The sequence below is a fragment of the Colossoma macropomum genome, unplaced genomic scaffold (assembly GCF_904425465.1).
Source record: "Colossoma macropomum unplaced genomic scaffold, Colossoma_macropomum, whole genome shotgun sequence".
Lineage (NCBI taxonomy): Eukaryota > Metazoa > Chordata > Actinopteri > Characiformes > Serrasalmidae > Colossoma > Colossoma macropomum.
Window position 1 is genome coordinate 165,201 of NW_023494785.1, and position 68,647 is coordinate 233,847.

General features: G+C 41.1%; 3 protein-coding genes across 3 annotated transcripts; 2 read left to right on the forward strand and 1 right to left on the reverse strand.

The window, feature by feature from the left end:
- Nucleotides 1-8,602: 8,602 nt before the first annotated feature.
- On the reverse strand, nt 8,603-33,466 carry tbc1d24 (TBC1 domain family, member 24). Its single transcript, XM_036580589.1, is given in 9 exon segments — nt 8,603-9,318; nt 10,112-10,373; nt 17,250-17,345; nt 17,804-17,867; nt 18,556-18,714; nt 22,220-22,374; nt 22,832-23,557; nt 23,559-23,797; nt 33,402-33,466. Coding segments are annotated over 8 exon segments (1,722 nt in total). The 5' UTR covers nt 23,664-23,797; nt 33,402-33,466; the 3' UTR covers nt 8,603-9,163.
- A 7,972-nt stretch (nt 33,467-41,438) lies between these two features.
- On the forward strand, nt 41,439-44,444 carry LOC118813203 (myeloid-associated differentiation marker-like protein 2). The gene is made up of 2 exons (XM_036578413.1): nt 41,439-41,545; nt 43,577-44,444. The coding sequence occupies exon 2, from the start codon at nt 43,578-43,580 to the stop codon at nt 44,442-44,444; it is 867 nt and encodes a 288-aa protein (XP_036434306.1). The 5' UTR covers nt 41,439-41,545; nt 43,577.
- Nucleotides 44,445-60,354: 15,910 nt separating this feature from the next.
- On the forward strand, nt 60,355-61,787 carry LOC118813211 (myeloid-associated differentiation marker-like protein 2). The gene has a single exon (XM_036578423.1). It carries the CDS (start codon nt 60,515-60,517, stop codon nt 61,388-61,390), a length of 876 nt encoding a protein of 291 aa, XP_036434316.1. The 5' UTR covers nt 60,355-60,514; the 3' UTR covers nt 61,391-61,787.
- Nucleotides 61,788-68,647: the final 6,860 nt, after the last annotated feature.

The following is a 68,647-nucleotide window of genomic DNA, read 5'->3' on the forward strand; positions in this document are numbered from 1 at the left end:
ACACGAACACACCACCACCACGTCAGTGTTACTGCAGCGCTGAGAATGATCCACCACCCAAATAGTACCTGCTCTGTGAGGGTCCATGGGGGTCCTGACCACTGAAGAACAGGGTAAAAGGGGGCTAACAAAGTATCAGAGAAACAGATGGACTACAGTCTGTAACTGTAGAACTACAAAGTGCACCTATATAGTAAGTGGAGCTGATAAAATGGACAATGAGCGTAGAAACAAGGAGGTGGTCAGAATGTTATGCCTGATCGTTGTGTGTACGTGAACGTTCACTGTAGGTCAGAGACAAAAGTGTAAACTTCAGTAAAGCAATAAACATGTGATCTCTGAGTGAATTACAGCTTAGAACCAGAATCAGAGTCACTCTGTTTAGCCCAGTGTGTTACACGTACAGTAAGAGTAATTAAAAGATTTGATAACACTGTATATTTAAGACAGAAAATGATACACATTTTTAAAAAAGATGGTTCTTCAAGGGTTCTTTAGTAAAGAGAATGGTTTTATATTGAACCATGAACACTCAAAGAACTATTTGCATGATTAAAGGGTTCTTTGCACCGTGAAAGACTTCTTCAGATTGATGGAGAATGTGCTGTAGATGGTTCTATGTAGAACCTTTTTCAAAAGGGTTCTATATAGCACCATCTATTGTTACGAAATAAAGCTTGTGACAATAGAAGAACCTTTTTGGTGCTATATAAAATATTTGTGCTATATAGATTTTTCAAAACTGCCATTCGGTAAGGACAGCATAACCCTTTTGGTGCTGTAGAACCATTTTAAAAGGTTCTTTATACAACCCTGTCTCAATCAGAATCAGAATCACTTCATTAACATACAGAGTACACAGGAATTTAACTCGCAACACACTTGAAAATGATGGTTCTTCAAGGGTTCTTTAGTAAAGAAAATTGTTCTATACAGAACCATGAACACTCAATGAACTCTTTGCATGACTAAAGGGTTCTTTGCATGGTGAAAGCGTTCTTCAGATTGCAAATTGCAGTAAAGGGTTCTATGTAGAACATTTTTGACAACAGTTCTATATAGTACCAAAAAGGGTTCTGCTCTTGTTACAATGTGAAGCCTCTAACAATAGAAGAACGCTTTTTGGTGCTACATAGAACCATTTAAAAAAAATCTATTAGAACCATATACAACACATTATCTGAAAAACCCTTTCATGATGCAAATGGTTCTTTGAGTGTTCATGGTTCTATATAGAACCATTTTCTTTACTAAAGAACCCTTAAAGAACCATCTTTTTTAGGAGCGTGTATGTATAAAAATGCACATCATGTCTTTTTTAATAAGTCTTTTATTAAAACGGTCACGTTGAAAACCTTGTTTGTCATTGATCCTTATATACAGATGGACAGTCAGCGTATTCTTCAGCTCGGTTCCACTATCAGGTTCTCCTCAGTCCGTCTGCACGCGGAGCCTCTTTGTGCTGTGTGTAAACTCAATCAGCCGCCGCGGCCTGAATTATATATAAACCAGACAAATGAGTCACTGCAGCATGAATGAAACTCAGTCTGAGTCCTGCAGCGCAGAACTGTTCTCCACGCAGCACCGTGGTTCTGTTTCCCTCCTGCTGATCACTGGGGGGGCCGCGGGGGGCGCAGTGGATCACTCACATTCACACACATACCATTCAGTTACGTGGCATATAAACACACTTGTATTTCAATACTTGTGAGGACCGACCATTAAAGAGCCCGTATAATGGAAAACTGCATCGTCCTCATTCTGAAATATTAGTATGTAAACACTGTTAAAGTTCCAGTACATAGAGTAGAAAAGCAAAAGGAGTCCGTTTTTGTGATGTCACAACTCATTCACATATACTCCCCTACTCAGCCTGCAGCAGTTTAGCTCCGCCCCATTCACACTTAAGTTATAGGGAGTGTTTCAGCCCAGGCTGCTTTTTAAATGAGGCAACCAATCAGAACAGAGCTCATTTACGTAAATCAGTCTTAAAGGCACAGTAATAAAAACAGACTGGTTAACTGTAAGGAGTAAAGAGAGATCAGAAAACAGTCATGTAAACATGAATTATGACTGTTTCTGACCACATAAACAACACAAATGTTATTTGATGTAGTAAAATTGTTTCATTTTTGGACATAATTTGAAAATTCAAGCTGCCCTTTACATCGCTGTGACAAATGGACCAATGGAAAAAGGCCCAAAATTACTTGAAAATTTTATTTTTTACATTAATTTCCTCTACGAGTGAGGAACGTTTTTCTTCTCCTGTAAACTGACTGTTTTGGAGACTCGAGGTTTTCGTCCGGCAGTGATGTTATAATAGTGATGCACTGATACGATACAGCGGAACATTATCAGCACCGATACTGACGTTATGTAATAAAGCAGGTATCGGCCAGGCATGACTAATCAACCATCAACACTGTTTCTTAGACACAGAGGGTCTGAAGAGTGTCGTTCCAAACGCACCACATCAGAATTTCACTCAGTAGGTTTATTAATGGACCTGAAATGTGACAGCATGTCACAATAAAAGCCCCTCTTAACAAAACTTGAGGGCATGCCAGAATGACAGCCCCTGATAATAAAACGTGATGGCGCGGCAGAATAAAAGCCCTGATAACAAAATATGACAGCACGTCAGAATAAAAGCCCCTCTTACAAAATGTGACAGCATGTCAGAATGAAAGCCCTGTGCAGGAGAGCTTTTGTTAATTCTGCTGTGCTTCTCACCACCTTCTCCAGCAAATATATTTAATCAAATATAATTCAGACTGTTACATTTTTCATCAATTTAATGGAAGCTAAAAATCATGAATCACCAAACTTAATTACAAACAGAATATGTCAGATAAACTGATAAATTTTAAATTGAAGAAGATGAAAAAAATTGGATTTGTCCTCATTATCAGCCGATATGCTGAGTTCAGGAGAGAAACAGATCACATCAGTGCATCCCTACCGTGTACAATACAAGCCCTTTAACATAAATCTCTTAAACCTAAACCCAATCATGCCTGCCACCCTAAGACTTTTATTTTGAAAAGTGGAAGGTAGTGGGTTCTACTGCGTATGTAGACACACAGCGAGGCAGCATTTGTATGTACATTTCTTTATTGACACTTACCATATAGATTCATATGCTTGGTTAATGATACAACACGTATACAATGATAATACTGCCCAGTCTGAGGAGCACAAACACCTGCCTCAGTGGAAGAGGGGGAAGAGAGAGTGCAGGATATGACAGCCAGAGAGATATGAGGCAGAGAGAGAGAGAGATAAACAAAGGAAGATTAAAATACTGCATTATTATTATTATTTTGACACTAACATTGCTCCCAGATCAAAACCCACAACATTTATAGTCATAAAGACTTTTGGATGAACGTATTAATTTTCAATCATATATCTTTACTAACCCACCAACACATCACACACACAGACCTGCATCAATCACTGATCTGTCCAGACTCCGCCCACAAATGCGCTATTTTATAGCTACTGTTGCTAGGCTGCATATGATTTACAGAAACTGTACAACTCACACATATATTGTGTGAGTGTATACATATATATACTACATTAGAGAGTTAATCATTTATATCATTCCAGTTTATGATTTATGATTGTGTAGCAGTACCTAATTTAATACCGACACCTAAAGAGAAAGTGTAGCTCACAACTCTCAATTTATATCACGATATTGTGATCTGTAGGTATTGTGATATAAAATTGTGATATGAATAACCGACTCTAAATGTAGGTATTGTGATATAAACTCAGTCTGTTCTACAGTTTCTCATTAGGCTGAATGAATAACCGACTCTAAATGTAGGTATTGTGATATAAACTCAGTCTGTTCTACAGTTTCTCATTAGGCTGAATGAATAACCGACTCTAAATGTAGGTATTGTGATATAAACTGAGTCTGTTCTACAGTTTCTCATTAGGCTGAATGAATAACCGGCTCTAAATGTAGGTATTGTGATATAAACTGACTCTGTTCTACAGTTTCTCATTAGGCTGAATGAATAACTGACTCTAAATGTAGGTATTGTGATATAAACCGAGTCTGTTCTACAGTTTCTCATTAGGTTGAATGAATAACCGACTCTAAATGTAGGTATTGTGATATAAACTGAGTCTGTTCTACAGTTTCTCATTAGGCTGAATGAATAACCGGCTCTAAATGTAGGTATTGTGATATAAACTGACTCTGTTCTACAGTTTCTCATTAGGTTGAATGAATAACTGACTCTAAATGTAGGTATTGTGATATAAACTGAGTCTGATCTACAGTTTCTGAGTATCTCACAACATTAGCTACGAAAGAACACGTTTGGGGGCGGAGCCTGGCTAGATCAATAGCATAAATGCATCTCAAATATGTGAGGATATAAACAAACTCCTTCACACACAAACACACCCAGAACACGGACACAACACCAAGCACACACACTTTGAAACAACAAACCTCTACAAAACATTTATCCAACATTAATCTAACATCCACAAAACATTCATCCAGTACAGGGCTGGCAGATATGGACGAAATAACACGAACAGAATGATAATTTATCAAATTACCATTATTATGGCATAACAAATGATACAGACCGACATGTTAGTCAGTCAGATGCACATATTTTGATCAACTTCGTCTGCAAAATGGAAAAAAATAAAAAAGGCTGGGAAAACTGCTGGTTTTAGAGTCCACTTCAACAGTACATCTTCATTTAAAGGAACAATCCAGACGTTTTCATCCTAATCTCGGTCTTCTGTGTGTGTAACATACGATCATTTACCACAAACAGGCATTTCAGCATTGAAAATAACTGAAAACCTGTTGACTCGAAACTCAGCGACAACAGAAGCCAATGGACAGACGCTTCAAAGACTGATGTTCATGGTTATCAATCAAATGTTACAGATGAAGCAAGAGATGAGGTTGAGAAACACTGGATTCCCGTACGTTAGGAAAAGCTGCACTTTCGCAACACATTTTGAGCAGAAAAGCATTCCAGTGCTTCAGTGCAAGTGCTTTTACTGCGATATGCATGTCCTTCATGGTAAGAGTTCAGTTTTGCTATAAGCAGTGCAACCTCAGAATTACATTCAGCACCGATTCACATTAACCTGACCCCTTCGTCCAACGTCTGAAAGCAGAGCCTGATATGTGACGTCCACATTTTTCACATTTTATACATAATTAACTGGTTAAGATGTAAACAGAGTCATTCAGAGTGGTTTGGTGTGAAACGCTCTGTTCTAGATAAACTTACCGAGTCAGAACTGCTCACAGTGGTGGTGATAGGAACCAGACGTCCACCTCTAAAAGCTCCTCACAGAAAGTTCCTACATGAAATGGTTATGAATTCACTGCCTGATGACTGAGACACTGTTTTATGATGGTTTAGAGAACTTAAACTCCATTCATGGTGGAGGGATACATGCAGGGCGCTGTGAGGCAAAATAGTTCCCAAAGAAAACTGATTATTTCAGATTTTCCACTGTTTTCCATCATCAACATTCATATAAACTCAGAAGACTCATGTAGGTTCACTGGTGGTTCTGGATAGTAAATAAAGTGTCTATATTTGTGTTGTAGTCATGGCAACCCCTGGTTCCTATCACCACCACTGTAAAGACATCTGAACCATTTCACACCAAACCACTCTGAATCTCTCTGTTTACATCTCTCACAATGAGTTATGGGGAATTTTGAAAAATTAGACAATTTTTCAATCTGATCTCTATCTGTTGCGTCAGTAGTGTATGGCTGGTTACCACAACAAAGAGTAGAAATATTACTTTATGACACGAGTATAATAGAAGTCAATGGGCAGGTGCTGAACTCCGACAGTAAATGTTGCAAAAGCGTATTTTCGTACAACATTTCAGTGGAAGGTGTTTGTAAATTAAGCTGTAAATCTGTAACTGTAATTCTCTTAGAGACGTGACTACTTTTCCAGTTTTCATTGCTATCAGTACCAAAACCCCAAGGCTGGCTTTGCACTTGAAACTTTCACGCAACTAGTTGCATGCAACATAATGTCCATGCAACCTGACAGTTGCTTGAAGCAATTCAAAAACAAAGTTGTGCGCAACGTATCTGGATTACTCCACTAGTCAGAGACAACAGCGTCTCGTATGTTTGATGTCCTGTATGGTTCCTGCAGTAAAGTCATCTGCAAGACATGATTTAAATATCTGCAGTATTTTTATCATCTCTGTCTCTGTTTTTTTATCTTTCTTTCCTACATATCTGAGTTTTTTATCTGTTGTATGTATGTCTCACTTTTGATGAATGTCTGATTAGTCCTTACAGTTATGCTCATAGGCGTCTCTCATTTTGTCCTAGAAGCACAAGGTCACTGAGGAGCATCTCCGTTTCCTCTGGATCCTAAATGAATCAGCTCTGTGTAAATTAAGGGGTGTGAAGAGGGGAAAACTAATCTAGCTGGGTAAACCACAGTAACAGCAGCTGAAGAAGAGTAAACAGTGGCACAAGCAGCTGTTTAAACAGCTGTCAGCATTAACTGGCTAGTTAACACAGCTGGGCTACAGAAACGTTAGCTTTGAGAAACTCAGACAAAACTGACAAAATGAAAAGCCACCAAATCAAAACAACCATCTTCTGTTTTATTCTCGTCCACTGATCCGGTAAAATCAATCATCTGATAAGTATAATGTTTTATGTCATCACGTGACGCACTCTCCGCACTTTGATTGGCCGTTTCATTAACTTGTTTCAAAGTGTTGAGACTCTCGCAACAGTTGAGGCCACACGCAACTCATTTCAGGTGAGTTTCAAGCTAAAGTTGCATGACAGTTTCCTGGTTTAAACCCAGCCTCTGAGTTTAAAATGAGTTGTAGGACACTATGCAACTAATTTCATGCAAGTTTCGAGCTTAAGTTGCACAACAGTTTCACTGTTTAAAGTTGGCCTAAGTAAAGCAAAAGCAACCGGAACTGCTTTTGTTACTGATTTGTAAAGGACAAAACTGAAGACCAGCTCTCGGAAGACCTCTTCACAGTCTGTCTCACCCTACACTCTTAAAAAGAGGTTTCTTCAAGGGTTCTTTAGCAAAGAAAATGGTTCTGTACAGAACCATGAAAACTCAAAGAACCCTTTGCATGATTAAAGGGTTCTCTGCATCGTGAAAAGGCTTCTTCAGCTTGATGGACAATGTGTTATACATGGTTCTATATAGAACCTTTCTGAAAAGTGCTCTATATAGCACGAAAAAGGGTTCTGCTATTGTTACAATTCAAAGAACCATTGGTCCTATAAAGAACCCTTTTTTTGCCAAGAGTAACAGCTGTACTGACAGAGCAGAACAGCTGGAGTTGAGTTCACCTTATATAAGCAAACATTGACTCATGTTTCAGCCCACTGACCTCTATTATGAGAGAACTTAGAACCAATGTTTCTGCTGTTCTTATTTTTCTTGTCTGTGGTAATTAATCACACTCTACAGACACAGTCAGGGCTGATCGATTCGGGGAAAATACCTAATTGCAATTTCTCTGATCAATATTTTGACTGTGATTATTTTCTATAAATTGAGGTTCAGGCCTGTTTTTGCCCAGACGACCAGAATACTGACCTTGTCCGGCTTGAGGCTCGACTCCTGAATGTAGTGCGGCAGACGGCCAGCAAGCTATGGTTGTGATGTCACAACAGTTGGAGGTTTGGTTGCCTCTGATTGGTCTAATTTATCTACAGGCAGGTCAGTTGGGTTAGACACTGTTCTTGATAACGTAGGCTTTAATTTTTAAAAAACTGCAGCTCAAATTTGAGAATTTCTCTCTTAAATTGCGATTTCGATAAAAAGATGATGAATCTTTCAGCCCCAGATACAGCAGACAGAGGTTAGGCTGGGAAGGTGATGAGCGCTCCTTTAAAAACGATGTGACTGATAAGCTGATGACCGATTATGATTGATAAACTCACTGCATGCTGATGGAAACTGGCCGAAGTTCTATGAAGACAGAGAACACGGCTTCATGCTCTCAGTCACTGACAGCAGAGACAGACACTGATCTAAACTGACTGTGCACTGATCAATAATACTGATCGCGTTATTAAATATCACGTTTTCGAGGAGCTGCTGAGGGTTTGGTGTCTCCATAACCGCACATCTCCCTAAACACAGCGCTGCATGAGGGGAACGTCACAAAAACAAAGTAAAAAAACTGCTGAACTCATCATAACAGATTACCGATAATACGATATTACAAATGTACAGAAATCAATATTAAAGCCACAGTTTGGCAAAAAACACAATTCACACTTCTCTCCTAAACCCAAATGAAGCTGATGTAGCTGACATGTACTGGAAGCTTATATTCTACCAACTACACTCTCATAAAAAGAGGGTTCTTCAAGGGTTCTTTAGCACAGACAGTGGTTCTGTATAGAACCATGAACACTCAAAGAACTGTTTACATAATTAAAGGGTGCACTGCACCACGAAAGGGTTCTATATAGCACCAAAAACTTTTGTAACAAGCTTGATATCGTAACAACAGAAGAACCTTTTTGATGCTATATAGAACCCTTTTCAAAAAGTCTCAATTAGAACCACCTACAGCATGTTCTCCACCAATCTGAGGAACCCTTTCATGAAGCAAAAAGTTCTTTGAGCGTTCATGGTTCTGTATAAAACCATTTTCTTTGCCAAAAAACCCTGAAGTACCATCTATAAGAGTGTACAGAAGAATGCTTTTTGGTTCTATATAGAACTATTTTCGAAAAGGTTCTATATAGAACCAAATCCAACACATTCTCTATCAGTCTGAAGAACCATTTCACCATGCAAAGAACCATTTAAGCGTGTAAATGGTCTTTTCAGTGTTCATGGTTCTATACAGAACCACTGTCTTTACTAAAGAACCCTTGAAGAACCATGTTCTTTAAGAGTGCAGCGTCCAATTGGTACATAAGCCTCCAATACTTGTTAGCTACGTCAGCCTCGTAGCTCCAGTGCTACAGAAGCCCTCGATTGGGCTGAACGGAGAAACTGTGAATTCCGTTGTTCCCCAAACTATCGCTTTAAAGCAGAACTTCAGTTTAGAAGCGTTCTCCCAGAGGGGTCAGTCTGACTCTGGTCACCCCGATAACCCCGGTGGTCTCCGGTGTGGCGACTGGCCGTTAGGTTTTCATGGCGTCCTGGAAGCCCCAGGCCTCGAGCAGGGCGATCTGGAAGCTCTCGGCGCAGAGCGGCGGGTTGTCGAAGGTGGCGCAGCGGCCCGTCCGGCCGTGATTCAGCTCGGAGTCGATATACAGAGCGTTTCCGTCGCCCCCACCTGGACAGGAGGACACACAGCAGCACCAGCACAAACACACAGCAGGTCAGAACAGCAGGGCTGCAGCGACTCGCACTACTGCGACCTTACAGCAGGGCTGGACCATACGGGCTAAAACCTCACCAGGATACATGTTTCAGCATCGCTCAATGGTGATTAACTAACACTGCTACCTGAAAATCAGGAACACTAGCAAACTATGCTAACTCAAAATAGGTAACACTAACTCTGCTACCTCAAAGTAGCTAATGCTAGCAAATTCTGCTTAATAAAATAGGTAACACTAGCTAATTCTATGCCCTGCGATGGACTGGCGACCTGTCCAGGGTGTATCCTGCCTTCCGCCCAATGACAGCTGGGATAGGCTCCAGCACCCCACAGATGATGTGTGTGTGTAGCTAACTCTACTGCCTGAAAAAAGCTAATGCTAGCTAACTCTGCTACCTGAAAACAGCTAAACCTAGCTAACTCTGCTATTCTGCTAGCCTTGGTGCTGCTGCAAGTGAACGGCTAGACTTCTTTTCCCTCCACGTCTAAAGAGAAAGACACACAGCACCAACTAGTATCCCGAGTCTTTGCTGTTTATACTGGATTGAGAAGCAGAGCAACATAATTTGATCAAAAATGCCTCAAATGCTCGTTATTGATACTTATTGATCGTATTTTGATAATGGTTCTATCACGCGGGGCTGCTTTACAGGCCTCTTTATTATTTAAAGCAGATCTGATCAGTGCTGTGATGATGTTTTGTACGTGTGAAGGGTTTAAAGTCAGCGCCGGCTCCGTCACTCACCGATGATGATGGAGTCCACATTCCCAGCCATGAACATGGAGGTGTTCCGGGCATTCAGGTGGAAGTGCCGGGCGGCGAGGAAGGGCGAGAGCTGGGCGGTGTCAGTGGCAGATGTGGGCGGGGACTCTACGGGGAGGCTGTGTGAGTTAGCGTTAGCATCATTAGCCTCTTGGTCGGGCTGATCGGACCCAGCCTGGGCCGAGTTGGCCAGCTCGGGGTGTTTTATGACGACCCACTCGTAGCGCTCCATCTCCGGCTTCATCTGGAACACAGAGAGGCACACTGTCAGCTACCTCACTGTCCGTTACCTCACTGTTATCTCACTGTCCATCACCTCACTGTTCATTATCTCAATGTCTGTTACCTCATTGTTATCTCACTGTTCATCATCTCACTGTCCATTACTTCACTGTCCATCATCTCACTGTTATCTCACTGTTCATTACCTCACTGTTATCTCACTGTTCATTACCTCCCTGTCCGTTACCTCCCTATTATCTCACTGTCAATGACCTCGCTGTCCGTTACCTCACTGTTCATTATCTCACTGTCCGTTACCTCCTTGTTATCTCACTGTCAATGACCTCACTGTCCGTTACCTCACTGTTCATTATCTCACTGTCCATTACCTCACTGTTCATTATCTCACTGTCCGTTACCTCACTGTTTATTATCTCACTGTCTGTTACCTCACTGTCCGTTACCTCACTGTTCATTATCTCACTGTCCGTTACCTCACTGTCCGTTACCTCAGTGTTCATTATCTCACTGTCCGTTACCTCAGTGTTCATTATCTCACTGTCCGTTACCTCAGTGTTCATTATCTCACTGTCCGTTACCTCACTGTCCGTTACCTCACTGTTCATTACCTCACTGTCTGTTACCTCAGTGTTCATTATCTCACTGTCCGTTACCTCACTGTCCGTTACCTCACTGTCTGTTACCTCAGTGTTCATTATCTCACTGTCCGTTACCTCACTGTCCGTTACCTCACTGTCCGTTACCTCACTGTTCATTATCTCACTGTCCGTTACCTCAGTGTTCATTATCTCACTGTCCGTTACCTCACTGTCTGTTACCTCAGTGTTCATTATCTCACTGTCCGTTACCTCACTGTCTGTTACCTCAGTGTTCATTATCTCACTGTCCGTTACCTCACTGTCTGTTACCTCACTGTTCATTATCTCACTGTCCGTTATCTCACTGTCCGTTACCTCACTGTCCGTTACCTCAGTGTTCATTATCTCACTGTCTGTTTCCTGTTTCCAAATAAAACTCACTCTGGGCATTAATGGTGGTGCGACCGTCCAACCATACAGGCGTGTGCAAAAGTTTGGGCGCCCCGGTCAAATTCCACTTGTGTTGATTGTCTAAGTGTGAATAAGTGAACACGTCCTCTACAGAGACACACTACTGCACAATTTAATACACACTTACTGTTAATTAAGTTAATTTAACACACTGGGGAAAAAAACAATGTTAAATGGGCAGGCAGGTCAAACTGGGAAACTTCCAGGCCGAAGCACTGCGGAGATCAGCGTTTACCCTCATCTAACAGTCTGAACTCAGTTCATAAAGGCCTTGCTCATTAGCTGATGAGCTGAATCAGGTGTGTTTAACGAGGTCTGCGGTGTTTCGGGCTGCGAGGACTGGAGCCTGACACACCTTAAAGGGAGAGTTTCAGGTTGAGTTTTGGTGTTTAGTGTAATGATGAGTGCTGTTGACGAGGGCAGGATATAAGGTGTCTCTCTGAATGTACGCACTAATACACCTCAGCGCTTCTTCTCTGTGGTCACTATAAAGGCTGCAGGTCAAGGTCACCTTTGTTTTTATAGCACGTGTCAGGTAGTGCTGGACGATTTTCACGATTAATTCGGTTAATTCGAATTAACGTTTTCACATGATGTTAGAAATGTGACAGTCGAGATTGTACAAGTTTACATTGCTTATACTTTAATTAAAATACCAACAAAAACTACTCAAATGTGGAGCTGGTTTGGATTTGAAAAGTCAGATGTTGAACAAATTCATGTAGTGAAAGTTGTGTACGACGAATCTGTTCCAGCACTTACGACACAAACACCCGGCGGAACAGGAGCAATGAGTGAAACAACACGATGAAAATGAGGGAGTTTCAGTGCGGCTGGGAACATCGTTACCTGCCAGAGGGCGTCTCTCAGGCCTGAAACAGAAGACAGGCTCGTGTTCCTCTCAGGAAAGCTGTAAAGAACTTTGTGCTTTTGCACTTTTCTTAATGTCAGCAGGTCATGCTGGCACAGTACTTAAAGTGAGAGTTGCTTGTGAGCTTTAACCTTTTTAACTCCGTGAGACCACCGGTGGTTCCAAAACGCACTTCGTCATATTCTTAATAACTTTCATATTTCATAAGCTTCATTCTAAGGTGGGGGTCGTATGAGAGCTGTAACTGTCTTCTTTCCAGTCAAATAGATGGTGATGTAATTTTAAACCCTTATAATAAAAGAAGCTGAACTCACAACTTTTTGTGACCCATTTTTCCACAAATCTGGGCTATAAACTATAAACAGATGGCGTCTCTTCAGTGATCTGCTCTGTAAACATTATTTTTATAAAATAATACAAAGAGCGTCTGAGATTTTTGGCTTTCAGCAGTAAATTGTAAGCATATAGCAGTATGTGTGATCATAAAACACATGCTCTGTTAATTTGAGGGGAACTTTTACAAAAAATAAATAAATAAATAAAATAAAAATGTACATTTATTTCATGCAGTTACTGAATAATTTGCCTTACGATTTGGTCATGTAAATTCAGATGGACAAACCAAAATATACCCCGGTGAGTAAGAGGCCTGGTATTCTTAAAAGAATATCACTAATTAAGATGGTTCTTTTGTGTTTTAATTATTTAATTTTTTTTGGTTACAAATTTTGTTGTGCTTGCACAGTTTGAGTCCCTTGACAGGATTTAAAAGTAACCGCTATTTGCAGAATTTAATAATTATAGGTGGTGCTGTTACTATTTTTGCACTTCTGCAGTTTTTTAAATTAAAGTGCAAAAAAGAAACTGTGTCTTTTTTCAATGGCGTTATGCAAGAAAAAAAAACGGAATTGAGAATCGTTAATGAATTTGAAAATAATTGAGATTTTACTTTTTTGCAATATCGCCCAGCCCTAGTGTCAGACTCCAGTCCTCGTGGGCCGAAACACTGCAGACCTAGTGTCAGACTCCAGTCCTCGCGGGCCAAAACACTGCAGACCTCATTGAACACACCTGATTCAGCTCATCAGCTAACTATCAAGGCCTTCATGAACTGAGTTCAGAGTGTTAGATGAGGGTAAACACTGATCAGCTGACAGCACTGACAGCACTTTGGCCCAGAAGGTCCTCAGTTTGACACTCCTTTATATGATAACACTCAGAGTTAAAGTTAAATGAGAGCCGTGATCATAAAGTGACTGCAGTCCGCGTCCTGCTGACTGACCGTCATCCGGAGACGACTCGTCAGTCATGTGAGCCGAACATTTCCTCAGTTCTGTGGAGGGAGAACTGCTGCCCCCTGGAGGACAAATGGAGCACTGCAGCATGAAAACTTCCCTTCCTGGGATTTTCCAAATGATGTTTTTACTTCTGCTAAGTGTGTTAGTGAAGTTGTCCAGTTCCACTTCAGTCATTAACATTCGGTTCTATTTTCTGGGTTTAATGTCATTCACTCCTGTCTCTCTGGAGCTGTACACTCTTAAAAACATGGTTCCTCAGGGGTTCTTTAGTACAGGGAATGGCTCTACTTAGAACCATGAATACTCAAAGATCCCTTTGCGTGATTAAATGTACTTTGCTTAGCCTAAAGAAATAGCTAAGCTCTGAGTAACTTCTAGAACTGCAGTAGAACCTCTCAGAGTCCATCCAGCATCTCTCAGCAGAGGAACCTAAGTTTGTAGGACTCTGTTCTTGTCTTTATGGTCTAAAATAAAATAGTAAAGGGAATGGTTCTGTTTAGAACCATGAATGGCTCTGTTTAGAACTGTGAAATGATTCCTCAGACTGATGGAGGATGTGTTGTGTACGGTTCTATATAGCACCAAAAAGGGTTCTGCTGTTGTTATAAGCCTGACATTGTAATAATAGCAGAACCCTTTTTGGTGCTACACAGAACCATTTTCAAAAAGGGTCTACACAGAACCATATACAACACATCCTCCATCAATCTGAAGAACAATTTCACCATGCACAGAACCATTTAAGCATGAAACGGTTCCACAAAGAACCATTCCCTTTACTAAAAACCTTGAAGAACCATCTTTTTTGAAGAGTGTAACATTTTATTTTAGACCAAAATGAGAAGAACAGAGTCCTACAAACGTCAGCTCCCCTGCCAAGAGATGCTGGATGGACTCTGAGAGGTTCTACTGCAGTTCTAGAAGTTACTCAGAACGTAGCTAGATCTCTGAGCTGCTGCTTTTGTACTTAAACTCTAAAGGATATATATAACTAAAGGATATTTTGAGGGTTACAGGTTTAGGTTAACACCTTTTTATAGACAGAACAGTTACAGTTAATTTATGCAAACCGTGGAACTGATGGAAGTAAATAAATAAATAAATGAATGAATAAATAAATAATACCTAGATTAATGAAGATAATGTAGATTAATGTGTCACAAATTAATGCTGCACAAATTTCTTCAGAGCGCAGAACCACAGCCAACCTCAGCATATACACTTATATCAGCTCAGATATATACTTTCATTTGTGTGGCTTCACACTATGTTTTATACGGCTGGAATGATCTGTAACAGCTGTCAAATCGCTAAGTAGCATTTATCGTTTTTCTTTTTTCAGTTTTGATGCTTGACCGCTCTGCATTTTGCTCAGAGTCAGTGTGAAGAGGCTCTGAGTCTTTGTCGCCCTCCTCTGGCACAGATGGAAAGTGTTTCAGATGTGCTGTACAATACCTGTGATCTTAAACAACGAAAACATTGATATTTATCAATAATTATGTTCACATTTATAGATTTATTAAAATGCTTATCTTGTCAGTTTCTTACGTTTTTGTTACAGTATTTCTTTCCACTTCAGAAAAGTTTACACCTTGATTTTTTCTGTCTTTACGTATTACCTGTTCTATAGACAGTCATATAGTCATATTCTACAGATGAAGTCGTATTCCATACAGAGTCTCCTGTTCCACAGATAGTGCCCCATTCTACAGACAGTGTTTCTACAGATAGCGCCCTATTCTGTATGTTCTCTAAAGTGATGCTCTACAGACAGTGTACTCATTCTATAGATGTGTCCTATTCTATCTTTGTATTCTATAGAGCGTCTTATTCTACAGATAGCATCCTATTCCATAGACAGTGTCCCGTTCTATAGATGGGCTGCTATTCTATAATCAGAGTCCTTTTCTATAGACAGTGTCCCATTCTATAGATGGGCTGCTATTCTATAGTCAGAGTCCTGTTCTATAGACAGTGTCCTGTTCTATAGATGGGCTGCTATTCTATAATCAGAGTCCTGTTCTATAGACAGTGTCCCGTTCTATAGATGGGCTGCTATTCTATAATCAGAGTCCTGTTTTATAGGTCAAGTCCCCTTCTATAGAATAGCAGCCCATCTATAGAACGTGACACTGTCTATAGAATAGGACTCTGACTATACGATAGCAGCCTATTTATAGTCAGAGTCTGATCAGGGGTTCTCAACCTTTTTCACCCCAAGCCTCACCTGTCTACAACTTTAAAGCACAGCGGCCCACAGAAAAACTAAAATCAGCTTTTTTGGGGATTTTTTTTCATTGCTCACACTGAAAACCTGCGAATTGGGTCCTAAAAAATTCAGATTGTCCATTTGAACTCAGTCACAGAAACCAAAATTTTCATATGTTAAACATAATGAGGTTAAAATAAAACGTGTTTGCAGAGTCAGAAAAGGGGGAAAACGAAAAAAAGGCAGATGTAGATGTGGACCGTGATTTGGAGCTGAAAACACTCCTGTGTCTCCCACAGGAGTCACCGTTTGGTCTGGAGTCTCTTTAGTTTTACTCGACCTTACTTGATCTCTGCTTCTTTGGCTTACCAGTCTCAGTTTAACTCAGGTCGCTGATGTTCGGCCAGAAATAAAATACATCTCTTTGCTGCGATTTTAAGGCTCGGCTGTCGTTTTTAATCAGCTGCAGCTCGAGCTGCAGGAACGATATGAGAGTCTGTAAAGAGTCAGAAAAATGCTGCCGGTAAAGCGCTGACGTGCTGCTAGAAGAAGGGGAATGACAGCTCTACTGATGAACTTCCTCATTTCATCATAAAACGTGTCCCACCAGCAGCGAACTGAACAGGGTTTGGTTGGAAGCGGACTGAGACCCGCGGGTTTTGCCGGACCGGTTCAGCTGTTTGTTTCAGAGCCGAATATGGGTGGAATGTTCACTCACGTCAAAACGGCACAAACTACAGAAAAACATTTGACATGTTTGTACTGAACAAGGCAGGAGAAACACCCTGAGGAAGCTCTCCATCTCTGGCTGACTGTCTCCACTGAGTGTCCGTGGCTGCGTTGTCTCAAACTGATGACGTTTAATTAGCCTGAGACCGTGATGTTTTTATTTATACGTCTCTGTTAATATTTATATCGGTTATAACTTGGAAATGTTTGATTCTTTGATTTTATTTATTGGGTTAAGTTAATCTTTTTCCACTTGTGTTTTTATGACTTAGTGACGTTACCATCCCACTACGGACTACTGCCCCATGAAAGTGTCCCATTCTATGGATAGTGTTCTTATTTATGACTAGAGAACATGAAGGCCCACAGGAAAACAACACTTTCTTGCTTAAAAATGTCATTTGATTATAGATCACCATTCTGTATATAACAGAATATGTATGTATCTTTTCTAGACTGCGTCGTATTCTATAGATAGCAAGCAAGCAAAGTTTATTTATGTAGCGCTTTTTATAACAGGTGTTGTCACAAAGCAGCTTTACAGAAAAATCCCGGTCTGAGCCCCCATGGGCGTCGCCGATGGTGACAGTGGCAAGGAAAAACTCCTTAAGAGCAACAGGAAGAAACCTTGAGAGGAACCCAGACTCAGGAGGGGAATCTATCCTCCTCTGGTCAACACCGGACAGCAAACAGTGTCCTACAGACAGTGTGGAGTACTCACCCTGAAGACGAAGCACTCCCCCGTGCCGAAGTAGCTCAGCTTATTACCGCCCCTCTTCCTCTCCTCCCAGTCCGTCGACAGGAACGCCCCACACACCTGAACACAGAAACACACCAATCACAACCTGATAGTTTCCACGGCAACAGAACGGTGTGAAATTGCCATGGCAGGAGACAGACAGCTCTGAAAACTCAATAGCTCAACACACTTGAGCGTGAGAGAGAGAGAGAAAGAGAGAGAGAGAGAGAGAGAGAGAGAGAGAGAGAGAGAGAGAGAGAGAGAGGGAGGGAGAGGGAGAGGGAGAGGGAGAGGGGGAGAGAGAGAGAGAGAGAGGGAGAGGGGGAGAGAGAGAGAGAGAGAGGGAGAGAGAGAGAGAGAGAGAGAGAAAGGGAGAGAGAGAGAAAGAGAGAGAGAGAGAGAGAGAGAGAGAGAGAGAGAGAGAGAGAGGGAGGGAGAGGGAGAGAGAGAAAGGGAGAGAGAGAGAAAGAGAGAGAGAGAGAGAGAGAGAGAGAAAGGGAGAGAGAGAGAGAGAGAAGAGAGAGAGAGTATATTACCTCTCTGTCTGTGGTCTTGATTAGTAGCAGTGTGGGTTCATATCCTTCACAGTGAGAATAAAACCTGAAACACACACAATCAGCACAGAACACACGGCAAAGGTCGCCAAGTGCAGCATTATTATTATTGTTATTATTATTATTATTATTATATTTACATTCTGATCATTTTTATTTTACAATTCTGTCTTGTGAAAAAAGGAAGGCCCAGTACCAGCTGTGAATCTCTCCCATGTAAAAATGAAATCTTTTTTTATTTAAGCTGTTTCTGAACAGGTGTGTTTCCTGTTCTACAGTTCTGCTCCAGGTGGTGACTGGTTAGAACTACAGTAAAGAACCGTTAATAGCGTTCTGCTCATACAGCACCCTGGGCACTTATTAGACTGAGTAAAACTAAAATACTGAAACTAAATAACAATTATTATATATATTATACATATTTTATTATTAACCTATTTTTTTTCTTGTACTCTATTACCCCACAATAACACACATATATAACATGATGCTACTAAGCTGGGGTGGTGAAGTCTAGTGAGGTGATGTTCTTCCTCTGAGACGCATGAAGCTCCATCACATCCTCTCATACTGCCGCTAATGCAACGTCACCAAACAGCTCAACACGCTTGGAGGAGAACGCTAACTGCTAATCCTGCTAATCAGCTACAGATTCCTGCACTGCCTTGCATCATCAGTGAAAAACTCCCAGGGAACTCAGCGCCTCCCCTCCTCCTCCACCTGGTGCAGCGTACCTGTTTAAGCTGCAGCCGTGTGTCGATGTGGTGAACAGCAGCTGAGGTTGGCACAGAGCGAAGCGCTCAGGGATCCAGGACCAGATCTCCTTCATCTCCTTCGCGCTGACGATCTCCGAGCAGAAGTTCTCCGCGTTCACAGCTAACTGCACGTTACGCCTGTACAGAGAGAGATCTGAGCTCAGCAGATCAGGTCTGAACATCAGCTGTAGTGAGAAAGAGTGACTGAGCATTAGGGCTCGACTGATTCATCAGTTTTCCAGATAAAATCAGCTGATTAAGACTCCTCTGATTAATCAGTATTGATAAAAAAAGCCAAAAGGTTTTAAATATTATAAACTATGTTCTCCACAGTAAAGAGGGGAACAGTAAAGAGGGGAACAGTAAAGAGAAGAACAGTAAAGAGAACAGTAAAGAGAAGAACAGTAAAGAGAACAGTAAAGAGGAGAATAGTAAAGAGAAGAACAGTAAATAGAACAGTAAAGAGGAGAACACTAAAGAGAGGAACAGTAAAGAGGAGAACACTAAAGAGAGGAACAGTAAAGAGAGGAACACTAAAGAGGAGAAGAGTAAAGAGGAGAACAGTAAAGAGGAGAACAGTAAAGAGGAGAAGAGTAAAGAGGAGAACAGTACAGACGAGAACAGTAAGGAGGAGAACAGTAAAGAGAAGAACAGTAAAGAGAAGAACAGTAAAGAGGAGAACAGTAAAGAGAGGAACACTAAAGAGGAGAAGAGTAAGAGAGGAACACTAAAGAGGAGAAGAGTAAAGAGAGGAACACTAAAGAGGAGAAGAGTAAAGAGGAGAAGAGTAAAGAGGAGAAGAGTAAAGAGAGGAACACTAAGAGGAGAACACTAAAGAGGAGAACAGTAAAGAGGAGAACAGTACAGACGAGAACAGTAAAGAGGAGAACAGTAAAGAGGAGAAGAGTAAAGAGAGGAACACTAAAGAGGAGAACAGTAAAGAGGAGAACAGTAAAGAGGAGAAGAGTAAAGAGAGGAACACTAAGAGGAGAACACTAAAGAGGAGAACAGTAAAGAGGAGAACAGTAAAGAGGAGAACAGTACAGAGAGGAACACTAAAGAGAAGAATAGTAAAGAGGAGAACAGTAAAGAGGAGAATAGTAAAGAGGAGAACAGTGAAGAGGAGAATAGTAAAGAGGAGAATAGTAAAGAGGAGAACAGTAAAGAGGAGAACAGTACAGAGAGGAACACTAAAGAGAAGAATAGTAAAGAGGAGAACAGTAAAGAGGAGAACAGTACAGAGAGGAACACTAAAGAGGAGAACAGTAAAGAGGAGAACAGTAAAGAGGAGAACACTAAAGAACACGGTAGATAAACTTCAGATAAACCAACCTAATGAGAGCTGAACAGGTGACAGGCTGGTTGGGGTCTCTTTCTCTTTGTATTGCGGTTTTGGTCTTGGTTTCAGAATTGTTACACCTCTGAACAGTAGCAGGTGATGTACCTGTTGAAATTCTTCTTAAGGTGTTGACTTTTGTCATTACCGTTATACCGGTAGTTTCCTCATTACCGTTATACCGGTAGTCTCCTCATTACCGTTATACCGGTAGTCTCCTCATTACCGTTATACCGGTAGTCTCCTCATTACCGTTACACCGGTATGCAGATAAATTCAGATTAATCAACGTTCAAACAGTGCAGACACGCTGACTCCCTCACCTCTCGTGTAGCGGCTGCAGCCTACGGTCAGTTGTCCATTTTATCAGCTCCACTTACTATATAGGTGCACTTTGTAGTTCTACAGTTACAGACTGTAGTCCATCTGTTTCTCTGATACTTTGTTAGCCCCCTTTTACCCTGTTCTTCAGTGGTCAGGACCCCCATGGACCCTCACAGAGCAGGTACTATTTGGGTGGTACACCCAAACCACGACGTCAGTGTTACTGCAGTGCTGAGAATGACCCACCACCCAAATAGTACCTGCTCTGTGAGGGTCCATGGGGGTCCTGACCACTGAAGAACAGGAAATCAGTCCTGATGACAGAAACGTTCACATCAGTTGAGCCCTAATGAGTGTTTAACACAGTAACACATTAGAGAGGAGCGAGTGCTGAAGGTGCTGATGATGAAGATGAGAGAGAGATGAAGAGTACCTGATGCTGAAGGCAGGAAACACAGGAACAAAAGGAAGGATGACGGATGACAAAACGGAAAAGAAAAGCAGTGAAGTGAGAAACGAAAGGAAAAGTCAAACTCAAGTTCAGACAGACAGAGAGAAGCAGACAAACAGGTTCACAGCAGTGTTTCTGATGTAAACAGAACCAGCGGCGTGAAACAGGAGGTTCTGCGACACAGATAAGCTCCCTGACTGACTGCTCTGTGGATAAGCACGTCTCTTACTGACGGGAGCAGACTCGTAATGTTTATAAACTCTCTATTAGATTAACTGCTGCAGATCTGATGTTTAAATGATCAGTTCTGTAAACTATTTTTAAAAAGTCCCCATTTTTACCCCTAAAATGAGCTCCGTTATCAAAGGCACGTTTACCGTCTGAAGTCTACATCTTTGGTCTTAGCACTGGAGATAGCTTTGAGGCTAATGTGGCTAATAACACATGAATGTACATGTGGGTAATGAGCTACACCGTGCTAAGTATGTTATGGATCAGTGATGGTCTTTAGATTGAAGCAGTTGATGTGCTGTGATAAGCTGCTGATCACTGTAAGGCCAGAAACATTGAACACGAGTACGCAAATGCAAATGACCGCACTCAGCCAACACACGGCAAACGCTCGGCCCTTCGGTACAAACTCCCCGTGCGCTCTTACGTTACTGTGGCAGCTAAACACTCAGTCCTGAAGGGGGTCGCTAGAGGACAAATCAGAGAGGATCTACTGTTGCTCCCGGAGGATCAGCTTCATCTTCACCAGCATCACAGGAGCCATCATGAAGCTCCACTGACTGACAGCTGGGCTCATCAGCCAGAATGTGTTCGAGCCGTAAAAAGGGCGCGGTCACTTCTTTGGTTCGCGTCCTCGGATTCTTTAAACTTTGCTTTAGGCTTTTAACTGTTCTCTGACGCTGCAGCCTCGTTCTCCTGCGGCGTGTTCGGACATTTCTTTAGAAATCTCTTTGAACACGGGGGGTTTCGGATGAGTCTCTAATAATTTCTGTACAGAAATATCAGCCCAGATGTTTCTGAGTCTCAGGAGTGCGAGATCATGACGAATGTCGAGTTGGACTGACGTAAAGCCACGTGAATTCCGATCTGGCTGTTTAGACGAATTACATTAAGATATGCAGAACATATTTACAGTACAAACCTTGTCAGTGAACTATGAGGGTAAAAAAAAAAAACAAACAGAAAAAACAAAAACAATATAATCGTTCATTAACTATAATCGAGGTAAAATATTTAATAAATCGTCATACTGATTTGAGGCCATATCGCCCAGCACTATTAGCTTATATTCCTTAATTACTATTACTGCTACATTAGCCTCGTAGCTCCAGTGCTGAAACTAAAGGAGAAACTTCAGACCCCAAACACGACTCGACTGATCAACTAGATCCAGTGTAAGAGGGGAAACTGTGAGTAAAGTCTACCTCTTTTACAGCAGCATGACCATTCACAGGCCTCGGCTCTCCAGCATTAAACACTGATCAATGAGATTGATGACTGATCACTGATTACTGCTGTACCTCTTCTGTCGGACGGTGATGCCCTTCTGCTGAAGGGATTTCTCGTTGGCCAGCTGCAGCAGGGTGATCTCTTTACGGCTGAACAGTCGGATGGAAAACGCTTTCTCCAGCAGTTTATCAGGAGTCACAGAGCTGCTGATGCCCCGCACAAACGCCTGCGGGCAGGACAGGGGGGTTATCAATACGGACACTCTTATCAATACAGCTTACCGTATTTCTTTTTCTTAACACACAAAAATATAAAAAAATAAAAAAATATATAAATCTTATTATTTGTTTTAGGCCTATATTGAAAATAAAACTGTGTTATATTCTATGTATCTCATTTTTTTTTATTTTTGACTTGATTTGAAAATATCAGCTGTGTATTACACTGTGTTAAAATTTCATAAAAAAAGCTGCTCAGGGAATTTGAGACTGAACTCACTCACTGTTTACCAGGCTGCAAACACGGCCAGCAACAGAAACAATCCAAACAAACTCTCAGCTCAAAATATCAGATGTCAGAAAAAATTAATGTGACATATCACATGGCGAAAACTGCTTGAACTATCGTGACATTATATTTTCGGCATATTGTCCCCCCCCCGGATACTGGGGGTCCATCCTTACCTGGATGTCAGCTTTGACCCCCGCCGAGTCCTGCTGGGTGGTGGCTCCCCCCGCGGCCTTGTGCTTCCTGTAGAACTTCAGGATGGCCAGAGCGACGCGGTACAGCACCTTGTACCCCTCCACCAGGAACACGTCCATCACCCTGGCGGCGTGGGAGAAGGGCAGGTCCCCTAGAACCCACCGCTGCCAGTCCGCGTACACCTCCAGCACGTCCGTCGCTGCGGCAACCATCAGCTTGTGGGCGGCGGGGCAGTACTTGTGGGCAAGGTCGCCGAAGGTCATGCAGGACGACTGGTAGGCCAGGAAGGTCTGGTCCAGCATGCGGCGGCCCGGCTCGTTGCAGGCCAGCAGGCGGCCCACGGCCTCGAAACACTGCGACTCGTCCGGGCTCCAGTGCAGCATCAGCGCCACCACTGCGGGCAGCGCCGGGCAGTGGGAAACGTCCGGGAACTCGCCCGCCACGCAGGAAATGATGGCGTGAACCGAACCGGCGGCCTCCGGCTTCAGGCAGTAGAGCGGCACCGCGGCTCCGTCCACAAACTCGGGAAGAGGGAAGTTCGCCGGGTTCCGTTTGCTGCTGGAGTTTCCCACTATGTCGCGGTAAACGGCGGCGTCGGCAGTGACCGCACGGCAAGGCAGGGCTTTGATCAGCTGCCGGTACACTAGCGCCCTCTGGGGGTGGTTCTTGGCCCACTGGCCCGAGCGTGCGTGCTGCTTCAGCTCTTTCAGGGTCTTTATACTCGGTCTTACCGGCGGGAGCATCGCGCGAAACGTCTCCCATCTGAGCCCAGTCCAGAAACACACCGAAGTCCTCCTTCTCCTCCGCCGCCATGACCTCTGACCTCTAGGAGCACACGCTCGTCCAACTGATCAGCCAGAGAGAGAGAGAGAGAGAGAGAGAGAGAGAGAGAGAGAGAGAGAGAGAGAGAGAGAGAGAGAGAGACTAACCACCCATAACGTCCTCCACTGCAGAGAAAAGGAAGAGAAACACATCACTGTCAGCACAAAAGCTCGTATCTGTACATCCTAAATGGCAACTTCATATAAAAGGGCAAAAACAACAGTTTTGATTGCAATTTAATGGAACATGATTTATTCCAAGTGATTCTGGACCATTTCTATTTGTCCATTCAGCATAAAATTAGACCTTAAAATTTGTTCAGTCAGGCACGAACTTCGGTCCAGTCCCATTTCACCCCTCGCCCCTACCGCTCAGCCCTACCCCTCTGTTTTGTGCGTTCTCGTTCTAGGGGTAGGCTGTCCTGATTCTTATTGAGATAGAGGGGGAGGGCGAAGTGTTGGGACTACATGACCCTCCAAATGGAGGTGTTTCAGAGACTCCAAACAGAGAGTTATGAGAAAAAAAGAAAAACCGGCGAGATGGAGAACAAGAGACCAAAGAAACCCACAAATGTGAGAATTTTCTCTGATAAAAAACTACAATAATCACTGTATCATCTCGGTTTAATGTGGTTTCAGTGTATTTTGGTTATTTTCTTTGTAACAAATATAAAAACTGCTATTAGTATGCTAATGTTTCGGTAGCTAGCTAACTTTCCCGTTCCACCTTAAATAGTCCAGCAGTTCTGACGCCTGAAGCGCCAGAATGTAACTGCTGCTCCATTTAAGGTGGAACGGGAAAATGTGAACAAGAAGCTGGAGAATATCTGACTTCAGCTTCATATCACTCAAGAATTAGGGGTGGGTGATAATAAATAATTGCCCCCCTCTTTGAAGTCATATGATGCCCTAAATGTAACTAAAGCCCAGCAGTGAGGAGCTGAACTTTACCCTCCTCTGCTGTCACTGCAGACTGGCAGGGTCGCCTACAGAGCAGCGCTGGTAGCTGTTAATGAAGTGATGCTCTTTTTATTTGAGGGTCTCATTTCAGAGGGAAGATTTCAACCACTACCCTGTAACTCAGTTGCAAGGGACCAAAGAAGCTTGGGTCAGATTCAAGTTTCATGTTTGGATTCTCACAGAGTGAAATATTAAAAATGTCTGCGTGACACTAAAATTGAGTGTTAAACTGTACACAGATCAGCCGTAACATTCAAACCTCCACGTGTCTACAGAATTGACCTTGAGGAGGAGGTTCCAATGTTCTGGCTGTTCTGTCTATATTCAGAAAAGTTTGAATGAAAAAACAAGACAGAAATATAATAAAACATGACTTAAATTAACTGATCAGCCCTATCTGAGAACTGTGTGGGTGTGGCCTATTATTCTAATGAGCATACTTGATTGACAGCCCTCAGTCCAATGCTCCCAGCCTGCGACTCACTGAACTAAACACAGGTGGAGTAAGTGAAACAGGCTCTACATATAGAGGTGGTGGAGACCCCCACTGTGTCCACTCACTACAAACACCATCCAGCTTTTAGGCCTTTATGGAGAACCTTAAAGAAGGTTCTTATTCACTTTACTGCTGGATCTACTTCTAGACAATGCTGGCTGCTGAATGAACTGATGAACGAACAGATGACAGGCAGACAGACGGACAGGCAGACAGACAGATAAGCAGACAGACCGACAGGCAGCTTGAGAGCTCAGTGTTTTTGCTTGGTTAGCTTCCGCTTGGTGGTTAGCTGTCTCTGTGTACGGCTCTCCAACTCAAACACAGTTAGACTGTAGGAGAACACGACAATTCAGACGATTTTTCTGATTAATATTGCGACTGTGATTTAAACTGCGATTGTTTTCTGTAAACTGAAGTCCAGCCTGTTATTTTGCCCAAGAAGACCAGAACATCCACTTTGTCTGTCTTGAGACTTTAACACTGATCGTGCCAGACTGCCAATTAATTGTGGTTGTGATGTCACAAACATATCGCTGCTGTCGGAAGAAAACCTCGTATCTCCATTTTTGTCATTTTTAAGTTTTTTGACATATCTTGAAAAAGCCTGTTGGCCTTTATATTATATCTAAATTTCATTACAAATGGACCAAAAGAAACGGCCCAAAATTGCTTGTAAAAAGTTCTGGTTCCATTGACTTACATTAAAAGTAAAGTAGGTTTTTTCCTTCTCCTGTAAAGTTACCATTTTGGAGATACGAGGTTTTCTTCTGACAGCAGCGACATAGTCGTTTGGTTGCTTCTGACTGGTCTAACTCATCTACAGGCAGTTTACAAGCTCTGATATTAGGTTAATGTTCACCGATTAAGACAATATTGTTAATAAACAATGGCTATAATTAAAATTGCGGCTCTTGAGATAAAAAAATGGTACACTTTTAAACTGCGATTTTGACAGAAAAATTATTAATCTTTCAGCCCCAGAAATCAGGCAGTGAATTCATAACCATCTCATGTAGGAACTTTCTGTGAGGGAGCTTTTAGAGGTGGACGTCTGGTTCCTATCACCACCACTGTGAACAGTTCTGAATCAGTAAGTTTCTCTAGAACAGAGCGTTTCACACCAAACCTCTCTGAACCAGTCTGAACCGCTCTGAACCACTCTGAACCGCTCTGAACCTCTCTGAACCTCTCTGAACCACTCTGACAAGTCTGTTTACATCTTAACTGTTTAATTATGTAGAAACGTAGAAAAATCTGATGAGTTCCTCTTTAACTGACTTTACCCTGCTTTACTTTACCTCCTTACTGTCCTCTTCCTCTCTACTTTCACTATCTTAAAGCAGTTTTAATCTGCCCTGCTGGAGTCACTCACTCGAGGCCCACGTTTATGGGAAAATGGGTAGAAATCAAACAGGAGACGATGGTTTAGCCAAAGCGGTGTTCATCAGACTGCTGGACATCACATGAGGTTTGCTGATTGTTTTATTATATCATTTTATTTATCCGTAATCAAATGAAGGCTATTATAGTGTCTGCACAGTGAGGGGAGGTTCTGAGGTTTTTGTTGGAGTCTGATCAGTTTTAGACTCAGAACTAGGAGTGGTGGGTCGGGCTCGGCTGTATTCGGACCAAATGTTCAGGCCTGATCAAAGCTCTGTATGAAAGGTTCACACAATGTAAACAGCAGCTGGAGATCAAGTTCTGAAAAAACAACAACAAAAATGAAGATACGAGGTTCTGTTCAGACAGTGAGAGTGAGAAGTACTGCCTGTCGAAAGTTTGGGTTTCAGTATGTTATTTTAAATAATACTACACGAGTATGAACTTCTACATTACCCAGTACACTGTTAGTAATAAAGGTTCTGTTCAGGTACATTTTTCGTTTATCAAGGTACAAACAGTGTAAATGTTCCCTCAAAGCTCCAACAGTGGTTTTAAGGTCTGATTGTGAACCTTAAATAAGTTTCTCCAGGTGAAAAGTTCGTATTTGTACCTTTTCATAACCGAATGTTTTAAACAGAACAGTAAAATAAAAACCTGGAGACGAGACGGGGTGTGTGGAGTCAGTACAGCTTAGAACATATCATTTCAGTGGATTATGGTTCAGTTATGTTCCCTGACTAAAGGAACTGAGATGTACCCTTGAGGGTTCCACCCCAGTGACAAGAGGGGAACTGCCCCAGAGACAGTTTAGCACCTTTATTCCTGAGAGTGAACGAAACTGTGACACTGTGACTTCACTGCCTCACTCCTGTGTGATGATTAGAGGCTGTAGCGTCAGAGAGGAAAAAGAGAAACGGAGAGAAAAACATACGTGTGTTGCGTAACGGCGCTGCTCGCTCCCTCGGGATGATCTGTGTGCATGTTTTTGTGCACATTTGCGAGCGAGGAACGCTCCAACCGCATTAAACAATTACGCTTTATTAGATTTTTACAGACAGGAAACCGTCTCCCTTTCCCTCTGCTCTTCTCCTCCTTCATCCTGATAGCTTTTTCCTGACCACCCCCCTCCACCCCCCACCCCACTTTAAACCAGGGTAGCACAAGGCTAAAAGAATTTGGATTGTTTTTGCTACAAAAACTGAGTAGATTCGTCAGGTTTGATCAATAAATAAATATCTCTCTTTAGCTGTAATTAGGGCTGGACAATATGACGATATTGATCATTATTGTGATTATTTAAGTCGCCACATGCTTCTCTGAGCACATCGTGGATACTGTCAGTACTTTTATTAAAAAAGAGGGCTAATTATTCTGGCTTAATTGGATTTAGTGCTGTGCGGTATGCAAAATGTTGAATAAAAATAGTAGTTTTGATGGTTTAAGTGTTTAAATGTGGCATTTCTGGTTGTTTTTTGGCTGTTCCAACATATCAAACCTCAAAAAACCCAAAATGCCATGATGTATCGTGTATCAAGAAATTATTGTGGTATCATATTTTTGCCATCCCCCACCTCTAACTGTAATGAATGCTCCATAACCTACATTCACAGCTTACACAGGTTTAAATACACTCTTACTGAAGCGCAGCTCTAGATTCAGCGTTAGCCACTGCCAAAAGTGCAACTAGACCTGTTACCATTAAGAAATTTTAGCTGACCATTAATTATCATATTCTCACTGACCAAAGAAAAAACAACTTTACAGGAAAGGGCAAAAACAGTCTTAACTTTCAATGGAAGTTAATGTAAAAATGTTTCATGCCAAGCAATTTTGGAGCTTGGAAATTGGAGCTTTTTCAGACATCTGATTGGTGGGAACAGAGAAAAAGACCCTGTATTTTAAAAATACTATCAAAAACTGTGAACACAGTGATTTTTATTCAGTATTTGGCACTAAGTCCAGTTAAACAGGACTAATTTTGCTCTCTTTACAGTGAAACATGCAGTTGGTCAGTGATTACAAGTACTGACGATATACAGTATGTTGAGAAAAGCACACTGTATAGTATTGTGACATAATTTATCACAATAACTGAAATGAAATGAACCTTTTAGCCAACTGTGTCTGAACACATCGGAATTAGACCTCCGCATTTAACCCATCCGTGCAGTGAAACACCACATACACACTCGTGAACACACACACTAGGGGGCAGTGAGCACACTTGCCCGGGGCGCTGGGCAGCCCTATCCACGGCGCCCGGGGAGCAGTTGGGGGTTGGGTGCCTTGCTCAAGGACACTTCAGTCACGTACTGTCAGCTGAGGGGATCGAACCGGCGACCTTCCGGTCACAAGGCTGGTTCCCTAACCTACAGCCCATGACTGCCCCCTGTCACACTGCCCAGCCTTACAGTCACCCAAGACATGTTTGGTGTCTGAAGCTTCTTCAGTCTTAGGTCTGGAGTTACGAGGCTGGAATGGAAGCTTATTAGCGATTAGCATGGTGCTAACTGGATAGCTAAATCATCTCGCGCTCGTCTCAGACTGTGCGGAGGCGATCAGCATCTCTAATAAACTTGATTCTGTGGTTTCTGACTCTATGACTCACACTGCGCCCCAACTGTGCACTTAGTATTAATACTAACTAGTGTTTGAGTATGTAGTATGTAGTACAGTCACAAGTGTCAAAGTTGAGTATACTCAAAAATCCACAATGCAGACTTAGAACCAGTCGGTTTTTGAGTATAGTCCACTGTAGTCGTGCGTCATTCTGTAGTCGTTATGCCCATATTAGGAACTTTGGGTCTGAGCTCCATTTCTCTATGGCCAGAATGAATAGAGTTTTCGAAAAGTCGTCTCTAGCGCCCCCTGTGTTAAATAAACATGTTCAGAACCCGATATGTTCTGTCCTGTGAAGATTCTTCTCTCGAACATCACTGGATCCTCTGAATTACGAGGTCGTATAGAGCTATAATACTAATATTGCTACATGCGAGCTAAAGCTACTGCGCATGTATGCGATGTCACTAAGCTACATGAATCTAAGCCGGGCTGTGCCGCTGCTCTGACGAGCTGTGCTACCTCATCAAAATGTTCTACCGTAGCGCATAATTACAGGTATATCCGTAAATAAAACCTCTAGGTGGGATATTTTGATAGGTCAAAAATACTACCCGTGTTAAACTACGAGGCTGAGTTTAGCTTCTTTTTTTGCAGCCTCTTGTTTGAATGTTCCCGTTCCACCTTAAATGGTGCAGCAGCTGTGACTGGCTATCACAAACATCAGCAAATGAGACAAAATACTGACCTGTCGGTTCTAAAAAGGAAAGTTAAGTTAATGTCTCTCAGCTGTTAAGCAGGAATAGAGAAACCTCCTCATATCAGGCCTTTCAACCCTCCATGAAGCTGAACTCAGCTTCTGTTTCTCCGGCTGCTTGTCCGAATTTTCCCGTTCCACCTTAAATGGCGCAGCAGTTCAGAACGTGACTGCTGCACTATTTAAGGTGGAACGGGAAAAGTCGAACAAAAAGCTGACGAATGTCCTGAGAAAAATGTTCCCAGCATTAAAATAACGATGAGGACATTCTGAGAGCCTAAATCAGTTTATCAGGGTGAGCAGGGATCATTAAGCCGAGTCGGTACCGAATCAGCCCGAGTTCAGGTTCGTCTGTAGAACTTTTCAAATCCAGCTAAAAGGAGAGATCTATCGGGTTTCACTGAGCATCAGGTGAAGAACAGAGAGCTGCAGGGAAACCTGCTGATTCTGTTCGGACTCCTTTTCATTTCCCCTCAGGCTGAACATGGAAATGTGCGCTGCCTAAACCCGCTTAAGGAGGCCGCCAGTCTAATGACGGGAATTCAGAGCGCAGTAGCTTCAGCTCACATGGAGCAATATTCATATTTCAGCTCTTTAACAGTCTCGTAACTCAGAGGAACAAAAAAAAACGCGTTAAACTTACTAATGTTTTCATTCGTCAGCGTTTGTTTGTGAACGCACGTTAATTTGTTGGCGAGCCTTCAGAGTGCAGCTTGCTATGATGTGCGTTGTCATAGCAACGGTTCGTCACTTCCTGTCAGTAAGAACGGCGTAGTATGTTAATATTTTGTGTACTAACCTGTCGAGCTCACACTATTAAGATTATTATGCAGTATATACAGTATAGTATTAGTGCGTAGTACACAATTAGGACGCAGCCTCACTGTCATCTATAAACACGGACTAAAGTGCATTAGCACGAAGCTAAAAACATTAGCAGCCTGAATTCGGCCTGTCGTTAGTCCATGTTTACAGTTCATGCCGAGTCAGAAACCACAAAATCAAGTCTATGAGATAGAGGTTACTGGACCACTTCCCTCGGTCTGAGGTGGGTATGTTATCTTTTAGCAATGCTGTTAGCACCATGCTAATTGGTGGAGTATAAGCTTCCATTAACTGTTCGCTACATAAGCCTCGTAGCTCCAGAGCTAAAGCTACAGAAGGAAACTTCAGACACAAACACGTCTTGGTCGACTGATTGTTTGGGGTAGCAGAAAGAAAGCCGGGGGAAATTTTACATTTTTTGGCGAAACATCACTTTAAAAGATCCCATATCACGGAAAACTGAAACTTCTCAATATTCTCAAACAAAAGTTTGACACAGTATGTAAACTGAAGTTTCAAAACCAGTCCAGACCGTCAATAAGTGGCAACTATGCTGCCAAAACAGCCCGTTTTGAATTTAACAAAACATTTTGTGATGTCACAAAACTATTCAGCCTACAGCTGCTTAGCCCCGCCCACTCACACTGAAGTTATGAGGAGTGTTTCACTCCGGACTGTTTGTTGAATGGCAGTGCAGCCAATACGAACAGAGCTCATTTGCATATTCAAACACACATTTTACACAAAAAATGTCTCTATTTTTGCCGAGATTTTTCTACACAAATTAAACACAGCAACTGTCTTTTACAATGAATCAACAGAAAATCTCCAAAATACGTACATTAAACACCTTTTAAGCCATTTAAGGCGGAACAGGGAATTCAAATGAGAAGCCATTTAAGGTGGAACGGGAAATTCAAATAAGAAAGTGGCGAATGAGAAGCCATTTAAGGTGGAACCGGAAATTTGAATAAGGTGGTGGCGAAAGTGAGGCCATTTAAGGTTGAATGGCAGTGCAGCCAATATAAACAGAGCTCATTTACATATCCAAACACATATATTACACATCCCCAAAAAAATTCTCTATTTTTGCAGATTTTTATCTTTCTACAACATGACAACTGCCTTTTACAATGTATGAATCAACATAAAATACGTAAATTAAAAATCTTTTATTTTGCCTTTTCCTGTTAACTTATTATTTTGGAGACGGCGACGATACATCAGTTTTAAAGGCACAATAGCCAAACTTTAAGGGATAAAGAGAGGCTGCAAAACAGTTATTGGTACATAAACCCAAACAAACGTTAAAAGCAGAGCTTCTACAGGAAACGTGGAATACGAGCCCTTTAAACACCTTAAACACAGGCTGAACCACAGGACAAAGGCGCAGGGTGGTGGACTGTGCGGCTGTCGTGTCACGGTGCACGTTACATGAGGAAGGCTCAGGTAAGGCCCGCTGAGCCTCTTACCGTAGAGGAGTCAGCTACGGTGGGCCGCCAGCACGGCAGGGTCTTAATCACATTACAGAAACCAAAGAGCAACAGCAGCAAACGGCCAGCACCAATGCCTCCAGAACTGACCATCCAACATTACCAATGCTCTTGTAGCTGAATGCAATCAAATACTCACAGCAATGGTCCAACATCTAATGTGAAGCCTCCCCAGAAGAGCAGAGGCTGTTACTGCAGCACAAACTCCCCATTAACACCCTTCACTTCAGAAGAAACTCGTACAGAAGGCCAATCAGACGGGAGCGCTGAGGAGAGCCGCATCATCACTGCTGGTCAGCTGCACGAGCCGTAAGCCTGGGCTTATTATAAACAGACTTAGCTATAAGCCCAGAGATGAGGACAGGTGATACTGGAGCCAGTGGCCTTCATGCACAGGTAGGCAGGTGGGCACTGCTGCTGCAGGTAGGTCAATAATACACCAAAGCAGGGGGAGCTGCTTCATATCGAGCATTAAGAGACCCTCGACCTCTGTTCACCTGTCAGTGTCGAGACAGCAATGCAGTGCGCCAAAACCTCTGAGAATTTCCCGTTCCACCTTAAATGGCTTCTCATTTGAATTTTCCGTTCCACCTTAAATAGTGCACCAGTTACATTCTGGCGCCTGTGACTGCTGCGCCGTGAGAAGGTGGCGAATGAGAAGCCAGTAAGGTGGAACGGGAAATTCGAATGAGAAGCTATTTAAGGAGGAACGGGAAATTCAAATAAGAAATTTCAATAAGGTGGCGGCGAATTGAAGCCATTTAAGGTGGAACGGGAAATCTGAATAAGGTAGCAAACGAGAAGCCGTTCAAGGTGGAACGGGAAATTCGAATACGACGGTGGCGAACGTGAAGCCACTTAAGGTGGAACGGGAAATTCGAATACGAAGGCGGCGAACGTGAAGCCACTTAAGGTGGAACGGGAAATTCGAATACGAAGGCGGCGAACGTGAAGCCAACTTGTCATTCGTCACCGACCTCATGCATGAGCCATCAGGTTAAGGTTAAGCAGCTGAAAGTGATCTGTAGCCTGACTGACAGCTGTCAGTCACTGAAACGGCGCTGGACACGCTGGACGTTCTGCACAGACCCGCCGCGCTGCCCGTCTGTCTGCGGCTCTGTTAGCCTTTAGCGCGCTCACACCGCACTGTAACCCGAGCAGCGCGGCGCTGAAGGACGGACTGAGCCCTGCCCTCATCCCCCCGGGGTCCGCAGACGCCGCGCGGCCCCGTTAAAGCGTATTTTTCGCTCCTACCTGCTCGGATTTACTCCCGCTGCCTCCAAGCCGCCTTCATTTTCAGGCGCTGCGCGCATGCGCTGTGCGCCCTGACAGCTGCCGCGCATGCGCGGCTCTGCTACTGCTTCAAATTATGAGCAGATGTTTCTCAAAATAGCCCCAAAATATACTATTTATTTATTTATTTATTTACTGATACTGAACAAATATTATAGATTATTATAAACAATTATTATAGTTTACTACAGGATACTGAACAAATATTATAGATTATTAAAATAATTACTCTTTGATTATTATATAACATCACTACAGGAATATTATAATACAGATTGCTCTAGATTTGTATTATAGAAATCTCAGGCATTTGTAGACATCTTTTAGTTTCCTATAAAACTGTGACTGGGACGTATGTCATCATTGCTATAGCAACAGCTGAGAGTAATAACAGTAATGCAGATGATATTTGTTCATTGCTGTGCCTGTAGGCGCTGTAAATTAAATTAAATGAAATTAAATTAAATTAACCGTTGACCAAACTGTCTGAGTGTAAATGAGTGAACACATCCTCTACAGAGAACACACTACTGCACATTTTAATGCACAGTTACTGTTTATTTGCTGAATTGAACATATAGGGAAATATACATAAAGAGATAATAGCGTGATAAAACATGGCTTGGGAAAAAGTAATGGCACATTTTATATTTCATGATTTATTTGGTCTAAATATGTTAAACTCTGCACATAAATAGAAATTCTGCACTAAAATGCCATTTTTAAGTGTGTTTCCTGTAGAGAACGTGTTGAAAATACAGAGAATGTAAAAAAATACATGGTATTTGCATATGACTGTAAATATCATGCATTTAATTCAGGGTCTGTAGATTTTCAGTCTGTGTTACTTACTTCATCTGAATATAACACGTAGCATGTTTTACATCATATAAATCACATATTATATCACATTATATAAATTATATCACGTTATATCACATCTGAGTCCAGTGAGGAAGGACCCTGAAGACTCCACAGCGCTCTAATCTGTTTAAACGTTTCCCTCTGTTTCCCTTCACCCTGTTCTCTCACTGCGCTGCTGCTGATCATGTGCTTTGGGAAGATCCCTGTCTGAGCTACTTCTCGTTACAGGTCACAGTCTGACAGATGACACTCAGCCTGCAAGGTCACTCTGCCCTGCAGGGTCCACTGCCGTGGAGCTCCCAGTACACCTCTGGAATTTACGTTAAGAGACACAACAGCCTAGGTGTTTGATCTTTTGAGCTCTTGACAGGTCCTTCCTTAAGCTCTGAACATGCCCATAAGGCCAGGCCTCGCTGCTGTGGCATCCTCAGCCCTCAGCGGTGGAACTTCCCCCTGGACTCCTCACTGCACTGCACAGTCACTCTGTTCCTTCCACTGTGGTCTGCAGACTCATCTCCTATGGCAACACCCACTCTCAAAAAAGATGGCTCTTCAAAGGCAGTACACAAAATGGTTCTATGTAGAACCATGAACACTCAAAGAACCCATGGCGTGATTAAAGAGTTCTTTGCATTGTGGAAGCGATCTTCAGATTGGAGAATGTGCTGTAGATGGTTCTATTGGGAACCTTTTTAAAAAGGGCTCTGCTATTGTTATGATGTCAAGCTTGTAACAGTAGCAGAACCCTTTTTGGTGCTATATAGAACCATATACAACACATTCTCCATCAGTCTGAAGAACCATTTCACCATGGAAAGAACCATTTAAGCGTGTAATAGAAGAACACTTTTTTGGTACTACATAGAACCCCTTTCAAAAGGTTCTACCTAGAAACCATATACAATACATTTTCCATCACTCTAAAGAACGATTTCGCCATGCAGAGAACCATTTAAGCATGCAAATGGTTCTATGAGTGATCAGTACATAACTATTGTCTTTACTAAAGAACCCTTGAAGAACAGCCTTTTTTAGAGTGTGGCGAAAAGGTTCTTCAGATTGATGGAGAATGTGTTGTTTTTTTTTAAAGTGTTCTGTGTAGCATCAAAAAGGTTTACTTACTTAAAGACCACCTGCTCTCAAACGTGTGTTTTTTAAACTGTTAACTCTCGAATGCTTTATTGTGATTATATAGACTAACAATCATTGTCTGAGTGTGTGATCAGAAGAGCTGTTGGTGGGCCGGTAGTGTTTCGTGCAGGTTACTGTGAGCTAATGTATAAATTAATGCGTAAAAGCACAGACAACCTGTAAATGTTACATTCCAGTGTGTATCTGTAGTGGCCCTGGTTTACTGACTGTAACTGAGTCTCGTACAGTGGATAGAGATTAGATGTACACTCTTTAAAAAGATGGTTATTCAAGGGCTCTTTACTAAAGACAAGGTTCCATATACACACGTATATATATATATACACATCTGTTCCAGAACAGACTTTAAGGAGCTGTTACTGCTCTATAAATGTCTGAATGGTCAGGAGCAGCGTACTTTATCTGACCTGCTGCAGCGATATGAGCCGAGCAGAACTCTCAGATCATTAGGAACTGGTTAGTCAGTCCTGCTGAAGGTGAAGACTAAACATGGAGAAGCAGCATTTAGATACTATGTTGCTCTTAAATGGACGCAGTGGACAGAGAGCATTAGAAGAGCCCCGACACTGGACACTTTAAATCAGCCTGAAAATGATCCTGTCTGAGCAGCTTTCAGCTCAATTTAAACTCTGTTAGTTCTACTGCACTTTTCGTTTCTTTTTAAATTATAATTTGAATTATCTCTGTATTTTCTCATTTGTTAAGCACTTTGAATGACCCACAGTGTGTAAAAGGTGCCTTGCCTTTACACTAGATGTTGAACATTGCTGAGGTCAGGGACTGATATTGGATGGTCAGTTCTGGATCAATAACTCATCCTAAAGGTACTGGATGGAGCTCCATCACTCCAGAGAACACAGTTCCACTGCTCCACCGCCCAATGCTGGGGGGCTTTATACCCCTTTAGCCCACGCTTGCCATTGGGCATGAAGACCTAGGGTCATGTGCTGCTGCTCCAGAGCTCCATTCTATTGGTCAGTGCTTTTCTATGGAGAATATGCAAGCAATGGGTGACCTTAAGGCAGCAGAATTCACCAGAATTGGAAGGACTGTCTGGATACTTTTGGACACACAGTGTAGACAGACCTTTCGTGTGCTGTCCAATGACCCCAGATGTGTTTACTGCTGTGTTTATTGCCCCGTGCTCCTCGGTCCTCGCTGAGCCGTCCGTCGCCATGGTAACAGGACAACGCCCTGCTTTGTGCGCGAGGGGAGCGCATGACCTCCATTAGAGTTAAGTTAATTAGGAGCCAAAGCTCAACATCTGCACGGCAGCACAACCCTCACAAACATTCTCTAAAGAAAGATCTCAACCCTCAGAGACTGTCTGCAGCAAAACAGCTGTTTAAAGCACTCTATATATGCACAGTACCTGTGAACAATGTTATTATAGCTACAGCTCCCAGCAGTCCACTCTCTAAACTGTACCATAGCTTAATTTGTGGTGAAAAATAAATCCCATTTCCTGAATTTCACAACAAGTTTAAATGAGGACATAGAATAGGAAAAATATGCAATATGGTGTTCCTCAAGGCTCTGTTTTAGGGCCTTTTACTCTTTAGAGAGGGGTCCATCCCCAGTACTGCAGGCAACCTGCCCTGAACAGCATCACCTTCTCCTCACACCAACACACCTGACTGAGCTCATTCAATCCCTTTATGAGTTTAACCAGATGTTCTGAAGCAGCCAATACATGATATTTTTTTATATTTACACCATATACGTTCTTTTTAAATGTATTTCGCAACCTTTTTCAAAAATCTAAAAATCGAAATAGGTGAGAATAAAAATGATAAAAATGCTTGTTCATGGTCAGTTTGACCTCAACAAAATCAATGTTTTGGATTCTGAGAAATAAAAATGCTGAGAAATTATTAAAGAATATGAAGTTTGGTCATCCCCAGCTGTCATTGGGCGGAAGGCAGGATACACCCTGGACAGCTGGGATAGGCTCCAGCACCCCACCGCGACCCAGAAGGATAAGCGGTTTAGATGATGGATGGATGGATGAAGTTTGGTTCCAAAATACATTAAATATCATTTTCAAGAATTTTCCTTTTTTTCAAGATGTACATTGTTGGGAGTGGGCTTTACATATACAAGAAAAATCAAAGCTATGATTTGATATATACTACCTTTTTAGTAAAATAAATAAATAAAAATGTGTTTTCCATTGTATGTATGCTATTTATAAAAACTATCAAAAAAACTTCAAAAATGTTACAAATTGATATACAGCATGGTGAAAACTGATTCTGATTGGTCTAAAGTGATGACATTTTGTGTAGTTATACATTGGATGAGCATATAACAGTGTCCATTTGAATTTTCTCTATTATCTATAATTTTTCATACTTTTATTGATAATGAAATTTGGACTCTTTATCACTCACTCATTACAACTCAGTAGTCTCATGTGAGCAAAAGACCCCACAGACCCCAAACAATATATTAGTGTAAATGGGGACTTTTCAGAATATAAAGGAGTGGAATATGGTGTTCCCCAAGGCTCTGTTTTAGGGCCCTTAAAGTTCTTACACATAGAGAGAGTCAGAGAGAGCAAAGCACATAATAAGACAGAACAAGAGAGAAGAAAGTGAGATAAAGGAGAGAAAGGGTAAAGAGGGAGAGAAAGATAAGAGATAGTAAGGAGAGAGGCAGATGGAGTATCTCTCTAAGCTCGGAGGATTAACACTCATTAAACCCTTCCGCTTCCTCTGGCTTTTACAACATATCTCTCTCCCTCAAACACAAATATACACATAAAATGTTTCATTTTATCAAATGATGTGAAATCAAATCATTTCCATCAAACCATAATCTTACTAATCTTCACCATTTATGATCTAAAAGAATGATTATTTCCAGTGAAAGCAGACCACTGAACACTGAGAACGCAGAGTGGTCATTTCTCTGCAGTACAGGAGCGCCATCTGCTGCCTGTTATCAGAACTAACACTTTCACAGCTCATCCTGTAAGTACTAGTGTTCTCTGACCTGAGGAGGGCACTGTTACTCAGAAGATCTACATTTAGAGCCAGTTATTCATTCAACCTAATGAGAAACTGTAGAACAGACTCAGTTTATATCACAATACCTACATTTAGAGTCGGTTATTCATTCAGCCTAACGAGAAACTGTAGAACAGACTCGGTTTATATCACAATACCTACATTTAGAGTCGGTTATTCATTCAGCCTAATGAGAAACTGTAGAACAGACTCGGTTTATATCACAATACCTACATTTAGAGTCGGTTATTCATTCAGCCTAATGAGAAACTGTAGAACAGACTCCATTTGACTACATCAGACTACATTTAGAGTCGGTTAATCTTATCGTTTATCTTGTGTGAAAAGTCACATATAGGGTGTAGTTTTGTTTGTTGTGTATCAAACTAACATTAGCATGGTGGGTAATTTATTGCCATTTCCAAACTGCTTAGTCTCTAATAGTAACATTAACATAGTCCAGCCCAGGAGCGCAGAATTTTAAACTCAGCGTTATGTAACGACTTCATTTCTGACTAGATTAAATGGGACCTCACAACAAGAAGGAACACATCTGTGGACACAAGGGGAGACAGCGTTAAAACAAAGGTACGTCTTAAAGGCATACGATATGTATCAGCTGTATGTATTTGGTGGAAGTTATTTTAAGCTGTTTTGAAACTCATTGGCCCAAAGCCTCACCCCTACAACACATGCACCCCAAGGTCTACATTAACCCGGACAAACTGACCAAAGAGGGCACCTCTGGTTACTGTAGATGGCGGTTTCAGCAGAACCACCATCACTGAAACACCTCTGTGTTGACTTTACTGGTTGCAAATTATTACCGTTAACAAGTGTGTCTTTACTTTCCTGCATAATAAAGTCGTACTAAGAAGAAATAAAAGATAAACCCATAATGTCTTATCATTGTGGGAGGTTTTATTCTGTAAATGATCATATTATTCAATTACTTTTTTATCAGTATGACAAAGCTTAAATCCATTCAGTGTAACTCATGTAGCAGAACATTACGTGGTTCATCAAACCGACAAACCATTGTCGTAAGCAGAGCACTGACATCATTAATAGGCTGGTGGTGAATGTCAGGCTGAGAGTACATGTCTGCAGACCCAACTCCAGGGGTCGGCAACATGGGGCTCCAGAGCCTCATGCGGCTCTTTTACTGCCCTGTTGTGGCTCCACAGCAGAATCAGATTTGTAGGTAAAAATAAAATAATCCTCCTTTACAGTAAAATAAAGCTCTGCTGATCGTTCAACACAGTTTAACAGCAAATGGTCTTAAACTCTGGAGTTAATGTAGAACTGCTAATTCACCCTTTAACCCTGAAGATCAGTGCAGACTGCTGGTCACCATAGCAACACAGGCAACAGTCTCGCGAAACAGCAAAGAGAGAGATTTTCGATAATTTGACGAACATTGATAATTTGGAGATGAATGGACTTATTTGCATTTATAATCACTCCAGCTGGTTTCTTGATATGTTTAATCAGGAAACGATCGTCTAAAACAAAATCCAAACTCCAACAAATAACACAGTTAGGCTTTATCACCATGACGACAAAGGCACGGCCGCATGCCGCTGTGGGTTGCTCACTGATGCTGTTTACAGCAATTCTGCAATGAGGCATGGAGGGCTGTGCGATTTGGCGAAAAACGCTTACTACAATTTGTACGTGGTTGTCATGTCACATATACAGCATATGGGTTGGTTCTGATTGGACAAACACATCTACAGGCAGTTCACAAGTTCTGTGTTATTAGGTTAAATTTAATTAGGTTAAACATTGTTGTCTTCTATAAAAACAACTTTAAAAATTGCACTATTTTCAACTCCAGTTTTGACATAAAACGATTAATCTTTCAGCCCCAATGCCAACATGTAAAGGCACTTTAAGGCTGGTCCTGTGATGTGGCAACAGAATACAGACGCTCGCGGATGTAAAAACGACAAGTTTTATATAATCGAGCAAACAAAGCAAAAAGGGCAGAGCTGAAGTCAGGGTCAAAAACAGGCAGTAAGGTTCAAAACACGGGTCAGTCCAAATCAGGCAACGGTACAAAAGGATCAGGCAAAAGACAAAGTCAAGAAGAACAAAATGTAGGTCAGCAAAACAGAATACAGGCAGTCAGAAAACAAACGCTCAGTAGGTCGTAACGATACAATACTTCGCAGTGAACCTAACTCAAGCCCGGGCTTATAAAGGAGACTAACTAGACATATGATCAAGTGCACAGGTGTTCTCAGTTAGTACTCTGGGGAGTTTGAGCGCTGATTGGAGCACGGGCGAGAGTCAGGAGTCATGTGATCTCCCCTTGAATTGTGGGTAATGGAGTCCATGTCTGAATCCGAGTCGGAGGGAAGTTGCTCGGTCACGTGACTTCCCTGAGGATTCTGGGAAATGGAGTCCGTCTCCTTGTCAAAGTTTGCTGAATGCGTGACAGGTCCACAGCTTCCCGCTAGGTGCTTTGGGCATAAAGCACGTCTCTTTATCCTGATTAGTCATATTTTGATGGTCCACTTCATTTGGTTTTCTCCTGTAACAGGCCTGGTGAAGCCGCAGAGACTAGATTTTTTCCTCTGAGCATATATGTTATTGACAGCTGCTGGAAAGTGAGAAGAATTTTGTCAAATATTACAAAAAAAAAATTACATATTACTGTTAACCCCACGCCACACGTCATCCATGGAATGTGGAGTTTATTAACCCAAAAATGCATATTACGCATCATATTTCCAAAGCCTTTTTCCTAAATGTGGCAGTAATGTTTTCTCCTCCTGTAACTGAGCTCGTTGTTGTCAAATCACCCTCACTGGGGGTCACTGGGGGTCCCTTGGTGCTGACTTTTAGAGTGGAGCTTTAAACTGGACTTGAGGAGATGGATGGATCCTTCTTTATTTACTCAGCACATTTCCATACATGCGGTCAGTCACACCTGAAGACTATCAGATAAGGTGTAGCTCCTGTTGAAGAGTAACTACAAGGCGATGTCAAGCAGAGAGGGGGAGAGAAGAGAAGTTCTCCATCTTCAGCTGCACAACTCGCCCTCACGTTTTGTCTCCCCCAGATACCGAGGTAACTACTGTTTTATTACTCTATTTGCTGTTTGCATATTTGATTGTTGTGGGATTTTAGAGTATGCTAATTTGTTTTATGCAGGCTCTTTGTTTATGCATAAAAAAGTTGCATATAAATTCATATAAATGTCCATTACAGTGGGCAATAAAGTTAATCTAATCTAGACTACTAAAAAGACTACTAAGCTACTCATTCTGACCTCAGGCTTCTCCAGATTCTATTCAGTGTATCTACTTGTAGTCATAGGCATGTAATTATGCACAGTAACATCAGAGACAATTTCACATTCATTTAACAAGCACAGCCTTTTAGCTTTCTAATCTCTAGACCAATACTACCTGTACTTGTACTACTATTACTACTACTAAGTTACGACAACTAACAGTACTGATGCTACTAATGCGGGTCTTACTATTAGTACTGCTGCTAGTACTACTAGGATACGTCTACTGCTTCTACCAGTACTATTATTACTTCTACTATGGCTGCGTGTCATATTGATAGTAGACTACTAGTGCTACTAAGGTATTTTTACTTCTATGAATACTAGTACTATTACTAATAATAGTACTGCTACTACTACTAGTATGTCTACTACTATTAACACTACTGCTACTATTAGAACTATTAATACTACTAAGATATTTCCATGACTGCTACTACTACTAGTCCTGCTACCATTAAGCTACTATTTCTACTACTTCTGCTAAGAGTAATGCTACTAGTACTACTACTAGTACTATAAAGGTACAATGACTACTACTACTATTATGTTACTATTTGCAGTACTAAGATACTAATAGTACTGCTTCTAGTACTACTAGTAGTACAATTACTACTATTACTGGTCCTGTTACTAGTAGAGTACTACCACTAGTACTGTTAAGCTACTACTACTTGTACTAGTACCAATAAGGCTATGCCCTTCTTTTACTATGGTACTTCTACTTCTGCTAATATAATACTACTACTAGTACTACAAAGGTATGACAACTACTTCTTCTATTACTTGTACTGCTACAAGTACTATTGCTAGTGGTACTACTACTTATTCAATTACCACTATTACTAGTCATGTGACTAGTACTAGTAGTATTAAAGTACTACCACTATTCCTACTACTAAGACTTTTACTACTATTACTGTATTGTTACTAGTACAAGTAAGTTACTATTTATACTATTATTGTACTACTACTACTAAAAGTATTGCTAATAGTACTACTAGTACTATGAAGGTACAACAACTATTATTACTATTACTAGTACTGCTACTACTACTATTAAGTTACTATTTCTGGTACTAAGGTACTACTACTACTGCTACTAGTACTATTACTTTTAGTACTATTAGTAGTACTATTACTACTACTTTTTCAATTACCACTATTACTAGTCCTGTTACTAATAGACTACTGCTACTAATATTATTAAGGTACTACTACTACTACTACTACTACTAGTACTAGTGGTAATAATGTGGTGCCACTACTATTGCTACTACTGCTACTCCTACTATGGTACCACTACGTCTGTTAATAGTAATACTACTACTAGTACTAGAAAGGTATGATGACTACTACTTCTATTACTAGTACTGCTATTAGTACTATTAAGTGGTACTAAGGTACTATTACTACTACTGCTACTAGTACTATTACTACTAGTAGTACTACATATTCAATTACCACTATCACTAGTCCTGTTACTAGTTGACTACTACTAGTATTGTTAAGCTATTATTACTGCTACTAGTACAGGTGTTTTACTATTTCTACTACTATGGTACTACTACTAATAGTGCTATTAGTACTTCTAGTAGTAGTATGGAGGTACAACAACTATTACTATTATTACTAGTACTGCTATTAGTGCTATTAAGTTACGATCTCTATTACTAAGGTACTACTACTTCTGATAATAGTACTGCTACTGGTACTCCTACCATTACTACTAAGGCACTACTACTAGTTATTCTACCAAACTACTGACCTCTACTGACCTCATTCTGACCTTTGACCTCTTTCAGAATGGACAAGGTGAAGTTCACCCCGTCGGCCCTGACCAGTACCCGCGGCGCCCTGCACATGCTGCAGGTGATCATGTGTGTGTTGACCTTCTTGGTGAGCGCCATCTGGAGTCAGCCGAACCACACCTACTGGGTCTACTGCATGGTGATTTGGGCCTTGTGTCCACTCCTGACCCTCTTCATCACGGTGATAGAAATGCTGCTCATCCACAAGCTCATCCTGCACTTGTGCATGGACTGGGACGACTTCACCACCGGCATGGCCATGATGTCCTCTCTGACCACATTTTCCTGCGCCGTCATTTATGGCAACTTCTACGCCCGCAGGAAGCTCATTTGGGGTTGGGGGGTGACCATTCTGGCGGTCATCTCCTGCGTGCTCTACTGCATCGAAACCTTCCGGGACAAGCGGGACGCCACTCGATCGGCCACTTACGTCGCGGCACTTCCGGGCTTCCTGAAGATCCTCGAGGCCTTCGTCAGCTGCATCATTTTCGTCTCTCTGATCGGCTACGTCGGGAAGCCCGCGCTGCAGTGGTGCATCGTGGCCTACGCCATCCCGTTTCCAATAATCCCCATCATCATCATCACCAACATCATGACCAAGCTGAAGAAGTGCCTCCCGTTCAGCATTGACAAGCTGGTCATCATCTTCCTGATCATCTCGGTGCTGCTGTACGCCTCCGCCGCCATCCTCTGGCCGCTCTACAGCTTCCGGGGCAACCCGAAGCCCAAGGACTGTCCAGGAAACAGCTGCATCTGGAGCATCCAGTTCATCGTCACCTTTATGACCTACGTCAACCTGCTCTTCTTCATCCTCGACCTCGTCTTCACCTGCCTGGGCATGTGCGGCTTCAAACGGTCTTGAAACGTACGCTCACCACACAGTGAGCACAGTGTTTCAGTCACTCTGTTACAGATGGCTCTAGATATATCTAGAATAATATCTAGAAACCGTTACAATACCTAATCATGTAATTCTTTATTGTATAGTCTTCTGAGTTATTAGAAACATCAGTGCTAAAGCACAATCAGTTTTCTCTGGTTATATACAGTCCTGTGGAAAAGTTTTTGCCCCCCGGTCAAAGTACCTGTTGTTGTTGATTTTCTGAGTGTAAATTAGTTACACATCATCTACAGAGACACACATCTGCACAGTTTAATACAGTTTAATAATATAGTGTATTTGCTGAATTTAACACAGCAGGGAAAAAATATGAATTGTGGCCTGTGTAAAAGTTATATTTTATGTTTGTTTTTTTCCAGTATGTTAAATTGAGTGCAAAGAAAAATGCAGAAAATTGTCATATTTATGTTCTCTGTCAAGAGTTTGTTTACTAATTTTCAAATTTAAAAATGTCATTTGACTGGGCGTGTTCAGACTTTTCATATGACTGAGAATGAGTTTTGTTGATTTTACTGACTTCACTGTTTGTAGTTTTTTCCTTTGTGTTGCTCTTTACAAATGTATGCTTTTCTATTGTTTTACATTCTTTAATAAAACTTGAATTGAACTGAATCGAGTTTATTTGATGGTTAAAAATACACATAACGCTGCACAGCAGGCATTACACACACTTTACACACACTTTTTACCAAGAATTAAAACACAATAAAGCCCTAAAGCTTATTTCCATTGTGGTCCTCTTCACATAAAACACTCAAACAAATTGAACATCACAGAACAATAAGCACAAAAACAATACAGGGTGGCTTTCCTGATTGGATCATTTGTTAGGTTCTCTCAAAACATAAGAAAACATAATAAAAAATTAATCTCTGCTTGTTTAAATATTGCTAAATATCAATTCTTTTAAATCTTTTCACTCGATGTGTTCATTGTTATCAAAACAAAGTCAATCACATTTGAGTATAGCTGTTATTATTATTATTATTATTATATTATTATTATTATTATTATTATTATTATTATTATTACTATTATTACTATTGTTGTTGTTCTTGATGTCATTGTTGTTATCATAGAGAGAGATGGTGCTTCAAGGATTCTTTAGTAAAGACAATGGTTCTATATAGAACCATGAACACTCAAGGAACCCTTAGCATGATTAAAGGTTTCTTTGCATCATAAAAGTTTTCTTCCGACTGGTGGAGAATGTGCTGTAGATGGTTCTATATGGAAACACCATTAAAAAGGGTTCTATATGGCTCCCAAAAGGGTTATTCTATTGTTACAGACTTGACACTCTAACAATAAAAGAACCCTTTAATCATGAGTGTTCATGGTTCTGTATAGAACCATTGTCTTTACTAAAGAACCCTAGAAGCACCATCTTTCTTAAGGGTGTGGTACAAAAATCCACAGAAGAAAAAAACCTAGAAATCCAAAACCTTTACAGTAACTCACCGTTTAATTACAGCACATAGTATTAGTAGTAGAGATTCTATTCGTGCTCTAAACACACATCTAAAGGTATAAAGGTATGAAGTCTTTTCCTGCTGACGGTAAACTGTCAGAGCAGATCAGCAGTGTTGACTCAGTGAGATAGCAAAATTACGCGTCCTGATGACTTTGCAATTCTAATCGAATGTAGTAACTGTGAAACACCTTGATGGCCTATGCACGCCACTCCCCATGCAGCACCCTTATGTAATGTCTGTGAAATAGCCTGAACTGAATACTGAAAAATGAAAGCAACATAATCAGATCTCTTTACAGTGGTGGTGATAGGAACCAGGGGTCGCCATGACTACAACACAGATATAGACATTTTATTTACTATCCAGAACCACCAGTGAACCTACACGAGTCTTCTGAGTTTATATGAATGTTGATGATGGAAAATAGTGGAAAATCTGAAATAATAAGTTTTCTTTGGGGACTATTTTGCCTCACAGCACCCTGCATGTATCCCTCCACCATGAATGCATTGAAAAAGTACATGCTTTAGGCCAAAATCTTCTCAAAACTATCATAAAACAGTGTCTCAGTCATCAGGCAGTGAATTCATAACCATTTCATGAAGAAATTTTCTGTGAGGGAGCTTTTAGAGGTGGACGTCTGGTTCCTATCACCACCACTGTGAACAGTTCTGCAGCGGTAATTTTCTCTTGCTATGCTGTACTAGATGGTTTCTAAAGTACGGCTAAGCCATTGCTATGGTATGCTGGGTGGTTGCGAAGGAGTTGCTAGGCCATTGCTTTGCTTTCAACACCTTTGCAACTGCCTGGGATTCCATAGCAATGTCCTAGCAACAGCATCCACCTAGAATAGCAAAGCAGTGGACTAGGAACACATTAGCAACCACATGGGGTGCCAAAGCTATAGTCTAACAACACCTTACTACTTGGGATACCATAAAACCAACTGAGCAACAGTTTAGCAACCACATGGGATACCATAGAACTGACTGAGCAACACTGTAGCAACCCCCTGGGATACCATAGAACCAACTGAGCAACACTGTAGCAACCACCTGGAAGAGCAAAGAAATGGCATATGAACACATTAGCAGCTACCTGGGATAACATAGCAATGGCCTAGCAACCCTTAGCAACCACCTGGAACACCTTAGCATATAATAGCAACACCTTAGCAACCTCCCTGGGGTACCACAGCAAAAACCTAGCAACAACTTAACAACTGTCTGAGATACCATAGCAACAGACTAGCGACTCCTTTGCAACTGTCTGAGTTACCATAGTAATGGCCAAGCAACACCTAAGCAAATACAGGAGATACCATAGAAACAGACATTTTAGCAGCGTTTTAGCAACCATTCAATATGCCAAAGCAATGGCCGAGCAAGTACAAGTACAAGGTAGGGGTTTCTAATAAAGTGGCAAGTGAGTGGAAGTACAGGGTAGGTGTTTCCAATAAAGTGGCCAGTGAGTGGAAGCACAAGGTAGCTGTTTCTAAAAAGTGACCAGTGAGTGGAAGTACAGGGTAGGTGTTTCTAATAAAGTGGCCAGTGAGTGGAAGCACAAGGTGGGTGTTTCTAATAAAGTGGCCAGTGAGTGGAAGCACAAGATGGGTGTTTCTAATAAAGTGGCCAGTGAGTGGAAGCACAAGGTGGGTGTTTCTAATAAAGTGGCCAGTGAGTGGAAGCACAAGGTGGGTGTTTCTAATAAAGTGGCCAGTGAGTGGAAGCACAAGGTGGGTGTTCTGCAACTGCTTTAACTTTTAAAGTGTTATTAGCATTTTAGTGTCAAGCCAACTCAAAGTTCATTCACTAACTTTCTCTTTCTGGTTGACCTGTTGTTTCCTGCGTCCTGCTCTGTGAGCAGCAGGTGTCAAAGCAGATGAGCAGTGTTGACTCAGTGAGATATGTAAATTGTGTGTCCTGAGGACATCTGTATATAATGTTATCTGTATATAATGTTGTAACCGCCAAAGATCTTGACTTTGTTATATACACTCCAGGATGTCCTCATGGTCCTCACTGTTCTCTGTGTGTATGAAGTACACAGGTGGTACAGCGGGGGCTGCAGGTCATCCTGAATGGGAGAACCTGCCATTCAAACATTAAACATAGAGGGGTCCTCTTTCTTTCTCTCTCTCTCTCCAGGGCAGGTGTAGAAGTGGTTTGTGCTGTGGAGGGGGCGAATCTGATGGAACCACTCTCACTATTGGCCAAGATGTGTTTACAAAACCAGGGCTCACTTTTATGAAACTTCTCAGAGTGAGCCTGTTGATCTGGGATCAGTCAGTGCCTTTTTCCTAACACTGAGAAGAACTGAGTGAACTGATCCAGGGGCCGTATTACAGAAAGTTCGTAAGTCTGAGATCATATCTTATCTACTTTGTTGTCATGGTGACTTCGGTTAAGACTGAATTTAGGACAGAAGCCATTATAGAACAGCAGCTCTTAAGTCTATAATCTTATTTCCAGATAAGAAAATGGTTTTACAGAAACATCCTAAGTTGCCAAAATATCCTAAATATTTTCTTAACTTTAATATAAACCCCAGAGCATCTTAACTTCTGTTTTAATCGTCTGTTTCTATTGTTTTATACAGTGTCAGGCAGCACAGTTCACTAAAACCAGCATAATGACGCCACATTTATCTACACTGAAAATGCTGCTTTCACTGTGAGTTGATTTTCTTTTCTAACTCTGCGTTTTAAAGATCTCAGACGCTGCAGACTCGATCTCCACCGCCCCTCTGATTACCTTCATGTGTTAATGTTGATGATGAAATATTACAGTGATGGTGGTGAATAATGAGGAGACGGAGCTGAATGTGTGTCTGTTTATTAGAAAGAGTAACGTTAGCGCGCTCGGCTAAAGCATTTGGGAAATGGAGACTGAAACTGAGAGCGCTGATGCTCTGATAAACAGCAGGGGGCGCTGACGCAATATTCTTAACTTTCAGTTTATCGCGCTTTAGTCTTATTTGACCTTTTGTACATCAGTAACAGTAGCTAATGTTAACTGTCTGGCTAACTAACTTGATTACTTGTTTACGTTTCATCTGTGCGTGTATGGTTGGTCGCTAGGTAACAGACACGACAGTTGATTGTCGACTTCAATCGAGTAAGTTGAGATTTCCTAAATGAAGATGCTGTAAGATAGGATTCTTAAGTTAAGATCAGATTCGCTTCTGTAATACGAATTTGTGTTAAATCTTATCTTGACCTGTCAGATCAAATTAAAACAAAGTTTCTGTAATACGGCCCCTGGTCAGAGCTCTGACCGGCGGATGTCTAATGAATATGGGTCCAGAAAAGGATGCCTAACAGGGAGGGTCTCAGGACAGGACAAGGTTTCTGTTGAAGCTCTGACCTCCAGACTATATGAACAGTTATGATACTGTTATGATAAAGTGGACAATGTGTGGAAGAAACCAGGGGCTGTATTACAGAAACTTCCTGTCTTTTAATCCTGAGTTAATATCTGACAGGTCAATATAACATTTTTTAACAAATTCATATTACAGAAGCAAATCTGATCTTAATTTGGGAATTTTATCTTATCTTACAGCATCTTAGAAAATCTGAACCTACTCGAATGAAGTCGACAATCAACTGTCACGTCTGTTACCTAGCAAAACATTTTTTTTTATTTTGTGTGATGTCGTCGGTCATGTCACACATACGCTACTAACCCTTTCAGCACCCCTTAAAACACCTTCCTGCATCCCTGGCTTGTCAGTTTAGAGTTTAAGCCTGAGGCAAAACAGAAAATGAAGATTCAGGGATGAAGAGTGTGAATGCATGATGAACTGTGACTCTCTTTACAGGGTTCACGTGGCACAACACGCCAAAAAAGACTGATGCCCTCTGCAGGTTTTGGATATTATAATCTTTCCCTTGACTACACTGACAGCATCCTGCGCAGCAGAACTACAACTAGCCAGAAACTTACATCAATCAAATGAATGCACCAAACAGATGCAGCAGTGAAACCCAGCTGGAGTTGATGGCATCTCACTCTCTGGTAAACAGTCAAACTCTGCATGAAGTCTCCCCCTCAGGGAACATCAGGAGATTTTCCTATATTAGCATTCATCCACTTACATAGGCAGAGAGTCTGATAAGAGGTGATGAGGGTTTTAACACCTTTACATGTCAGTTGCAGTTACACTGCAAAAAACAGTATCTTGTCAAGTGAAATTATCTTAATTCTAGTTGATTTGTCTAATATTTCATTAATTTGAGATGTTTGTGCACTTATTGTATGACTATTTAACTCATTATTAGACATTTCTTAACGATTTTGAGTGATTTTATTAGGTAAAATGATTTCACTATACTGACAGATAATTTAGCTTGTTTTAAACACATTTCTAAACAAGCAACATTATCTACCAACATAGTGAGATGATTTTGCTTAATAAAATTACTTAAAACATGTAGCAAATATTTGGAAATAACTGAAATAATCTTAAAATGAGCTTGAAACAATTTAAACAGGAGAGATTTTAGACACAATAGACTAGATTTAAGATAATTTTACTTGACAAGATACTGTTTTTTGCAGAGTGCATGATAAGACAGGCTTGGTTGGTATAATGTAGTGGGTAACACCTCTACCTTCTGCGCTGTACACTTGGGTTCAATCCCTGCCTGGGTAAGCACCCTACACTATACCAGTAAGAGTCCTTGGGCAAGACTCCTAACACTACCTTCACCTACCTGTGTAAAATGATCAAAATTGTAAGTCGCTCTGGATAAGAAAGTCTGCCATAAATGTAAATTATTGTTTTTCATTTAATGTAAAATTTGAAAAGATGTAGGAGAACACATATTACAAAACATTACTAAAGCAATAGAGAGAATTTGAAGGAGAAGAAGTAACCATAAAATTAAAAATCAAATCAAAAATGAAATTAGGATAATGGAGCAGCATCACAGGGAGTGAAGTAGATTTAAAAAGCTGAGTCCATAAGTACACCAAGGTTACATACTAGAATTCGAGCTGTTGAATTCAGATAGGCAGCTTGTCTGTGCCTCTCATTGCTTTTCCAGAATAAAATAATCTCTGTTTTATTTTTATTTTTATTTAACTGCAGAAAGTTTTGTCCCATCCAGTTAGTGATGAGATCAAGGCTCTTACACAGTGAGTCAAGGGGACCATAGATGGAGGGCCAAGTAGATAGAGTGTCAGCAGTTGCTAAGCAGTGATTGGAGGAGAAAATGAATGCTATGGTTTGGAAATTCCAAACCAGATGTCCAAATCTTACGGTGTTAAATTTGCCTACAGGCCAGAGATGGGGACTTCATTTGGACTTCATTTCAGCCTGGGGAAAAAAAAACTGATCAAGATTAGGAGCAGCAACTTTGCAATACAATGCAATACATAAAACCTTTAATTTCTAAACTTATATGCTTGACTGTGTGTGTCAGTTTTGCTAAGCTCATGTGCAGTTTTTACTGCAATGCTGTTCTCTTGTAGCTCGCAGTGGTTCAATACGGCTTCACAGAACAAAGCTTCATGCGGTAAATGTGGTGTTTAAAGGATGCAAAACAACTCGAAACTCTTGGTTAGCACATACTTTGCACTAGCTACTGTATCTGACGTTGTCGGTTAATCTAGCAGAATATTAAAGACCACAATCCTTTAAAATGTACCAAAGTTTCAGCTGGATTAGCCGTTGAGCTAGCTACCATACTTTTGGAGCTTGGTTAGTTTGTTGTTTGTATAGCCAGGAAGAAACTTCAGTAAGTTTTGAAGGATTGTGGTCTGTAACTTAGTAAAACTTCTGCTAGATTAACTGACAACTTCAGCTACACTAGCTATTGTGCTTACTAGTATATTTGCTATCCAAATTACATGCTAGCAAACAGTTTGAACTTCTTTTCTCTCTCTTTCTGTTAAACACTGTGTCTACAGGGTGTAGAGCTTCAGTTCTGAAGGGTTTTCGGTACTAAAAGACTTGAAGCCGTATATTGAAGCTGACAGGTTTTTAGTGGAATTCACTTTTGTGAAATACTTAGCTGGTTAGCAAACACTTACAGGTGAAAAAGAAGAAGAAAGAAAGAAAAAGAAAGTGCTGTGTTGTGCTGTAGAGTGTGTCTATCTGCGATTCATGATATTCATCTCGAGCCTATATATATATATATATATATATATATATATATATATATATATATATATATATAAAAAACATTGGTAGTTTCGTTTAACAAATTCACTGGATAAGGAATGAATGATAAGGGACTGTTTCCATCTACATGCTAATAATTACTAGCAACAAAAGGCAACTGATGTGGCAGCATATGTATGGATTATATTATTATAATCCTTCACAGAGTAAAATGTATATATGAAAAATTGCATTATACACCCTGACAGACTAGCAATGGTCTTACATGCAGATTTTGTGAGTGTGTTAAAGCAGTAAGGAGGCAGAGATAGTTTGTAACTCACACCTTAACACAACCTGGTGTAATGGGAGTGTTTGTATAAAACACTCCTCCAGTTTTTATGAAGTGGAACGGTTAAAACAGTTAAAGTCACTAACACATTCACAGAGTTGGCAGGTATTGAGGAGACTCCAGATCCAACTAGCTCACATTCTCCAAGCTTCTAAAAGGACCACCTTCAAGCTGAAGACACCACTGCTCTTCCAAGCTTCCTAAATAACCTTCATCAAGCTGAAGACTCCATTGTAAACCCTTTAGGAAGCTTTAGGAATAACCACCTTCAACCTGAAAACACTACTATCTTCCTGAGATTTGGAAATAAACTTCTCTAACCTGAAGACTCCGCTGTTCCTCCAAGCTTCAGAAAACACCATCTATTAGCTGAAGACTCTGTTGTAAAGCCTGGATTCTGTCATTGGGGTTGTGTGAGGATCATGATTTTTCTTGGTTTAAGTCTGTCACTTTGGTTGAGAATTCTGGAGGCTGTGTTTTGTTGTTTGGCGTTGCTAATCCCCATGTTCCGGGACTCCATGAGTAACCCCTTTGGTGTTTGGTGTGAGTTTGTGTGGACGTTTGGTCTAATCGTGGCTCTGGTCATCTTTCTGCTGGAGAAGTTCCTGATTCATAGCCTAGTGGAGACGATAGTGCTGAAACACTCCTGGAGCGATTTAACTTGTGGACTTTCCCTCCAAGCTTCGGTCATGCTGCTGTCAGCCTGCGTCATCTACTGCGCTGTTTTCGTTTGTGGAGACCTCGTCTGCGTGGGGGACATTTTCTGTGCCATTTTCTCCATAATAGCCTTCATCATCTACACTGTGGACACCGTCATGGCCAAGCTCCAGTGTCCAAGCGGCTATTTGTCAAACTGGAGAGGACTTTTGCGTTTCGCTCAAGCTTTTGTTGCCTGCATCCTTTTGGCCACGGTAACTGACTACTTCATGGGTGTGGAGAGCCACTACAGACCGCCGGCCATGGTGTGGTGCACTGTGGTCTATGTAGTCTGCCTCCCAGTGTCTGTGCTGATCATCCTGATCCACATCATCAAACTGCTGGGGGGATTGCTCTGCTTTGCGCTGGACAAACTGGAGGTCATCTTCAACATTATCACAGTGGCGCTCTACGTGTCTGCTGCCATTCTCTGGCCAATCTATGCATGTAGAAATTACTATCATGGCCCGGCACATGAGAATCAGACATATGACCACCGCTATCATGACCGGAACGCAATTACAGTCCTGACCTACGTGAATTTGGGCTTGTATGTGGCGGACCTGATCTGGTCACTGCTTTCTTTTTATAAGCGAATCTAAAAGCTGAAGACCATTACGTCATCCTTGATATTTAAGAAGTGATGCTTTAGAGCTTCTGTGGATGGGAGAGATGCTACGCTGCCCACTGAAAGGTTGGGGATACTGAGCTTTTCAGAGTGTTTAATACCAATTATCATGTTTTCTTTGTCAGTTTGCAGTAATTTATCATTTTTAGGCTTAAACAGGTTTATTTAAAGAATGGGTTCAAAAACTTCAACTTTTTCAAGAGCCACCAAATATTTGGCTGTATGTTTTCAGTCCACTTTTACTGTATGTTACTCTTCACATGCTCAAACAAATTCTGTGTCAATAAAGTACCAGTTTGGGTCATTTCTTTAACATAGAGTCACTATGAATATGAATAAATCAACAGGCTGGATAATAATTTGCCCTAAAATGTGGTTACTTTGACCCACCAATGAGTTTTAATGAGCATTTTAACTTTTTTTTTAACTCCAGTTTTTTTCTGGATTAGTCTTTTTTCTTTCATTTTTATTTTCTACATAATATATTGTTTACTTTTTCTTATAAAATCAACTACAACCCCATTTCCAAAAAATGTTGGGACACTGCAAAATGTAAATAAACCCCTATATTTCATTGAAAATAGTACAAAGTCAACATATCAAATGTTGAAAAAGAGACGCGTTCCAAAAATGTTGGGACCGGGGAAACAAAAGGCTGGTAAGGTTGTGTAATGCTAAAAAACCAACTGGTGGTTGATCGACAACAGGTTAGTAACATTACTGGGCATAAAAGAGCATCTCAGCGAGGCGGAGTCTTTCAGAAGTAAAGATGAGGAGGGGTTCACCACTCTGTGAAAGACTGCACCATCAAATAGTGCAACAATTCAAGAATGTTTCTCAAAATAAAACAGCAAAGAACTTCTGCTTTTCATCATCTACAGTACATAACATCATTAAAAGATTCAGAGAATCTGGAGAAATCTCTGTATGTAAGGGACGAGGCTAAAAAACAGTATTTGCTGGCCGTGATCTTTGAGCCCTCAGACAGCACTGCATTAAAAACAGACATGATTCTGCAGTGGAAATCACTGCATGGGCTCAGAAACTGTGACAATACAACAGAATCCAGACGCTCGCGGTGTAAAAGGGCGAAAGGTAGTTTAATGGAGTCAAAAAACAAGCATGGGTCAAAACCAAACAGCATCTACAAAACACAACGATGATCATATCACCGTGTGAACGAAACCAAGGGGCAAGACAAAAGGGCAGGTCAAAAAACAGTCCAAAATGTCAAAAACACAGAACAGCAAAATAACCGGCAACAGTATCCAAAAAGGGGTAAGGCGAAAAGGCAGAGTCGAGAAAGCGAAACAAAAGGTCAAATACACAGTAGTCAAGAGATCAGAAATAACGCTCAGTAAGTTCGTAAAGAAGCAATACCTCGCACTGACCTTCACTAAAGCCCGGGCTTATAAACTATGCTGTCCTGATCATATGATCTGAAACACACGTGCAAATAGTTAATACTCCGGAGAACGGGAGCGCTGATAGGAGCGCAAGATATGGTCAGAAGTCATGTGATCCCCCTGAGGATTGTGGGTATTGGAGTCCGTAGCATTCTCCAAGTCAGAGGGAAGTGGCCCAGTCAGGTGATCCTCCTGAGAGTTCTGGGTAATGAAGTCCATATCATGCTGTGATACTGGCAAATGCGTGACAGTAACACTTCTGAAAACCACTGTCTGTGAAAACAGTTCATCACTGCATCCACAAATGCAAGTTAAAACTCTAAAACACAAAGAAAAAACTGTACATAAACAGCATCCAGAAACGCTGCCACCTTCTCTGGGCCTGAGCTCATTTAAAATGGACTGAGGGGAAGTGGAAAAGTGTCCTGTGGTCCCACGAATCAATATTTGAAATTCTTTTTGGAAATCCTGGACACTGTGTCCTCCGGGCTAAAGACCACTCAGCTTGTTATCAGTGCACAGTTCAAAAGCCAGTATTCATGATGGTATAGGGGGCATTAGTGCACATGACATGGGTGACGTGCACATCTGTAAAGGCACCATTAATGCTGAACGATATATACACGTTTTGGCAACATATGCTGCCATCCAGACGACGTCTTTTTCAGGGAAGGCCTTGATTATTTCAGTAAGACAATGTCAAACCACATTCTGTATGTATTACAACAGCATTGCTCTGTATTAAAAGAGTCTGTTGAGCAGCTGAAATCCTGTATCAAACAAGAACAGGAAAACATTTCACTTTCAAAACTACAGCAGTGTCTCCTCAGTTCCCAAACGCTTACAGAGTGTTGTTAAAAGAAGAGGTGATGAAACACAGTGGTAAATCATGGCATCAAATTCAAAAGGGGCATATATTTTTCAAAAATATTTCTCAGTTTCAACATTCGATATATAGATAAAAAAATTGTTGTATTTTCCTTTAAAAATATGTTTTACATGATTTGCATATCACTGCATCTTATTTTTCTTTACATTCTGCACAGCGTCCCATCTTTTTTGGAAATGGGGTTGTACTTTTTAAATAAAAAAACGACCACACAGTCATAAACAAAGTATGTATAAACATCCTCAGTGAAATTACATGTTTAGTTGATTTACTACACTATTAAAAAAGTGTTTCTTCAAGGTTTCTTTAGTAAAGGCATTTACTATTGTAATTAGAACCATTAGTTCCATTAGTTTTAGAACCATTTAGATCCATTAGTTCTTTATAGAGCCATGTCATGCTTAAATGGTTCTTTGCATGGTGAGATGGTTCTCCAGATTGATGGAGAATGTGCTGTAGATGGTTCTATTTAGCACAAAAAAGGGTTCTTCTATTGTTACGAGCTTGACATTGTACACAATAGAAGAACCCTTTTTAGTGCTATATGGAACTAAATAGGTTCTAAATAGTTAAAGAAGAGGTGATGAAACACAGTGGTAAACAGGCCCCGTCCCAACTTTTCAAATTCAAAATGGGCAAATATTTTTCAAAAAAACAATAAAATTTCTCAGTTTCAACATTTGATATGTTGTCTTTGTAGTATTTTCATTTAAATATAGGGTTTAAATGATTTGCACATCATTGCATTCGGTTCTATTTACGTTTTGCACAGCGTCCCATCTTTTTTGGAAACGGGTTTGTACTTTGGAGAACAAATATGCTAGCTAGTGTGCTAGCCAGTATAGCCAGAGGCATAGCACCACATTTTAAGCCCCTGGTTCAGTAGTGTTTGTCCAGACCCCCTCCCAAAAAATCAAGAAAAGAAAAAAATGTGTTTATGTTGTATTTCTTCGAGGTTGGTTAGTATGCATCTTAAATCTAGTTGATATATCTAATATACATCATTGTATCACTGTCAGACCCTCCCTTTCAGACCCTCACTATCAAACACTCACTTACAGACCCACACTATCAGACCCACACTATCAGACCCTCACTATCAGACCCTCACTATCAAACACTCACTTACAGACCCTCACTATCAAACACTCACTTACAGACCCACACTATCAGACCCTCACTATCAGACCCGCACTTTCAGACCCTCACTATCAAACACTCACTTACAGACTCTCACTTACAGACCCGCACTTTCAGACCCTCACTATCAGACCCTCACTATCAGACCCGCACTTACAGACCTGCACTTTCAGACCCTCCCTTTCAGACCCTCACTATCAGACTCTCACTTACAGACTCTCACTTACAGACCCACACTATCAGACTCTCACTATCAGACTCTCACTATCAGACTCTCACTTACAGACTCTCACTTACAGACCCACACTATCAGACCCTCACTATCAGACTCTCACTTACAGACTCTCACTTACAGACCCACACTATCAGACCCTCACTTTCAGACCCTCACTATCAGACCCACACTTACAGACCCTCACTATCATACCCTCACTATCAAACCCTCACTTACAGACCCGCACTTTCAGACCCTCACTATCAGACCCTCACTATCAGACCCTCACTTACAGACCTGCACTTTCAGACCCTCCCTTTCAGACCCTCACTATCAGACTCTCACTTACAGACTCTCACTTACAGACCCTCACTATCAGACTCTCACTTACAGACTCTCACTTACAGACCCACACTATCAGACCCTCACTTTCAGACCCTCACTCTCATACCCTCACTATCAGACTCTCACTTACAGACCCTCACTATCATACCCTCACTATCAGACCCTCACTTACAGACCTGCACTTTCAGACCCTCACTATCAGACCCTCACTATCAGACTCTCACTTACAGACCCACACTATCAGACCCTCACTTTCAGACCCTCACTATCAGACCCTCACTATCAGACCCTCACTTACAGACCCACACTATCATACCCTCACTATCAGACCCTCACTTACAGACCCACACTATCATACCCTCACTATCAGACCCTCACTTACAGACCCACACTATCTGACCCTCACTATCAGACCCTCACTTTCATACCCTCACTATCATACCCTCCCTTTCAGACCTGCATTATCAGACCCACGCTATCAGACCCTCACTATCAGACCCACACTATCAGACCCTCACTTTCAGACCCGCACTTTCAGACCCGCACTTTCAGACCCTCACTATCATACCCTCCCTTTCAGACCTGCATTATCAGACCCACGCTATCAGACCCTCACTATCAGACCCACACTATCAGACCCTCACTTTCAGACCCACACTTTCAGACCCGCACTTTCAGACCCTCACTATCATACCCTCCCTTTCAGACCCTCACTATCAGACTCACACTATCAGACTCACACTTTCAGACCCTCACTATCAGACCCTCATTATCAGACCCTCACTTTCAGACGCGTACTTTCAGACCTGCACTATCAGACCCTCGCTTTCAGACCCTCACTATCAAACCCTCACTTTCAGACCCTCACTTTCAGACCCGCACTATCAGACCCTCACTTACAGAACCTCAATTACAGACCCTCACTTACAGACCCTCACTATCAGACCATCACTTTCAGACTCTCACTTTCAGACCCTCACTATCAGACCCTCACTATCAGACCCTCACTATCAAACCCTCACTTTCAGACCCTCACTATCAGCTCCTTACATGAACGCCTCTAGTGGTTTATTTCAGAATTGTAGTCAAACTTTCCTGCCCTTACGGAGAACTTTAGCGTGACATATTTGTTTGTTTTTTTAGTACCAAAGTGTATACAGTACATAGTAATGCTGCTTTCAAGCGCAAGTGAGGTGATAGTTTTGTACATGGAGGAACTCGTTAACCTATCATGCACATTCAAGTTGTTTTTGTGAAGGATAAAGAGAACACTGAGGTTGTGAAATGGGTGTTTATTTGCTTGCTGGTATATCAGAACTGGCCTTTGGTGTCGTGAACCCATAGATGCTTACAAGGATGGATGAAGGTTCTTCAAAGGTTCTTTAGTAAAGGAAATGGCTCTATTTAGAACTATGAGTTCCACTAAGCCACTTATCCTTCTGGGTCGTGGGGGGAGCTGGAGCCTATCCCAGCAGTCATTGGGTGAAGGCAGGAAACACCCTGGACAGGTCCACATAGAACCATTTCATGCTTAAATAGGTCTTGGTGAAATGGTTCTTCAGACTGATATCTGAGGGTTTCTTAAACATTATGCAGTAATAGCAGAGTCGGTTCTCTGGTGAGATGTTACAAACGGCAAGCCTCTTGACCTATATGTGATATCATATCCGGAGCTGAGAGCGCGGGGCTTAGAGTGCGGTACTGCGGCTCTGCAGCTGGACCCCTCTCTCCATCCAGGAAGGGCCCTAGCTAGTCAGGTCCACCATTACCTGCCATATGGTGTTCCTGAGTAAAGCTGAAGTTGTCCGTTAATCTAGCAGAACTTTTACTAAGCTACAGATCACAACCCTTCCAAACGTACTAGCTGGATTAGCCATTGCACTACCTAGCTAGCACACTTGCTACACAAACAACAGACAAACCAAGTTGTTTTTCCTCTTTCTGTTAAACACACTGCGTCTACGGGGTGTAGAGCTTCGGTTCTGAAGGTTTTCTACAATGAACTTCATGTTGAAACTCACAGGTTTTAGTAGGATTCACTTTTGTGAAATGCTTAGCTGGTTAGCAAACCCTTAAAGGTAAAAAGAAGAAGAGGAAAGAAAGGAAAGTGCTGCTTTGTGCTGTAGAGTGAATGCAGTCTATCTGCGATTAATGATGTTTAGCTCAAGCCTACTGAGAACCGAAAAGAATGACTGAGTAACAAAAATTAAACAGCAGTGGGAGTTATTAAACAAATTAGCTTCACAATGAATGAAGAGAAGGAATCATATTGTTGCAGTTTCCACCCACATGCTGATAAGAATCACAATGATGTGCAATAAAAGGCAACTGACGTAGCTGTATTAGTATGAACTGTGTCATTATAATCCTTCACAGACTAAAATGTTTATATAGATTGCATCATTATACATCCTGAAGGACTAAAACGGCCTTAAATGCAGTTTTTGCGAGTGTGTTAAAGCAGTAAGGAGGCAGCTATGGTTTGTAATCCAGTCACACCACACACACACAGCCTGGTGTAATGGAAGTGTTTATGTAAAACAGTTCTTAAGAAGTGGAACAGTTAAAGTAGGTAAAGTCATTGACACGTTCACAGAGTCCATAGGTAGTGAGGAGTCTCCAGGTCCAGCCAGCTCCCACAAACAATCTCCAAGCTTCAGAAATAACCACCTTCAAGCTGAAGACTCCACTGTTCCTCCAAGCTTCAGAAAACACCATCTGTTCGCTGAAGACTCTGCTGTAAAGCCCAGATTCCATCGTTGGAGTTAAGTGAGGATCATGGGTTTTTGTGATTTCAGTTTGTTGTGCTGTTTGAGAATTCTGGAGGCTGTGTTTTGTGGTTTGGCGTTGCTAATCCCCATGTTCCGGGGCTCCATGAGTAACCCCTTTGGCATTTGGTGTGAGTTCGTGTGGACGTTTGGTCTGATCGTTGCTCTGGTCATTTTTCTGCTGGAGAAGTTCCTGATTGATAAGTTGGTGGAGATGATCGTATTGAAGCACTCCTGGGGCGATTTAGCTTGTGGACTTTCCCTCCAAGCTTCAGCCATGCTGCTGTCAGCCTCCGTCATCTACTGCTTCGTTTTCGTTTGTGGAGACCTCGCCTGCGTGGGGGACATTTTCTGTGCCATTTTCTCCATAATAGCCTTCATCTTCTACACGGTGGAAGCCGTCATGGCCAAGCTCAAGTGTCCAAGCGGCTATTTGTCAAACTTGAGAGGACTTTTGCGTTTCGCTCAAGCTTTTGTCGCCTGCATCCTTTTGGCCACGGTAACTGACTACTTCATGGGGGTGGAGAGCCACTACAGACCGCCGGCCATGGTGTGGTGCACTGTGGTCTATGTAGTCTGCTTCCCAGTGTCTGTGCTGATCATCCTGATCCACATCATCAAACTGCTGGGGGGATTGCTCTGCTTTGCGCTGGACAAACTGGAGGTCATCTTCAACATCATCGCAGTGGCGCTCTATGTGTCTGCTGCCATTTTCTGGCCAATCTATGCGTATAAAAATTACCATCGTGGCCCGGCACACGGGAACCGGATGCATGACCGGCGCTATCATGACCTGAACATAGTTACAGTCCTGACTTACGTGAATTTGGGCTTGTATGTGGCGGACCTGGTTTTGTCACTGATTTCTCTTTATAAGCGAATCTAAAGACCATTACGTCACCCTGGATATTTAAGAAGAGATGCTTTAGAGATCCTGTGGATGGGAGAGATGCTACACTGCCCACCGAAAGGTTGGGGATACTGAGCTTTTCAGAATGTTTTAATACAAATTATCATGTTTTCTTTGTTGTTTTGCAGTAATTCACTTTTTTAAAGCCTAAGCAGGTTTATTTTAGAGAATGGGTTCACAAACGTTTTAATGCCAGAAATACAATTTGACCCAAGAGACACCAAATATTTAGTGAAGCCTGTATGTTCTCAGTCCATTCTTGCTGAATATTACTTTTCTTACACTCAAACAAATTCTGTGTTAATAATTTACCAGTTTGGGTCATTTCTGTAACTGGGTTACAGGAATAAACTGACTGGTTTATAAGATTAACTCTAAAATATGGTTACATTGACCCAGCAATGAGTTCATTTTAGCTTTTTTCCTGGATTATTGTCTTTTTGTTTAAGTAAAATTATGCCACTATATTGGCTCTACATTAAGAAATATGCTTTAAACAAGCAAAGATATCTGCCAATATAGTGACAATTACAGTGGTGCTTGAAAGTTTGTGAACGCTTTAGAATTTTCTACATTTCTGCATAAATTTGACTAAAACTTCATCAGATTTTCCTAACAGCAGATAAAAAGAACCAAATTAAACAAATAAAATAAAATATTAGACTTTGTCATTTAGTTATTGAGGAAAATGATCCAGTATTACAGACCTGTGAGTGGCAAAAGTGTGTGAACCTTTGCTTTCAGTGTCTGGTTTGACCCCCTTATGCAGGAATAACTGTAACTAAACGTTTTCGGTAACTGTTGATTAGTCCAGCACAGCGGCTTGGTGGAGTTTTAGCCTCTCTGTACAAAACAGCTTCAGCTCTGTTATGTTGGTGCAGATGCAGCAAAGAAGGCCCAAACCATGATACTACCACCACCATGTTTCACAGATGGGATAAGGTTTTTATGCTGGAATGCAGTGCTTTCCTTTCTCCAAACGTAACGCTTCTCATTTAAACCAAAAAGACCTATTTTGGTCTCATCCGTCCACAAAACATTGTTCCAATAGCCGTCTGGCTTGTTCATGTGATCTTTAGCAAACTGTAGATGGGCAGCAGTGTTCTTTTTGGAGAGCAGCGGCTTTTTCCTTGCACACCACTGTTGTTCAGTGTTCTCCTGATGGTTGACATCCTGATGGTGAACATTAACATTAGCCACTGTGAAACAGACCTTTAGTTGCTTAGAAGTTAGATGGGTTCCTTTGTGACCTCGTGGACTATTACATGCCGTTGCTCTTGGAGTGATCTTTGTTGGTTGACCACTCCTGGGGAGCGTAACGAGGGTCCTGAATTTCCTCCATTTGTACACAGTCTGTCTGACTGCGATTGGTGGAGTCCAAACTCTTTTGAGATGGTTTTGTAACCTTTTCCACCCTGATGAGCATCAACAACTTTGCTCACGCCACAATACACTTCTACAAACATGTTGTGAAGATCAGACTGTGACAGATCCCTGGTCTTTAAATAAAACAGGGTGGTCACTCACACCTGATCGCCGCCCCATTGCCTGAAAACACCTGACTCTAATTTCACCTTCAAATTATCTGCTAATCCTAAAGGTTCACATACTCACTCACAGGTCTGTCATACTGGATCATTTTCCTCAATAACTAAATGACCAAGTCTAAGATTTTTGCCTTATTTGTTTAATTTGGTTCTCTTTATCTACTATTAGGACTTGTGTGAAAATCTGATAAAGTTTTAGATCAAATTTATGCAGAATTTTAGAAAATTCACAAACTTTAAGCACCACTGTATACTTAATAAAAGCCCTTAAAACAAGTTAAAAACATTAGAGATAAGTTTAATAATCTTATAATAAACTTACAACAAATTAAACGTGAGGAATATTAGATATATCAGCTACATTTAAGATAATTTCTTTTGTGAATATAATTATTTTTGCAGGTTATCTAGAACCATGACTTCTATATAGTTCTTCAGATTGTGAATGTGATGCATATGGTTCTATATAGTACATTATTGAAAATGGTTCTATATAGCACCAAAAATGGTTCTGCTGTAGTTCTACCATTTTGATACTATATTAGGCCCATTTACACTCTTAAAAACATGGTTTATCAAGGTTCTTTAGTACACAAAATGGTTCTATATAGAACCATGAACGCTCAAAGAACTTTTTGCATGATTAAAGGGCTCTTTGCATGTTGAAATGGCTCTTTGGATTGATGGAGAATGTGTTGTATTTGGTTCTATATAGAACCTTTTTGAAAAGGGTTCTACATAAAACCAAAAAGGGTTCCACTATGGTTAGAACCCTTATTGGTGCTATATAGAACCATTTAGAACACATTCTCCATCAATCTGAAGAACCATTTCACCATACAGAGAACCTTTCAGGTGTTCAAATGGTTCTATATAGAAAACAGTATATGGTTCTAAATAGAGCCATTGCTTTTACTAAAGAACCCATGAAGAATCATCCATTTTAAGTGTGTAAGTAAAAATAACATCCTCTACAGAGTTAAATATACTTAAATATTAAATATAAACTTAAATATGACTTTTTTTTGCACATTTTAGTGCTCGGAAGACACTTTGATGTTCATGAGGCTGAATGTTGAAGATTAATATACACACATCATCAGCACAGGGCAGCTTTATGATCACTACACCATAGAAACAGTGACAATAAAATTTTAAAAGAAACAAAATTTTAAAAGAAGGTGATTTTAAAGCTTTAGATGGACAGTGAGAGTGTATTCATGACCAGAAATCAATACTCATAATCTAAAAGTAAATATAAACTTGGTCTGTGTGTGTGTGTGTGTGTTTCAGTAGCCAGTGTTATAAATCTCAGAAAGATTTGTACAGATTTCTACAATTTAGGTTCCAGATGTAAGCAAGACTGTATGGGCAATGATTGGGAGTTTATCTAATTTATATCTATTCATTGCTTTGAAATGAATGATGGCATATATGATCACAACAAAAAGCACAATTTTTTGTTTGATGTTTCTTTAAAGCAGGGGTCACCAAATCTTATCCACATAATTAGCTGTAAAATATCACTTAATATCACAATGCCTACATTTAGAGTCGGTTATTCATTCAGCCTAATGAGAAACTGTAGAACAGACTCAGTTTATATCACAATACCTACATTTAGAGTCGGTTATTCATTCAGCCTAATGAGAAACTGTAGAACAGACTCAGTTTATATCACAATACCTACATTTAGAGTCGGTTATTCATTCAGCCTAATGAGAAACTGTAGAACAGACTCAGTTTATATCACAATACCTGCGAGGTCACACTGCTAGAGTAGATCAGGAGTTAATGAAGCAGTGTTCTGTTTTGACACACCAAAAATCTAGAACTCAATTAATATTAAAATATAATATTAATAATATTTTAAAAGAAGCGGAAAACATTTTATTTAGCTTAGGATTGTCTTAGTTTCCTGTTCCATTCTGTTCCTGTTTTTAGTTTAAACGTTATGTTATTCATTCTATTGTTCTTGTTTTTCATTCTCTCTATGTTTATTTTATTGTACTTTCTTTATATGTTAATGTTTAATTATTCTTATTTCTATGTGTTACTATTACTATTATCTTTATTAAACAAACACATCTTTCAATTGTTCTTATTTTGCTACTTATCATTTTACATACATGATTTTGATGTTTAATTTAATTTCACTGTGAAGCATTTTGAGCTGCATTTTTATGAGTGAAAGATGCTACATAAATAAAATTATTCTTATTAAAACGATTACTGTTGCCATGGTGGCTAATTTTTTTAGTCTTAGTCCTGGAGTCCTGGAGTCTGGCTGGAAAGCATTGCATTTAAACTGGAAACTGAAAGGTTTATGCTGTAACCTCAGTTCTCTGTGTGTGCTATAAAGCCCGTGTCAGCATTATCAGCAGGCTGTTCTCAGAGCAAATTGTGAAAATATATGAAAGTTTCTATGGAAACGTGTCGTTAAGTAAATCATTTTTATCACTCAAGTCTATTCAGAGATTTTCTTTTTTTTTTAAATCTCTGTTTATGGGGGTGGTGATGGTGGTGGTGGTGGTCATGGTGATAGTTGTGATGGTGGTGGAGGTCATGGTGATAGTAGTGGTAGTGGTGGTGGTGTTCATGATGGTGGTTGTGGTGGTGGTGTGTATGGTGGTGGTGATGGTGTTCAATAGAATGCAGACATGCACTCTCAGACAGATGCACTCTCAGCCCCAGTGGCGTCATGTGCACTCTCTGCCACAATGGCAGAAACAGCCCAATGGCACGGTGACTTTTGGCTGCTGCTGTTTAGTGACATCATCACTTAATCCATCTTTCATCCATAATACGGCTAGAGAGTTACATTTAATGCACCTCCCTGTTGAAAAAAATCATAGAACCCATTAAAAGTGTCTGTTGGTTCCTGGTGGTTTTCAGTAGTCGCTAATGGTATTCTGTGTTTTCCTGACGGGTTGATTTCACAGTGTAAAGGATTCTGATCGTTTAATCAGGTGTTCTGGGACTGATTCCAGATACATTTGACCGTTTCCTAATGGCCTCTAACGGCAACCATCAAGCCAATTCCTGTTAGGAAGCAAAACCATCAGGTTTTATTCATAACAGCTCTTCAGCCTGGCTTTCATGAGTTTCAGTAGCCTTTTTGTTTTTTCTGCGAATAAACCCGACATTCATTTCTGATCATCGTGGTTTTATTTTGAAAGTTTCCATATTTAATGACCTTATTATTAATATGACAGCGTTAATATATGTTCAGTGTAGCTCTTGTTGCCCAGCATTTCGTGTTTTGCTGTTTTTCCTCATAAAACCGACAAAAACACTGTCGTGGCAGAGCAGCACTAATAGGCTGGCGGTGCATGTCAGGCTGAGAGTGCATGTTTGCAGCCAGACCTTCTCGTTCATGGTGGTGATGATGATGGTGGTGGTGATAGAGGTGGTTCTGCTGGTTCCTGGTGGTGTGCAATACTCACTAATGGTATTCACTGTTTTCCTGATGGGTTGATATCACAATGTAAAGGACTCTAATTAACAGGTGTTCTGGCACTGATACCAGATGCATGTTGAAATGTTGAAACTGAAATATTTGCTCATTTTAAATTTAATGCCAGCAACATGTTTCAAAAAAGTCAGGATGGGGGCAACAAAAGACTGGTAAAGTTGTGTAATGCTTAAAAAAACACCTGGTGGTTAACTGGCAACAGGTCAGTAACATGAATGGGTATAAAGAGCATCTTAGAGAGGCGGAGTCTTTCAGAAGTAAAGATGAGGAGGGGTTCACCACTCTGTAAAAGACTGCACCATCAAATAGTGCAACAATTCAAGAATAAAGTTTCTCAACATAAAACAGCAAAGAACTTCTGCTTTTCATCATCTACGGTTCATAACATCATTAAAAGATTCAGAAAATCTGGAGAAATCTCTGTATGTAAGGGACAAGGCCAAAAACCAGTATTTGCTGGCCGTGATCTTTGGGCCCTCAGACGGCACTGCATTAAAAACAGACATGATTCTGTAGTGGAAATCACTGCATGGGCTCAGAAAACCACAGTCTGTGAAAACAGTTCATCACTGCATCCATAAATGCAAGTTAAAACTCTAAAACACAAATAAAGAAACTGTACATAAACAGCATTCAGAAACGCTGCCACCTTCTCTGGGCCCAAGCTCATTTAAAATGGACTGAGGGGAAGTGGAAAAGTGTCCTGTGGTCCAACAAATCAAAATTAGAAATTCTTTTTGGAAATCATGGACACTGTGTCCTCCGGGCTAAAGACCACTCAGCTTGTTATCAGTGCACAGTTCAAAAGCCAGAATCCGTGATGGTATGGAGGTGCATTGGTGCACATGGCATGGGTGACGTGCACATCTGTGAAGGCACCATTAATGCTGAACAATATATACAGGTCTTGGCAACATATGCTGCCATCCAGATGACGTCTTTTTCAGGGAAGACCTTGATTATTTCAGTAAGACAATAACAAACCACATTCTGCATGTATTACAGCAGCATGGCTCTAAAGTAAAAGAGTCCAGGTGCTAAACTGACCTGCCTGCAGTCCAGACCTGTCACCACTGATAAGATTTGGAAAATTATAAAAAGGAAAAAAAATGACAAATGAGCCCCTGAACTGATGAGCAGCTGAAATCCTGTATCAAACAAGAACAGGAAAACATTTCACTTTCAAAACTACAGCAGTGTCTCCTCAGTTCCCAAACACTTACAGAGTGTTGTTAAAGAAGAGGGGATGAAACACAGTGGTAAACAGGCCCCCGTCCCAACTTTTTTGGAACATGTTGCCAGCATCAAATTCAAAATGGGCACATATTTTTCAAAACACAATAAAATATCTCAGTTTCAGTATTTGCATATTGTTGCATTCTAGTTTTATGTACATTTTGCACAGCGTCCCAACTTTTTTGGAAATGGAGTTGTAGTACAATCTGATTAAATGCTGAATTCTGTCTACTTTGAAACAAAGAATTGTTATAATAATTAATAACTAATAATAAATGCAATAAAACAAAAAAAAATTGCTATAATATTTATCAATGCATCTCTAATGGAGATTAATCTGACATTTTCCCAGACTTCCAATTATAACCTGATCTTTTTCCTGATGTGTGGATACTCACACTTAAACCACATTTAAAAGCTTTCAGCTGAAGATAACATGCTTATTGTGCTCTGTATTTGAGGAAGAGAGGTGAAATATTCAGACTGCAGTTTCAGAGGGAGAGGAACGTTTGGTTACTCTGTCCTTATCTCACTCTACACTCAGCTCATTTCCCTCTTACAAGCTCTTACACACTGAATGCAAATCAGGGAATAGCTGAACATTCTCCCTCCCTCTCTCTCTCTCTCTCTCTCTCTCTCTCTCTCTCTCTCTCTCTCTCTTTCTCTCTCTTTCTCTTTCTCTCTCTCTCTCTCTCCCTCCCTCTCTCTCTCTCTCTCTCTCTCTCTTTCTATCTCTTGCTCTCTCTCTCTCTCTCTCTCTCTCTCTCCTCTCTCTCTCTCCCCTCCCTCTCTCTCTCTCTCTCTCTCTTTCTATCTCTGCTCTCCTCTCTCTCTCTCTCTCTCTCTCTCTCTCTCTCTCTCTCTCTCTCTCTCTCTCTCTCTCTCTCTCTCACACGCACAGACATTTACAGACACACCTGTAAAAGGAATAAGCGCAGAAAACCAAACAGTTTCCCTCTATTAGTCAATCAGCCA

Coding starts and splice junctions, on each gene's coding strand:
- LOC118813203 (XM_036578413.1), top strand. CDS start 43,578: ATGGACAAGGTGAAGTTCACCCCGTCGGCCCTGACCAGTACCCGCGGC.
- LOC118813211 (XM_036578423.1), top strand. CDS start 60,515: ATGGGTTTTTGTGATTTCAGTTTGTTGTGCTGTTTGAGAATTCTGGAG.